The sequence below is a fragment of the Glandiceps talaboti genome, chromosome 11, assembly GCF_964340395.1.
Source record: "Glandiceps talaboti chromosome 11, keGlaTala1.1, whole genome shotgun sequence".
NCBI lineage: Eukaryota > Metazoa > Hemichordata > Enteropneusta > Spengelidae > Glandiceps > Glandiceps talaboti.
The window spans coordinates 289,607-350,554 of record NC_135559.1 but is presented as its reverse complement, the minus strand read 5'-3'; the positions used below and the strand labels follow the sequence as shown (position 1 = coordinate 350,554).

The window sequence follows — 60,948 nt, the reverse complement described above, 5'->3', positions numbered from 1 at the left end:
ACATGTGTACATTAGCTTTTATAACAGTTTGCAATTCCCCGATTGGCATCTAAGTGCTTTGTCGTTAAGAATAAGCTAGGTATATTTTTTACCGTAGGGTCTATGTTTTTACATTGTTAACATGTCTTGTCTAATATATATAAAGAGGATTTCGTGTTTGAATAAACGTCGTATTAACTAAGTCATTAGGCATGGACAAACACAATATAAACCAAATCTTGTTAGCATCTACTTATATGATAGAAGGGAACATGAAGTAGGTCTTGGTATTACCTCAGACCACTATGAGGTATTACAAGCGTATTGATTACGTGTTTAGTAAGTCAGTATAAGCCACCATATTCACGTGACTAATATGTAAAAGACGCCCAGTTACTCGGAGAGACATACAGCAAAAGAGAGCATGCAGGGTACATGCTAGTACACATAAACTTTAACATAGCTGCATGTAGTGACACATGTGGATATAATTAGGTATGACGGTAGGCATGACGTATTTTTGTAACTTGTATAATATCAACTCATTTTATTTTTCCTATTTATAATTAGCTGCAAAATTTCAAAGTAAAGATCTTGACGGTAACTCTGTCATCCCTCGTAGTGTATCGATACGTTAAGTGTCTATTCTGTGTACGTGTATACTGGCACCGTGATGCAGTCTTTTGGAAGATTTTTTTTGGTCTTGAGTCTTCAAATGTTTTGAGTTTTATATTCATTTTTAGTTTTGGATAAATTAAAATATCATCAACTCAGTCTCCAAAGGCTATACGTGTTCTATTTACCCGACTGCTCCACAACAATCACTTAGTCAGGTTATCATTTCACAAAATAAAGAACACAATTGTGTGTGTGTCTGTGTGTGTGTGTGTGTGTGTGTGTGTGTGTGCGTGCGTGCGTGCGTATGTATGTATGTATGTATGTATGTATGTATGTATGTATGTATGTATGTATGTATGTATGTATGTATGTATGTATGTATGTATGTATGTATGTATGTATGTATGTATGTATGTATGTATGTATGTATGTATGTATGTATGTGTGTGTATGTGTATGTATGTATGTATGTATGTATGTATGTGTGTATGTATGTATGTATGTATGTGCGTGTGTGCGTGTGTATGTGTGTATGTATGTATGTATGTATGTATGTATGTATGTATGTATGTATGTATGTATGTATGTATGTATGTGTGTGTGTGTGCGTGTGTATGTGTGTATGTATGTATGTGTGTATGTGTGTGTATGTATGTGTGTGAGTGTGTATATGTGTGTGTATGTGTGTGTGTGTGTGGAGTGTGTGTGCGTGCGTGCGTGCGTGTGTGTGCATGTGTGTGTATGTGTGTGTGCGTGTGTATGTGTGTATGTATGTATGTATGTATGTATGTATGTGTGTATGTGTGTATGTATGTATGTGTGTGAGTGTGTATATGTGTGTGTATGTGTGTGTGTGTGTGGAGTGTGTGTGCGTGCGTGTGTGTGCATGTGTGTATGTGTGTTTGTTTGTTTGTTTGTTTGTTTGTTTGTTTGTTTGTTTGTTTGTTTGTTTGTTTAAATATTTTATTAAAGTAAAGAATGAAAAAAACATACTTGAGCGTGCAGGTCTAACCTGTAGCTATTACATTACATGAAATTTATCAAAACATTTTACCGTCACGTACTATAGTGCTCGCTATCATCTTTTCGTAAAATGCAAAGATATTATTGTGGTGTAAGTGTGGTTGTGATAATTTACTGAGCTGAGACAGGGTGTACTTGACATATCCGTTGTGCTGTACACAAGGTCTGTTGACTTCCACTTATTACTGTACGAAACCACCAGTAAGAAAAGATAAAGGCCTGGTTGCTATTATCCAGTCATATGGGAAACAATTATAGACAATGTGTGTAAAATTTCCTGTAAGGGTTTGTAAAGTTTGAAAATACATTTTATGTTAAAAATGCTTTCCTGTACAAATATTTTCAGAGATTCAATGTAAGTATACCAAGGCGAAAAGAGCGCCCACAGCGACGATTTCTTTTCAGTATACAAACCCATTATATAATGGCAGAACCTTGCTTTGGTTTGGTTTACATAAAGGAGGTTTTTATACGTGTGATAGTGGTAAACACAGGGACACATACATAATGTTGACTGGATTGAGGCTTTATACCAGCGACACTGTAGCCAGGCACTGTAGATACGAAATGTTACCACGAATAAGCGTATTCTCCCCTATGCATGCTGGGAAAAGGACCCTTTCCTCTATATACACTGGCAGCATAGTTTGTAATGGTATTTTTTATCCATCTATACAAACAAGGTGGAGTAAAAGTAGTAACATCATTCATATTTGTAACGTTATATTCTATATATCCACCCATACAAACAAAAGTACGAGACCCTATGCTGGTGAATGAAGGTGACCTGTATTTACATGTAAATTGCGCAATCTGCTAGCATTCTGTAAATACGACCATTGGACATTTCAATACCTTTATTCTTTATACCGTCATTTCGCAATGCATCGAGAAAAATGGTCTGTGGCAATATATGCTACAAGTATAGCCATATTTGACAAGATTAGGAAAACCTGTGTAATTCTGTAATACATGTACAGTGAGAATATTGTACTCTCCACACAGTGACAACCACTCAGGCACTAACTTAACGAAATATATTTCAGTTTCAGAATACAATAAAATATCGATAATGTAGAGATATTTGGCTGATAATATATGAAAGCGGTAAAATGGCACGGGTTTAGGATCGCGTAAGTCCACACACTGCCGCGCGTGTGTTCACGTACAATTCAAGACGTTGTGTTATCAGTAACTGTTGCTGATATTTACACTGGTAATAATATCCATTTGTGATAAACAATGTTCGTTTATGTGAGTGTAAACATAGGATGGATATTTGAAGCTAGGTACTGAACAAGTTTACTTTTTTTTGAAATTATTTTTTGAATCAGTAATCTGTCATATCCTAGTGTTTATTAGTCTGTAAGGTACGCCGTGACGGGACGCCCTCAACCATCGGCCAACCCCTAACACTGAGAGGAGGCCGGTGAGGGTGAAACGTCACGACGTATCTTACAGTCTAAGTGTGTATCTGTCAAACCCAATATGCATTCATATAATGGCATTTAAAAAACACATTTCATTTCTGTTTTCAGGATTAAATGGTTTCATTATCTTTTATAGATATTAATTCTGTAACCTTTTGCCAATTTCCAGATTTCTTAAAAGTGTTTTACCCCACAAATCATCAAACTTAATAGTACATGTATATAAGTTAGAAAGTGTCCCACCTGACATGCTAAAAAAATAATTAGACCCCCCAGCTTTCCACCCCAAAACACACTCTATCTGTAATCATCTTGAACCACCAAGTAAAGGGGTTTTAACTGTGAAAAAAGTTGTACATGTAATTGTAATTCGGTGATATTTTCTTAGGTCTTGAAATATACGTTACGAGGCCTAGGTTCGATACGTCTTCGAGTCGTTTTTGTACTCTCATTTTCTTGTTAAAACCGTCCGGCATTGGTTTCACCTCGCTTATAGCCTGCTTCATCAGACCATCAAATCATTGAAGTATGACAGAATATTCGTGACATACGCGTGACATAGTGATACAACTACATGTATTTGTTTGTATTCTCTGCAAGGCCATAATATTTCTCGATATGTGAATATTCATACACCGATTGAGGGCGCTATTTTAAACTGGCACCGCGCCGATCAACTGACCCAATCACGGGTGACGGATTGGCCGGATGTATTACTCAATCGTGAAATGGTCAAAACAAGTTGAGAAATCGCGAAAGTATGTCGCAATTTCCCATGAACGAATATAAAACGGGGCTTCTGGACATTTTGTCATTTCGAAATACAGAAAGCAACGAATAAACAACCATAAGTCGATCTCTCTAAAGTTTTGCTATGAGCAGATACAGTTCCACGGAAAATTACAACAGACACGGTTACTATAGTAACAGCAGTAGCGGGTCGGAAAGTTCTTTGACGGATTCCCCGTATTCAGGACCTAAGACGAATCGTCGCCGTGGCAACAGGCGAGAATACACACACGTAGAAGACTTTGACCGTCGCGAAAATGATAGATTCTTTGATAACAGGTGAGATTTGATCTCCAAGTTTGATCATCAGTGATGGTATCTTGGCATCTTGTTCTATATCGTATCTAGGTAAAACATTGCGCCTTAAATATGAAGGGGAGTCTATAAAAAGTTCTTCAATTTCTTAACTCACTTCCCCCACCCAGTTGCCTATTTTGCCCCTCTCCATACAGTGTGTTTTGTATTGTATATCCCCGATTCAGTGTACAGAATTTCAGCCCCACCAATTTACTATCAACGATTCTGTTCTAATTTCGTTCTTGAAATACCAAAATACCAAAATACCAAAATACCAAAAAAAACTTCCAAACTCAGTCTGTGCCCCTTTAATTAAGATAATCACTTTGACGGCATTGGTATACATGATAGGCCGAGAGTCAACTGACGTTCTTTCAAGGTATATTTGCACGGAGAGAATATCACCAGGTATACGATTTGGGCAAAATTTATATTTTCTAGTCGCAATTTGTTTAACTTTGGCATGACGTAAACAATGTTATATTCAATTTGAAAAAAAGGCAACAACAACAAAAAACGGTAGTTTTCCCTACGACTTGAGCCCACCAAGAGTTTTACAGCAAGTTGATTTACTTCAACGAGATAGGGAAGACATACTATTCGAACGGATATGTAGAACTGGATATACGGGTGTATGTAAAACTGTACAAAATTAAAGGTTTATGAAATGTGACCATATATTTGAGGTTGAATCTGGGTAACATTACATATACATATGCGAATTGTCCGACTTTAGCTAGACTCAGTAATGTTGAAATAACGGTCATGTGTGAGTTATGAGTCAATCCATATGGATATCCAAGTAGTATGCCTACAGCAAAATAAATGCACAATAGCTAGCTATTTCAGAATAATTATGAAATACTGGCAGAAATTTTAATAGTACATTAATAATATTTAAAAAAAATGAAAGCCTTACATATGATTAAAACCTATATTATATGATCATTATGATCATTTAAAAAATTATTGTTTAGACTTCGACACATTCTGACAACACGACTCAAATCTATGGACGTATATTATTCTAGAATATAGTTACTTTGATTCACAGCTTATCTTGCTTAATTCAGTGCAGGGGGGGGGGTATGATTTCAAACCCCATAGCTATGTTGGAAAGTCACAATGTGCATGTGGCTATTACTAGTTCGGTAGCAATCAGATTTTAAAAAAAACTAACTGTGGTGAATACGGCTTTATTTTATTTACCTCTATTTCATTCTTTTATTGTCGTTTGTTTTCGATTTTGTTGCTTCTTCGACCACTCCTGGACAATATCGAAATCAAACGACAAACGAACGAAATAAGGGCTTATAAATACTCATTGGTTACATGGCGTATACTGATAGGTTAAAGGGGTTATACTTATAGCGGGTTAATTATAGAGTCGTGTTCACCACACCAGATTTTAATCAGGTTATGTCGGTCTTCTCAAACTACAAATAATCTTACTAATAGTGTAAAATCTTCAGTTAAAATGATCGACCATAGACGTTGAAAAGAGACCAATGTTAATAAATCAACAAATTCATCAAAAGTGTAGATATGTGTACTCATGTAAATCTCCCGAGAACCCGTTCTGTTACGACTAGAAAGTAGTCTATTCATGCCCCCCCCCCACCACACACACAATATATATATATATATATATATATATATATATATATATATATATACACACACATATACATATATATATATGTATGTATATATATACATACACAAAATACACAAGTTATGGTACGGAGCCGTTACTGTACCATAACTTGTGTATTTTGTGTAATACAGCTCTACTTCTCAGTATTGAGCGCTTTTCCTTCAGTTTATGACTTACCTCTTACACTGAATTAGTATATATATATATATATATACATACATATACATATATATATATATATATATATATATATATATATATATATATATATATATGTGTGTGTGTGTGTGTGTATGTGTGTATGTATGTATGTATGTATGTATGTATGTATGTGTGTGTGTGTGTGTCATGTCACTCACGCGGGGTGTCACGATCCCAAAATCTAAAGGTAAGTAGACATTTTTTTCACTTTGACGACAGAAGGAAGAATGTTTGACGTCAAAACTTGTTTACGTAAAATAGATATATCCTGAATTCGGAAAATTACTCATATGTGCACCACCCCACAGGAACTGAGCATGCCTCAGATTGACGTACAATCGTGATATTGCCGTGGGAGTTGCGCAATCTAGAGGGTCAGCTCGTGAAATCCCGTGCAGTCATGGTCACATCTCATTGCAGTCAGATTCCTCCGCGTGAATGAATGACAATGTTAAAACAAAGGAAACAGCTAAAATTATAAATTATTTCGACTTTTTGCCATCTGTTATGCATTAAAATGGATGACGGAAGTTTTTAATTGGACGAGAAAGAACATTTTCGTACAATAAAATCATCGCAACTTTACGCGGAGGAAAATAGTTCCTTAGGTGCTGTGCCTTAGGTAGAGGTCATTCTCCCTTTTCGGCGCTACTTTCTGAAATAAGATGTCGGCATATGAAGACACTGATTCTAGGTAGGCAATAATTTTCGCGGTTTTTGAGCCATCGATATCACTAGTGGCGAAAAACGGAAGGTTTGCTATATTTAGACTTGTATCAAGAAGCTATTGGCAAATTTTCGTTCGATTATTTGAGGAACCATGGTAATTTTTGACAATGGAAATAACTCCGTTGACTTCCATCATGGCGGATAGAAAGCACGTGTAAAAATGCCGGCTTCCATATGCCCATTCAGAAATTTACTCAAGTTGATAAGCAACAAATTCCATGATTCCACAGTTAGATGTGTTCAGTACCATATGGAGCAATATTTAGATCAGCCAAGTTATTAGGAAATATGGCAGGAAGTTATTGGCATTGGCAAAACTAGTCTACGAGTCATTGAATGAACTAATCTTAACCACGTTTCAATCTTGATTTTTCTAATGAATGGGCATTGGAACAGAGAAAGGGGCACAGGCCGTCCACGCCCTTTAAATAGTTTGATAGTGTATGTTTTCAGAGATTTGTATTTGTTCAATGTGGACACGAGTGTCTCGATCATAATTTGGAAGGACCTGTAACCACGTCAGTCGTATGGTTAACAAAATGCTCAAGGACTCAGTTGATGACGTCATGTTACGTGACAACAGCAGTGTCTGAAACATCGTCAAATGCAATCCATTGTCCCTGATCAGTTCGCTTTTTTGGGGTGAGAAACGGAAACCTTACAGCCACTGAGCCAGTAATGTGGTGAACGACTGTTGATGGAACGCTTGATAACGGTTAAGGGGTACAGATAAAACTCAACAATGGTTCATCTGCACTTGTCAAATAGTACCAAAAAAGTCATTTGTATATAACTGTTGGGAGAATAACCTCAGCATAGTAGAATTGAAAGGGGTTATTTTGTTTTAAGGGCGTAATCTTCATTGTAATGTCCAAAGATCTTGTGGTTCCTTTGGAAACCCGATAATGGCTTTTGTTGAACTGCATGTATTTAATTCTGCCAGTTTTGGCTTGCATTCAATATTTTATGTACTCTTTGAAAACCCTGTAGCATAAGTGATTCTATGTAAACTTTTCATATTTGCCATTAGGCATTTCTGACTTTGTGTAACTGCTCCATGTTTGATCAGTTACATTATTTATGTATGAACATTTTAATTTTGCTGGTTGTGATAGTTGCTTGACGTTGTTCATATATAAAAATCAAACAACCCAGTGCATAGTGCACAAGATAATACAAATTTTGTCTGGTTGAAGTGAAATTCAAAAGTAGTGCTTGTTCATTTATGATTTTTAATCTTTAGTGCAAGGGTGAGACTCATTTCCTAACAATTCTTATATGTGTGAATATTCCTGTGAAACAATTGTTTACTTGAGCTTGGTTACAATGACCAGGAAGTAAATTGTAAAAATCCGTTGTCCGCTACAGACCATTTTGACAGTATTTTGTAATGTACTACACATGCAGCAAGTGCATGACTCTTGAGTTGATATTTTTCCCAGTCATTTATATTAATTGATCATTACCTTTACTCTTCATGAAAAGTATAATGTGACAAGTCCATAATAACTACCAGAATTTCCCATGTACTGTTAGAATTCCCTCCCAAAATTATGGTTCATTGTAGTATCAAACTTTAATCTAAGTGATGACACGTAGTGAAAAGGAGTACTTCCTCAGATTAAGTCTTGCATGTTGTTGAAATTATGGATGATATATGTGATTTTCCAAAAAAATGAACAAAAGCGTATTTGACCATCATTGACCATGTTGTTGCTTGGCTTATTGTTTTTGATAGGTCCCAAGACTGGGGTCCTTCTGATAAAAGTAGTGATAAAAATGGAAAAGATGCCCAGTCCTACAATGATCCACCAGGCATGGATCCACAGGGAATCATTGAGGTAAGCTAACAAATAATAGGAAACTTAAAGTTTTTTGAAGTAAATGACAAATCTACATATTTTGCTTTTGATCAAGTTGTTGATTTGCAGCATAAATGCTCCGATGAAAAATGGCAAAATGAATGAATAGTAAAAATGAATCACAAGTTGATGTTAGTTTTATTAAAGATGCCATTCACTCACCATTGCCAAGTAATGAAAATTTGTGTTCTATATTTCCTACCATAATTAAGATTTTGAGATTTATCGTGAAAATTCAATCACTATTTTAGAGAAATGACATTTAGCATTCTATTTCTTGCAGAGCAACTGGGATGAGGTAGTTGATAATTTTGACAAAATGGAACTCCGTGAAGATTTACTAAGAGGAATTTATGCTTATGGTTTTGAAAAACCATCTGCAATCCAGCAACGTGCTATTATTCCATGCTGCAAGGGTAAGATCATTATTTTACCTAACTCTAACTTGACCTAGCACTGCTCACAAATGATACAATAAATTCTTCATGTGACCTTGATGCAGTAAATTCTTTGTGACCTTGATGGAATGTTGTTTGTCAGGAGTCCTTCATCCATTCTACCTCTATCAGTATTGTGTGATTGTCTTGTATTGTGACTCCAGTCATTCCAAATGAAATTTTTTTTTGTGGCAAGAAATTGAAATATTTTTTCAAACATGTAGATAATTGCATCAAATTGTTGCAATTATAGTGAAAAAAATGAATAATATAGTGGTGTCCATGAGAAATCTTGTAGAGTTGTTCACTATTGGCAGTATACAGAGATACCGATGTTGACATCCAGCCTCAATGGTTGTCATGTGGCGCATGGGAGCTGAACACTTAGGTGTCCTGATGTAGATTCCCTTTCCACGACGTCGGAGAGCAAACCTGTCCCCGGCACTGTCATGCATTGCATGCTGTACTGGTGTGGGCAGATTCTTGCATATTCCTACTTCTTCTCAGAGTTGCTATGCAACAGTTACTGCGGAGATAGACCATGCAAGAAACATACTTTCCAAAGAGACTTTTCCATACCATGAAATCTGCCAAGTTTCACAATTTAGTCAGTAACCTATTCATTAAAATGTGTTAAGTCTTCATATATTAAGAAATACTGAAGAAGAAAGTATTACTGATTAATCAAACAAGTAACTTAGACTTTTTTCTCCTGAACCTTCTGAAATTGAATGTCTTCAGTACTGTTTGTTATGGTAACCATGGTAATCATATTCATACATTTCTCTGTTTACAGGTAAAGATGTAATTGCTCAGGCCCAGTCTGGAACTGGCAAGACTGCCACATTTTCAGTAGCTATCCTACAACAGATAGATGTATCACTTGAGTGCTGCCAAGCCCTCATTCTGGCCCCAACTCGTGAGTTGGCCCAGCAGGTAAGAATATCTAGTTTCAACAATCAAGAATATGTATGCATTCAATAAAAAGTGACAATTTGCAACATTGTCTTTTTAACTGAAATCATTTGTTAGGGTAGTGGAAATTATGCAAATATTACAATTTGGTTGTGTAGATTGTAAGACATGTAAGTGAAAGGTTGTGTTGTGTTTTTTCGCCAGTTTGGTAACCCAGGTAACAAGTAGGATATATGATAAAACTGGTATAGTTTAAAATTTGAGAAAAAAAACAAAGTATGGTAAATGCAGCATGCACATACTAAATTTCTGTGTTGATTTCTTTCTTCAGATCCAGAAAGTAGTCATAGCCCTTGGTGACTACATGGCTGCTCAGTGCCATGCCTGCATTGGAGGCACAAATGTTCGCGAAGACATTCGCAAATTGGAACAGGGTGTTCATGTGGTGGTTGGTACACCAGGTCGTGTATTTGACATGATCAACCGTGGAGCATTGAGTAAGTAACACACATAGAGAATGTGGAGACTAACACTGAATAATAATATGGTGGTGTTATTAAAGTCTGTAGTAGATGGGATCAAAACATCACATTTATGTCTAATTCACCATTCCAAAGAAACTATGTTTTACTGTCCAATCAAGTGTGGTATTTTTTTTTATTAGTCAGCAATTCCATGAGCCTGGCTTTTGTAGTCCTCTTTATAGATCTTCAGATCACTATGAAATTGAGATAGAAAGCAATTATATCCTGGCTGTCAGATGGGAGTGGGGGTGTAATTTTGTGGTCATCCCAGCACACACAGCCCAGGGGCTAGCAGACCATGTTGGGATGACACAGGAAAAGAATTGATCATGCCAAGCTAGAACCTGAAACTTATGTAGTAATTCCCATTTATCTCAATGAAGGGAGCATGTGAGGCAGTTGTTAAATCTCTTGAAATCTAACATTAACTTCTGAATGCACATTTGTTTTTTTGCAGCTGTCACGCATATTAAGTTATTTGTATTAGATGAAGCTGATGAAATGTTGTCAAGAGGATTCAAGGATCAGATATATGATGTATTCAGGCGTATGCCTCCCAGTGTACAGGTAAGACTTATTGTCAAGCCACCATAGCAGGCTCTAGTCTGACAGGTTGTAACCCAAATTCCTCTCTGTGTTGACCAATACTCTCAGACATGTAAGAACAAAATTGAACATGGTAGTTATACACATACCATGTTCGCCTTGATAATGATGTAGGACTCACATACCATGTTCTCCTTGATAATGATGTAAGACTCCATGCTCGCTTGATATTCTTGAACTCCTCTGAACAAAATGCACTTGTGAACCCATACCCCTTACATGTATTTACCAAAGACATCAAACGACTGACCAAGTCGTATGTAGTAAGGACTATCATGTATTCATTGACACCTCAACCTAGTTGGAATTCACAAATCTAGTGAATGGTGTCTCAAAGAAAGTCCTCTCATAACAAACAGTATTTGTTGCTGAGGGTCAAAATAATGAAAATTGTGTCTTTGTGTGAGGTCACCTCATATTAAGGGATAGGGAACACCAAATTTTTGGGTCTCAAAAGTTCTGTACATCAGTGATGCATCAGATAGTGGGAACACTGGTGTCCAGTACCTTGTACTCATATATATATATAAGATTAATACATCATGTGCTGTATATTGATTGTTATTCATAAGAACTAAGGGTATACCACCATACATAAAAGTAACCGTGTATGCTTATTGCAGTTTATTCTTTGTATTTTACTTATCTTGTACCCTTGTCCACTACTATTATGTATTAAATTTGTTTTGTAGGTGGTGCTCTTGTCTGCCACCATGCCAAGTGATGTACTGGATGTGACACAGCGCTTCATGAGAGAGCCTATAAGAATCCTTGTCAAAAAGGAGGAACTTACTCTGGAGGGTATCAAACAATTTTATATCAATGTGGAAAGAGAGGTAAGAATAAAGAACCAATTTAATAAAGTGACAATATTTACTATCACCAAGTATATTTTAATGCCAAAGAAAAGAGCATGTCCTATGCATAGTCAGAAGACAATGGTAAGGGATGTACAAGAAACATTAATTTAGACTAAGATATACAGTCATTGAAAAGTAAGAAGAATTATAGTATACAGAGAAACCGATGTTGACATCCAACCTCAATGGTTGTCATGTGGCGCATGGGAGCTGAACACTTATGTGTCCTGATGTAGATTCCCTTTCCACGACGTCGGAGAACAAACCTGTCCCCGGCACTGTCATGCATTGCATGCTGTACTGGTGTGGGCAGATTCTTGCATATTCCTACTTCTTCTTAGAGTTGCTATGCAACAGTTACTGCGGAGATAGACCATGCAAGAAACATGCAATACTGTACATTTGAAATATTTCAATGTATGATGTGTGTGATGCCAATGACTATCATTGGTAAGGGCACAGACTAGGTAATATGTACTGTAACTTAATATAAATGTGTATCCCATCTGTTTTATTTTCAGGAGTGGAAATTAGATACTTTGTGTGATTTATATGAAACTTTAACTATTACTCAGGCTGTAATTTTCTGCAACACACGGCGGAAGGTAGATTGGTTAACAGACAGAATGCATAACAGAGATTTTACTGTGTCAGCCATGGTAAGTACACTAAAGCTACAATGTCATTGTGTATACAGTGGTTCAACTGTTCAATAGATACACATTTGTATTCAAGCTATAGGGAGTTAGTGTAGGGCAAGGTTAGGGATAGCAGTTATGTAGATTCCCTTGCATAAACCTGGTTTATGTCAATAGAATGTAGAACAGTGAACTGTCTCTTCAATACATGTGTTACATGCAAATTTGTATTCAAGCTAGGGAGTTGGGGCAAGGATAGGAATAAGTTTGACTCCCTAGCATATCCCTGATTGGTGTCTTTTGCAATCAACGGACATTGTTCTATACATTTCAATCTGAATATTGTCAGACTTCTTGTACTGAATACATGTAAATTACAGGTTTACATAGCTGTTGTCTTCTCTGCAGGTTAGAAACAAATAACCATGTTTGTAATGACTTTTTGAAAACCTGTATCGTGAAAGTAACTAGTGATACATCTGAGGTTGATGGGGTTGTTCATTGACCTACAGTCACAGCTGTCCAACAATTCACAAAAAACACTGAAAAAAGACATGGTCATATCAGATAGTGTCAATCTAGCTCTGGCAAATGTGAAAGTGAAGTGGAGAAATGAGAATTTTGAATAGTATTGTCAAGAAATTTTAAATTTTGAAAGGCTAGAAATATGGCCTCATCACCAAAACATCTGTGTTAGAGTTATAGTGAGTGCATAGGGACATCATCTAGTCACCAAATCATAGAAGGTTAAGTAATTCCTCATTGCTCACAAGCTGGTACAAAGAACCTACACCAATTGTTAGTTTTAAATGAATTACCCTTCCCAAAAAGCACCTGATTGTAATCATAACACTGCGTAGGTGGTATGGTCATGACAGTTATGGTTGTCGAAAGGAAGGAGAGTAAATCCCATAGCACTGTCTCGTGGGTGAGAAACAGAAAGACAGATTTTGTTGTCTAAGGACTGAATTCTCAATCTGCGGTGCTACAAGCTTGTTATACTTATCAGTTTTTGTTTACCTTTGTGTACATTAAATGCAGTTATTTTATGTAAATATTCTGGTTGGAGTGTATAGATAGCAATTTCAGTGAGCCATGAAAATTTTGTAAGGAATTGTGATGAGGGTAGATTAGATTATGTCTTCAAGAAATTGATTGTTGATTTGAAAAATGGCATATAAACTATGTCTATTCACTTTGAAATGTGGAAATAATAGCTTTACTGGGAAACAGACGATTATTAATCTTAGTTTTAATTTCATTTCTAGCATGGTGACATGGACCAAAAGGAACGTGATATAATCATGAAGGAGTTCCGTACTGGTTCCAGTCGTGTTCTCATCACCACAGATCTCTTAGCTCGTGGTATTGATGTGCAGCAGGTGTCACTGGTCATCAATTATGACCTTCCCGCCAACAGGGAAAATTATATTCACAGGTAAGCTGAGATTTATCTGACTAGGGAAGACATTGATGGCTCTGCTTGGGTTATTGAGTGGTGTGAACACATGGTATGCATATTGTAGGACATAGGATTCCAGTCAGGGGGGTGAAATAAGACAGTGTTCCTTATGTTACTAGATATAAACTGAATGCTTTCCATAAGGGTGTTACCGATTCCCTATATTGTCACCCTCGCATATTCCAAATTTGAAATTTGAAGCTTCCATATGATATAGGATGCTAGAGTTTTGTCATCGTGAGGCACCAAGTCATGTGACTATTTTTCCTCCAGTTTCAAAGATACAAGTTTATTAATAAGGCTGTGTAATTATTTTCGTGGTTGATGATCACTTGCACCAAACTACGACAAAACTCAAATTTGGCCCAAACCTGGTCTATTTAGGACTGATAAATGATAACTTCCCAAAAAGCACCTGATTGTAATCATAACACTGCGTAGGTGATATGGTCATGACAGTTATGGTTGTCGAAAGGAAGGAGAGTAAATCCCATAGCACTGACTCGTGGGTGAGAAACAGAAAGACAGATTTTGTTGTCTAAGGACTGAGTTCTCAATCTGCGGTGCTACACCCAAGTATTTTGTGTATTAATGAGTTTTCCATTGAAGGGATGACATGTTTACAATTTCTTTTCTGTGCTTGCTTGACAGAATTGGACGTGGTGGACGTTTTGGCCGTAAAGGCGTAGCTGTGAACTTCGTGACTCACGAAGACGAGCGAGCTCTCAAAGACCTCGAACAGTTTTACAATACTGCAATTGAAGAGATGCCTATGAATGTGGCTGATCTGATATAGACATTGAGCGAGATTTTTCACGAGAATTTGTCAGTGTTGGCTCATCTGTGTTCGAATTCACAATATTTTCACATGCGACATATACTCAAATGCGTCTAATGTGATTTCAAACAAGTCTAGAATACGAATTTCCGTAGCTGAACTGACAATATTGTCTCGCTGTGTCAAGAGCAGAATTGTGCTCCATTGAAGCAACCACATAGCTTGGTTGTAAAAATTTTGAAATATTATATAGATTATTATTATTACTGTTATCATATACAGTATTTTGTGCAGGCCACAAACTTGGTGGCCAGTGAACTTGTTTCCGTGTGTACAATTACGTGAGAAGTCTAACAGTTAAAAAGGAAAGGGTATACCTGTGTTCCATATTCTCTACTGTATCGTATCATACCTAGCTTTTTACTCCTCTCCTTTCATACTCATTTATTTAAAGTTCCTAAAAAGACAGAATTAATGTGAAGTGGTGATTACATTTGGGGAAAAGAGTCACTCTTGTGATAACCGCCCCAAAACTTTTTTTGGTAGCCAAGTGTAACATTTATATAGGAAAGTTAGAACTTTGCATAAAATTTTGAGAGAAAAGTGTACCTGGTCCCCCTGTGGGCACACCAGTATTGGTACAAATGATATCTTCTATAAAAATCTTAGTATTTTGTCACCAGTGTAGTACTATTGTCTATGTACATTGTTTGCAAAGAAAACAGAAAATGACGAAAATTGAAGAAAGGCAATATAGAAAATGTAGTAAAGAGCTTGATGTTAATATAACAATTCCTCTTTGTAAAATTTTCTGTCCTAAGTACATTAAAAAATTAATTTACTTCAGGCGAAATCTTTTGTTTGTGATGAATTTCTGTTCATGTCATTGCCAGCCCATCTCCATTTGCACAACTTGTGAGATTTTAATACAGATGACTGTCCAAAATGAAAGACCCAAGTTTCATCCTGCCATGGAATTTCATATTGGCAAATTCTCAGAAAGAAATTGGTGAACTTCAGAAGTAATCAGCCATACAAAATTAAAAGTGCCATTGCCACGTTTGAAAGTGTTCTGTAACCAATAATGTGTTGAAGGTTCCCTGTATTTGATGTGAGGTCAGGGATATATATATATATATTTTGTGTCAGAGGTCTTGAGAATCAAGATTGACTTGGTTGGGTCATGGAAACTACAACTTATTCCTTGACTGTAAATCCAATCTGATTCTTAGTTTAAAACTTCCCCATAGTGAAGGTGCTGTTATATGACCCAACAGTGATTCTGGCGACACTGATTGATATTGATCTCATTTTTACCTCTGTAAGGAAGGTCTTAATAAAGCGATGAAGTCTGTGTGAGTGTGTGTGTGTGTGTGTGTATCACGATTTCCGAAAAACGGCTGCATCAATTCAAACGAATTTCATAGACATCTTCCGTAGGGTAATGGCAAGAACTGATTAGGTTTTGGTAATAATCCAATGAATATTAATGACCAATTTGAGTAATTAATCGATCGAACGAGTATAAAGTTGGCTTCAGCTTCAGGTAGCGTTATCTTATGAATGTTATATTGATCATCAGATGGCCTCAGATCTAAAGACACCCAACAGACTCAAACCTGAAATAATACTGTTGAGACTACAGGGAAGGATTCTGCTTCACTGCCGTCGGGTGTATTCGGATCTGAGGCTATCTGATGCTCAATATGACGCTACCTGAATCTGATCTGACGCCAACTTTATACTCGTGCTCCACACTGAGAAAGACTGTTTTCAGGGGTTTCGTACGTGCCAACCTTATTTTGTTTCCCTTGGATCTGCACTTTGCATTGGCTGGACAAACACGAGAAAAAAGAAGACTGAGGCGAAGCCCTCAAGTAATGTTTACTTATGAATTACTAATTACAATCACAAAGCCACTCGCCAAACTTCGCAAGGTGGAGATGTCCAACTGACAGGTGTTTTTGAGTGAAATTGAATGTAAAAGATGGTGGTCAGATGCATCATCATGCATCACCACTGTCATGAAAGATATATGTATTGGCAACACATAGATGATACTGTATTTTCACTTGTGTAAAGTTTATGAACTCACCTTATGCCACTTGAATATGCCATTTGAAAGCTAAGCATATATTGAAATGTACTAGATTACGTAAAGGAACCACATAGAATCATGAATGATCACAAGGGGCTTGAGCACATTCAAGCACATCAGTATATTCATACATGTACACTACACACGTACGCACATACATACACACACATAGAGTAACAAACTACAGTTGAATGTAATCCATATATGCATAACATACATAGATATAATGTACATACATATATACATACATACATACATACATACATATATACACACACACATACCTACCTACATACATACCTCTCGACATACATATCTACATAGTACATACATACATACATACATACACACACCTACCTACCTACATAAATACATACATACATACATAGTACAAACATAGATATAATGTACATGCATGTAAAACTGAAAAGAAGCAAAGACAGAAAGTGTTCTAATGGCAGTATTTATTAGAAGCAAAGACAGAAAGTGTTCTAATGGCAGTATTTATTAGAAGCAAAGACAAAGTGTTCTAATGGCAGTATTTATTAGAAGCAAAGACAAAGTGTTCTAATGGCAGTATTAGAAGCAAAGACAGAAAGTGTTCTAATGGCAGTATTTATTAGAAGCAAAGACAAAGTGTTCTAATGGCAGTATTAGAAGCAAAGACAGAAAGTGTTCTAATGGCAGTATTTATTAGAAGCAAAGACAAAGTGTTCTAATGGCAGTATTTATTAGAAGCAAAGACAGAAAGTGTTCTAATGGCAGTATTTATTAGAAGCAAAGACACAAAGTGTTCTAATGGCAGTATTTATTAGAAGCAAAGACACAAAGTGTTCTAATGGCAGTATTTATTTATTTCTTAATGAAATAGGTACACAACTCTGATTTACAGTTCTTAAATTGAATACAGTCTGAAATTGCATAGTAAATCTATCAACCAGTTTCTGTGGAAGTACAAAATATAATATAGACTATCTCTTCAACAGGAGACTGGTTAATTTTGTGAGAAATGGATAAAAAACGACAAAGTTTCTCAGGGGGGGGGGGGGGGGGGGAGAGACAAAAAGTAGATGTTCCTAGGTTGACTTTATTGAGGTCTTTTCTTTGTTGTATATACTGGTACTACTTCCATTGATACAAGTACACATACAAGGTTTTCCCCATGCTGGTAGGTATAGACTTGTTGCTGGTTCCAAAATACATCATGTGCCTTCCTACAACGTCATGCACTCTGTTCATGCAAAGACATATGTGCTACTTGAGTTGTCATCCGACTCGACTGTACTCTGGATTTCGAGTAAAATCCATCTCAGTTATTGATAACGTTAAGTTTTTATTCTATAAAATCACTCACAATTAAAGAGGTCAACATGTCTTTCCATCATTTCACAATGAAAATATTATTTCAAATATAATAAAGACAAAACAAGCCTAAACGTAGCAATATGTGAAGTCATCTAATGCAATGTATCTTGGAACCTGTAAATCACCTATAGGTATTACCAACCAACCAACCAACCAACCAACCAACACTCAGACAAGGTAACCATGAAAGGTCATTAATTAAATTGTAGCTTGAACTGTCATGAATTCATTATGAATATTTCAAAACCTACTAAAAATGTTTTGCGCTGTGTATGATGTTGGGTCTTATATATGTAGAGATGATGTCAGTTTTTTTGCAAGAGATGGTAGTCATGTGATGGTCAGTTTGCATTTCATTTGCATATCTGGTGTAATTTCTTTTGTTCCTGTCTATGCCATTTGGATATTTCTTTACCCATTGGATATTAATGACCTACCAGTACTCTTCTGAGGCTGGAGAGACCCCTTCACATACCATGTTCAATACTAATATGCTGTACTATTTTGGTTGAGAAGTGGTCAAATGTGCATAGTTTCTATTACTATGGAATAATGACATGTCACTTTCTTTACTCGCCATGACAAAACTGCTGCATTATAACTGAACATAGATCCATAATTTGGAGGTACTCGTCTGCGCCATCTGAAAGCCGCTTGTCAACAACAGCTAGACGTTCACAAATAATAGATTTCTGTTTATCAGATATATTAGCCTTCTGCACCAGAATGTCATGCATCTGAAAAATATAATTGACATGACTAGGGTAAAAGAAAAGTACACAAGTTAAAATATTAATATGACTGGGCATTGAGAAGTATACAAGTTGAATATTTTGATGAGATTGATCATGACACAACAACAGTCATAGGATATAGATGGGAATGCTGTTAGAGAGTTTGGTGCGTGAAAATTAAAAAAAAAAAGATGCAGGGGGACTTGAAAATACCATTTTAGCAATTTGGGTTATCATTTGAGGTAGATGGTTATTTACACTTAATATTTATTATATGGTTACTTATACTTACCTGGGTTACTATTTGGGTTCATTTCTGTGGACACACTACTCACCAGGGTGATGGTATACTTACCTGGGTTACTATTTGGGTTCGCTTCTGTGGACACACTACTCACCAGGGTGCTGGAATACTTACCTGGGTTACTATTTGGGTTCATTTCTGTGGACACACTACTCACCAGGGTGATGGTATACTTACCTGGGTTACTATTTGGGTTCGCTTCTGTGGACACACTACTCACCAGGGTGCTGGTATACTTACCTGGGTTACTATTTGGGTTCATTTCTGTGGACACACTACTCACCAGGGTGATGGTATACTTACCTGGGTTACTATTTGGGTTGCTAGGTTACAAAATACATGTACTTACTTGTGTTATTATTTGGGTTGCTGAATGACCTTCTGCCATTATCTTCTTCACCATTATCTCCAGTTTTTCATAAGAATCACTATGACAAGTCGTGATCAGTTCATCGATCAGAGGGCCTGAAATTACCTGTATCGATGACAAAAATGAAAATTTTTATCTGTGATTTCCTTATCTGTTCACTGTACTGACTGTGACTTTCATAGCTATCGTCTTCTCAGCTTGTTAGAAAATCTGAGCAATATGATATGAAAATATTCCCATAATCTGATTGGTCACAGTGGGGAGTGATTACAAATACAAATCTGGGGTACCCTCTTGTGATCCTTAAATGCGAAATGGCCAGAACTTCAGTAACCATTACATAGTGTATGTAGTACATACCATCAAATTCAAGAATGTCAATGTTCAAAAGTTTTATAAAATACTTCAAATTATTTGAGGAAAATCTACTTTTAACCAGTCTTGACCAAATGAGTGTCATTCTGTTAGGATGTATAACTATAAGTTGAGCAAACCAGGGTTGAATCCTACACATAAGAAGTTGTCACTTTTCAACTATGAGATTTATTCCATAACAATACAAATATACCTACTCCAGCTATTTCATAGACATCTTCTTCAGTTATGCCTTCTTCACTCTTCAGTCGATGTGCACTTTGTAAGTATGTGATAGCTTTACGTAAGTCTCCTTCTGATATAGTAACCAAAGCCTCTATTGCCTGTATGTAACAAAGTAACAGTGTTAGTGCCAAAGTCCTGTAACAATGTAACAATGTAAGTGATAGAATGTGCCAAAGTCCTGTAACAATGCAATAGTGTTAGTGATAGATTGAGACAAAGTCCTGTAACAATGTGTTTTTTGGGAATTGCTCTTGGCAATTTTTTTTCAAACAGACAAATATACATATATACACACATTTTTTAGTCCACAGTCTATCCCAGAGTCACCCAGGCCCGACAACATAGCATCTGCAGGCCCCAACTGAGTAACTGTCCCTGAGTGATTAAGTCAGTACTCCAGGCCAGGAATTCCACCAAATTCACACTCATCTTGTGAGCGAGGCACAGCTGAGTGATTCTGCTGACCCGTCAATTCTATATAACTCACCCTGGTTTTGGGTTGGTCACAGTAAAATCCCCTATTTCCAGTGGGATTTGAACCCATGACCTACTGATTACCAGGTCTGAGCTTTAACCACTACCAAGGTGAGCCAGTAACAGTATTAGTGACAGAATATTGTAATTAGTCTTGGTCAGTCTATAGAGGGCAGTACAGCGTTCATTTGCAATGTATGATATTTACCTCTTCAGTACAAGTAACATTTTCCTTCTCTGCAATACTCTTCAGTCTTTCATGCAGTACTGCTTTAGCTAGTGGTTTAAAACGGAACTTGGAACATCTTGATGTCAATGGCTCTATGATTCTGTAGATGACAAAATATCAGAGATCTCATTTGAATGTCACATACATTACTTTATTCCTCCATGCAAGGCCCTTTTAGGGAAATACAAGTGACATAAGGGGTATTACAGTAAAGGGAAATTCAAAGCAACATAAGAAGCCCTTACATTATATGAAAGCCCTATACACCAAATAAAATGTGACCCCCAGGACAGGTCCTGTAACATTCCTGTAATATAGGTGTGTATCAATGAAGACTACACAGGGTTGTTACACAGCTGTTACAGTAGCAACAGGCCTGTTGAGTCATAGCTACATTACTGTATACATTGCTATGGGTACACTGTTGATACAGTGATGTGTATACAGGTCTGTCACAGGGTCTGTCTTTTCTACATATGACATCACAGTACCTATGTGTACATGACTGTATAAATAGATGTGTACACAGGTGTGTCAGAGGTCTTATTTTATTATGTCATATGTTTGCACATGCACTGAATAAAACATTTACTATATTTTTAACCCATTTTTGAGATACTCTCAGAAATTACACATCCGAATACACACCTGTACCAACAGATCTGTTACATGTGTATACAGTACTGGAATCTGTACATACATCTCTGGATACACACCTGTGTGTACATCCCTGTTTTAGTCATGTGATCAGGACAATGATGAATAGTCAAACATTACAAAACTGTATACATGTCTGTGTCAATACAGATTACACCTATTATATGTCTGTGACTACAGCTCTGAAATCTTTCCAAATTTAGACAGACCCTGTAACAGCACTTGTTTCAGGATATGCATCTGGCCTGTTACAAGCATGTCCTGTAATCTGCCTGTGGATTTCACGAAAACAAACTTACCGACTGACATAGTTGCATATTAGACAGAATCTTGTAGTTTTGGATTCTTTTTCCATAGTTCTCCTCAGTGCAGCCTGTAATATACAATATGTATAGAATTCAATAAAATAACAATTCTAACTTTGACTATGCTCAAGAACACCATTGATCAGAATTTGCTAGGTTGTTCAAACTTAGAAATGTTATGTGTGCTTACAATGTTATGTTTGTCAGAAGGTGATTGAAAAGTTTTAGTTTACATATTTGTAAGAACAAAAATGTGTTTACTTCCAAGTCTTTGTCACACAAGTCCTAGCAGACATGAATATGTAACATATAATAATGTAAATATAACATTGAATACTCATGACTCCTAAGTGCTTATTTTCTTTAGATAAAGTCATGAATATGCACTGTTTATTTTATAAACATTCATGTCTGCTAAGACCCATAATGCAACGGTGTACCACTCAAAGAACAATTGAGGTGAAAAAGTAGTTCAATAAGGTGTTTCTTGGCAACATAGCAAAATTTATGTGATGTGAAATCATGAAATGACTCTCCAGAACCCAAAGTTTATGAAAACATCTCAGACATCTATTTCTCTCTCTCTTTAACTGTGATGGGGGAAGTAGGTACCTAATATAGTGACGGTGTGAAAAGATACTGACCTGAGCAGCTGATGTCATGGAGTCTGCTTCATCTAATATGATAATCTTGTAAGATGGACATGGTTTACCGCTGTAAATAGTGAGGAATTTCAAATAAAATGTCAATCATTAAAATAAAGTGTTTACCTCTTGATATTTCACAAAACTGCTCAAGAGGGTGTTGATTTTTTAAAAGTTCCACGAGAATGAAGAAGTATAGAGTTGGTCATGAGAAATATAGCATTATGTAAGGCCACCCTAAGAGGACACACAGAAATTAGAAAAGAGGGTTCTGCTATATTCAGATCTTGGTACTTATGATCATGTCAAAGTGAAGTTTTGAAATAAATAAGATAATAGATATTTCTCTTCTTTTGTACCTTGTTGAGGGAAACCACCGACATGGAAAAAGAATCCAATATTTTGCTTATGTGTATTGCATATACGCCCTTTGACTCTAGCTGGCACTGTAAGCATACAGAGTGATACACAGTCTATGTGTATAGCATATACGCCCTTTGACTCTAGCTGGCACTGTAAGCATACAGAGTGATACACAGTCTATGTGTATAGCATATACGCCCTTTGACTCTAGCTGGCACTGTAAGCATACAGAGTGATACACAGTCTATGTGTATAGCATATACGCCCTTTGACTCTAGCTGGCACTGTAAGCATACAGAGTGATACACAGTCTATGTGTATAGCATATACGCCCTTTGACTCTAGCTGGCACTGTAAGCATACAGAGTGATACACAGTCTATGTGTATTGCATATACACCATTTGACTCTAGCTGGCACTGTAAGCATAGACAGTGATATTCAGTCTATGTGTATTGCATGTACACCCTTTGACTCTAGCTGGCACTGTAAGCATAGACAGTGATACACAGCCTATGTGTATTGCATGTATACAAATAAGGTAACTTACTCTGGTCGCGTTGCTGATGCTGTCAACTGGGCAAACTTTTTCACTTTTTCTCTTATGACATTGATGCCCCTTTCATCTGATGAGTTCAATTCCAACACTCTAGATCGAAACATTTCAGGTCTGAAAAAGAATGAAAAGAAATAAAAACAAAGAAAAGAAGTTGAATTCTTAGACTTTTTGGCACCTGTTCATGATTATACAAGAATCTGTCCCTAACATGCTTAGCTATGTAGTAGACATTGACATCAGATGAAGTTCACTATTATCATTGCAATGAGATAATAATGATGCTATCAATAATCACTATGATCCCAGAGTCCATGAACTTTCATTCTCATATTAAATGATGCCATTTTTCCATTGTGCTTTTCCATACTGAATTCAAAGCACTTTACAATTATTAGACTTATATCAGTACCACAGCTCCTTGGGGAGCATACAATTCACTGCAGCCTGTGTAGTTGCATATGATTTAACCATTGAGTTGACATGGCAACCACCATCATAGTAGGTCCCAAAGTTGGGTTGACATGGCAACCACTATCATACTAGGTTCCAAATAGTAGAGTTGGGTTGACTGGGATACAAATGTCGTTCAAATCTCAAACATGAAATTTTGCCATTCAGAAACAAAAGACAACCTGCAGATTCCAAGTTAACCACTCTTAGAGTCTTACCATTTGACCATCATGACTCCATAGATTAACTACTTACAGGAAGAAAAGAGAACACTTACTTAATGTTATTTTATTGAAGGAGAACACTGAATTAATCAATTGGTGTTAACTGGAGTAAACTTCTGGAAGATAAGTGTTTATGCAGAAATTCCCATTGTGGTGACCAACTTACCCAAATAACTCTCTAGATGCTGCCAGGATTGTTGATGTTTTACCAGTACCAGGAGGACCATAAAACAATAAATTAGGAAGCTGAGAAAGAGATAAAACTTGGATTACTTTCTGGGATAATTACAATCTTTGCGCCATGTATATGTATATATGTACAAAAAGACAATCTTAGAAATGGAAACGACAGGAGTTCATCTAACAAGGTAGTTTGCATAAATTATCTAGTGGTTACAGGTAGCAATGGTAACCATTGAAATGACAGGAATTTATCTAACAAGGTAGTTTGCATAAATTATCTAGTGGTTACAGGTATCAATGGTAACCATGGAAATGACAGGAAATGATTGAAATGACAGGAATTAATCTAACAAGTTAGTTTTTTAGCTCATAGAAGGGTCATTCTGCCCCATTGTTCAGGCAACTGAAAATACTTGACATTTTCAAACTGTATAGATTTTCAGTTAGATCTTTTATACATGATCTGATGTATCACAAGTCTGCACACTCTATTGCAGATTACTTTACTCTTATAGATCATCCCTATGATACAAGACAAAGACAGAGTCGTAACCTTTTTCTAGAGTATAATCATACAACATTTGGTCAATCTTCCATATCATACTCGCATCAATACCTGTTGAGATTCAGTCTATTGATTCACACACAAATTTTAAAAAGACAGTTAAAGAGATGTTATCCTCAGAATATGTATAGCTGTATTGTCGTGTACAACTTTGTGTTAATTTCATAAATTGACTGGAAATTGTATATGTATCAATTTTACTGTTCCATTGTTGTTTGTTTTGTCATTATTTAAATGTTTCTTTATTTGTGATAGTTCCTATGGCAGTGTGTGTGTGTGTGTGTGTGTGTGTGTGTGTGTGTGTGTGTGTGTGTGTGTGTGTGTACTAACTTCTATCATTGCAATCAATGAGATAATCCTTGACATAACACCCGTGACTTACATCAGCTCCTTCTATGGTTTTCTTGAGAACTGCAACCACTTCATCTTGGTGGGCTACTTCATCTACTGATCTTGGACGACTGTCAAATCAGAAAAAAAATATTAGCTACTTGTGACTGTGTTATATCAAGGTAATCCAATTTTCATTTCTGACACACACACACACACACACACACACACACACACACACACACACACACACACACACACACACAAACTTTGGACATTTAATCCATCTCAGTATGCAATTTATAACATGGTGGATGATACTTCCATGGGTAGAACAATGATTGCAAGAAAATAAGTACTGGTACATATGATTCATATATCTCTGCAGTTCTGTAGTGTATCCAATATTCACTAACTTGTTTCAGCCTCCCATAGCACACTGGAAAACGAACATCATCAAACAGTACAATGTTAGTTACTCACTATTTTTCAACCCAAGGCACATTTTTCTTCTTTCCACCGCTACTGGCAACACTTCCACTTGGACCAGCCTTATCTTTATTACTCGTGGAATCCCTCAACTTTGAGCTTCCGCCTTTCAAGAATGCTTGCATTTTAAAGTTCGTTCTTTAACACATAAACTATGTTACATATAACAGAAGGATGAACTCCGTGGCGTTGCTACAGTTCGGTCTGTTACTTGTGATTACTTTGGCGGTTTTGTTACCCTTTTTCTCTTTAAAGAATATATATTTGACGTATTCCCTTCAGACTGCCAAGTCAACCAGTATGAGTGTGCAACACACAGATGGCAGAGAGGACTTGGAATAACCAGATCGCTTTTTAGGTGCCAAAGTCAAGTTCGATAACGCTGTCGTAGTGTTATTCTATAACAGACACAAGGATAGGAAACAGGTCAGTTAAAGTGTGACGATGTCCTCGGTGTACTAAATACTCCTCAAACGTGTTCAAAGACAAACTTTATGAAAACAACAATGCCGAAATTTCCCGCCATTGATAATCTTGCAATGCGCTTGCGTACATATATTGACCCAGGTCAGAGGTTACTTCCGGGTTATATTACTTGTTGCACTATCGTCATATTTTTAGTGATTTTCATCGCTGTAACGTTTTAGTGATTTCTATTATAATGTCAGACAAGAATGACTTAGACCTAAGCACAGCATCTACAGGAGTTTGGTTGGTGAAGGTAAGGTGAAATGGAAACCATTCCTCCGAGGAAAGGCTAGTCTGTCATCACATGATGGACAGACAATGTGAAATGTGTAAACTAAACATTGGCACTTGAATCAATCGGTATATTTATGTGTTGTACTATAATACTAATGCCATTGTAATACTACAACAAAACATAATAATTTGTTTATATATATGTGTACCCATTTAGTCAGCGTTTGATTTGTCATGTGCGTTTTTACACATGGAATAAGAAAAGAGCGAAAATTACTCGCCTTTTCAATTGCATCTTCATTTGTGTGTAACTTGAAACTCATGAACATAGAGAGTAAAAGAAGAACTACTGTACATTTACAAATGGATATGTATATTTGGTACTGTGTTATGTTAACTTGTAGGATATCACCTACGTGATACTTCCATGGAAATATGTGTTCTGACACATCTCTATTACTATGCTATGGTTACTCCCTGTTTAAATCCAAGAGAATACACATTAATATTATTTTCTGCACACATATTTTTTGGTTAAAAACCACCCAAACCTTTGCTAACGGCAATATAGAATAAAGGAAAGTACTTCAGATCATTAAATTTCACCCATGTTTTGTATATTCTGTCATTTCTTTCTAGCTTTCGATTTGAGTCGCAAAACAGACAACATGGCCACAGCACAATGGAGGTTGAGCACATGTGTAACATTGAGTTGAGCAATTTGTAGATTTCCATTTTGCAGCTTGAGAGAATGTTAGACATTAAATGACAGAATAGAGAAAACATAGGTTGAATTATAGACCATACACGTAGGGTCTGTGGTTGAATTTAGTGATTTCAAGTGGCCAAGTTTTGTAATATTTTGCAATTTAATGTGTTACAAACAAGAATTTTGACTGTATATCATTATGTTTTTTTACATTTATTTTTTCAAATATAAAAATGTAGTAAAGTTAGCAATGAACATTTCTACTCACAGAGTTATAAAGTTATTGGAAAAAAACGTCTCGTCAGCATTGTCAGGGATGTGCTATGGGCTATTTGGGATTTGCTTCCTCCTTGAGTAGAAATTTTCATTACTTACGTATGAACCCAGAGTCCATGAACATTCATTCTTGTATAGTAAAGTTGTTTTATGAATTGAAAATCCAATTTCCAGAGATACTCATAGGAGGTGTCAGAGTTAAGAGAGTGCATATTTCCAGAGATATTCATAGGAGGTGTCAGAGTTGAGAGAGTGCATATTTCCAGAGATACTTATAGGAGGTGTCAGAGTTAAGAGAGTGCATATTTCCAGAGATACTCATAGGAGGTGTCAGAGTTGAGAGAGTGCATATTTCCAGAGATACTCATAGGAGGTGTCAGAGTTAAGAGAGTGCATATTTCCAGAGATATTCATAGGAGGTGTCAGAGTTAAGAGAGTGCATATTTCCAGAGATACTCATAGGAGGTGTCAGAGTTGAGAGAGTGCATATTTCCAGAGATACTCATAGGAGGTGTCAGAGTTAAGAGAGTGCATATTTCCAGAGATACTCATAGGAGGTGTCAGAGTTGAGAGAGTGCATATTTCCAGAGATACTCATAGGAGGTGTCAGAGTTAAGAGAGTGCATATTTCCAGAGATATTCATAGGAGGTGTCAGAGTTAAGAGAGTGCATATTTCCAGAGATACTCATAGGAGGTGTCAGAGTTGAGAGAGTGCATATTTCCAGAGATACTCATAGGAGGTGTCAGAGTTAAGAGAGTGCATATTTCCAGAGATATTCATAGGAGGTGTCAGAGTTAAGAGAGTGCATATTTCCAGAGATATTCATAGGAGGTGTCAGAGTTAAGAGAGTGCATATTTCCAGAGATACTCATAGGAGGTGTCAGAGTTGAGAGAGTGCATATTTCCAGAGATACTCATAGGAGGTGTCAGAGTTTAGAGAGTGCATATTTCCAGAGATACTCATAGGAGGTGTCAGAGTTAAGAGAGTGCATATTTCCAGAGATATTCATAGGAGGTGTCAGAGTTAAGAGAGTGCATATTTCCAGAGATACTCATAGGAGGTGTCAGAGTTGAGAGAGTGCATATTTCCAGAGATATTCATAGGAGGTGTCAGAGTTAAGAGAGTGTATATTTCCAGAGATATTCATAGGAGGTGTCAGAGTTAAGAGAGTGTATATTTCCAGAGATATTCATAGGAGGTGTCAGAGTTAAGAGAGTGGATATTTCCAGAGATATTCATAGGAGGTGTCAGAGTTAAGAGAGTGCATATTTCCAGAGATATTCATAGGAGGTGTCAGAGTTAAGAGAGTGCATATTTCCAGAGATACTCATAGGAGGTGTCAGAGTTGAGAGAGTGCATATTTCCAGAGATACTCATAGGAGGTGTCAGAGTTTAGAGAGTGCATATTTCCAGAGATACTCATAGGAGGTGTCAGAGTTAAGAGAGTGCATATTTCCAGAGATATTCATAGGAGGTGTCAGAGTTAAGAGAGTGTATATTTCCAGAGATACTCATAGGAGGTGTCAGAGTTAAGAGAGTGTATATTTCCAGAGATATTCATAGGAGGTGTCAGAGTTAAGAGAGTGTATATTTCCAGAGATATTCATAGGAGGTGTCAGAGTTAAGAGAGTGTATATTTCCAGAGATATTCATAGGAGGTGTCAGAGTTAAGAGAGTGGATATTTCCAGAGATATTCATAGGAGGTGTCAGAGTTAAGAGAGTGCATATTTCCAGAGATACTCATAGGAGGTGTCAGAGTTAAGAGAGTGTATATTTCCAGAGATATTCATAGGAGGTGTCAGAGTTAAGAGAGTGTATATTTCCAGAGATATTCATAGGAGGTGCCAGAGTTGAGAGAGTGCATATTTCCAGAGATACTCATAGGAGGTGTCAGAGTTAAGAGAGTGTATATTTCCAGAGATATTCATAGGAGGTGTCAGAGTTAAGAGAGTGTATATTTCCAGAGATATTCATAGGAGGTGTCAGAGTTGAGAGAGTGCATATTTCCTGAGATATTCATAGGAGGTGTCAGAGTTAAGAGAGTGCATATTTCCAGAGATACTCATAGGAGGTGTCAGAGTTAAGAGAGTGTATATTTCCAGAGATATTCATAGGAGGTGTCAGAGTTAAGAGAGTGCATATTTCCAGAGATATTCATAGGAGGTGTCAGAGTTAAGAGAGTGCATATTTCCAGAGATACTTATAGCCAGTATCATGTTAACCCATTATGATCCTGATTGTAACTTGTTTTATCTTCTATGATTACCGGTAGATCCTAACATTGGTGACATTGGCAATTTGACTGTTTTTCCACATACATGTAGTTAATCATTCAATGGTGTTGATTAGAAAGACAATTGTACATATTTTGCATTTCAAGAATTTACTATTGTCAGTTTATTTACAGGTGCCAAAATTTGTGGCAGAAAAATGGAACAAAGCAGAAGGGAGAGATAGAGAAGTTGGGAAATTGAGAATAAGCAAGTAAATAACATTTCTAAAACCTCAGCAAATCACACTTGCACACACACTCACACACACAAATATATATATATATATTTATATTACCGGTATGTCCATGACTCCGAAACAATAACCCAAACCTAGACTTAGAATGATACAACCCATACATGTAGATAATATATTCTTAACTCTCTAGGGAGCATATAGTCTGTAAAGGTATTTTAGCTTTGAAATAATTGCATAACATGTTATTTTTCAGAGGTGGTCCAAGAAGGGAAGTCACATTTCTATTAAATGAGCAAATAGCAAGAAAGAAAGAAGGGGAGGCTGATGTACCGACAGAGTATAAGTTTAATTTATCGACTACAGTAAATCAAACTATCTCTATCTTTTCAGAAACACCAGTAGGTGAGTAACCCTCTGCACAAGGCTACCTCTAGAGGGCACTGTATCAATTCCACACAGCAAACAAAAGATTCTTTTTTTGTTATATCAAGGTACCAAAGTTCCCTATACACCATATTCCAGTTACCAAAGTTCTGGCCATATCACAAGAGGGCACCCCAGATTTGGGAAAGTGGGGGCTAATGTTTAGTCATGGCTGCTGAGTATATGAACATGTATAAAACTGTGAGCACAATGTGTGTAAAAGAATTCTGTGTGAGCATGACGTTACAGGTTATGCATGATTTAATTACTGGTAGTTGCTAATAAAAGTACAATAAGAACACCACAAGAAATGAGTCAGAAGTTGGTGTCTGCTGTCTTTACACCACAATATTCAACTATCAAGAACACCACAGGAAATGAGTCATAAGTTGGTGTCTGCTGTCTTTACACCACAATATTCAACTATCAAGAACACCACAGGAAATGAGTCATAAGTTGGTGTCTGCTGTCTTTACACCACAATATTCAACTATCAAGAACACCACAGGAAATGAGTCATAAGTTGGTGTCTGCTGTCTTTACACCACAATATTCAACTAACAAGAACACCACAGGAAATGAGTCATAAGTTGGTGTCTGCTGTCTTTACACCACAATATTCAACTAACAAGAACACCACAGGAAATGAGTCATAAGTTGGTGTCTGCTGTCTTTACACCACAATATTCAACTAACAAGAACACCACAGGAAATGAGTCATAAGTTGGTGTCTGCTGTCTTTACACCACAATATTCAACTAACAAGAACACCACGGGAAATGAGTCATAAGTTGGTGTCTGCTGTCTTTACACCACAATATTCAACTAACAAGAACACCACGGGAAATGAGTCATAAGTTGGTGTCTGCTGTCTTTACACCACAATATTCAACTAACAAGAACACCACAGGAAATGAGTCATAAGTTGGTGTCTGCTGTCTTTACACCACAATATTCAACTAACAAGAACACCACAGGAAATGAGTCATAAGTTGGTGTCTGCTGTCTTTACACCACAATATTCAACTATCAATTTCTGGTCTTCACTCCCAGCCCTACAATGGTTTGCAAACAGCACTTCTAGTGGCCAAACTGAAATCTTTATATCTCTCCCAGGCTGAGCAAACCACTCACTACCCCAGGCTGAGCAAATCACTCACTACCCCTGGTAGAGCAAACTACTCACTACCCCAGGATGAGCAAATCACTCAATACGCCAGGATGAGCAAATCACTCACTACCCCAGGTTGAGCAAACCACTCACTACCCCAGGTTGAACAAATCACTCACTACCCCAGGATGAGCAACCAATCGCTACACTAGGTTGAGCAAACCACTCACTACCCCAGGTTGAGCAAACCACTCACTACCCCAGGCTGAGCAAACCACTCACTACCCCAGGTTGAGCAGCTGCTTGCTATCCAGGTTGAGCAGTCACTTGCTACCTCAGGTTGAGAACATTATATAAATAGAAACAATACCTGGATCTTTCAGCCTAGTTATTATGGAACTTCACAAAAACACTCTGTAGTTATAAGTTTGTGAACAAAATTGAACTTGCTCCAGGATTGTTCACATCTCATACAGCTATTGCAACTTTACCATAGAGTAGTGGATATCAACTTCTGCCGTATTATTTCTAGATACTCTAGAGATACATAAATTTACATGGTCATACATTGTGTTGTTACACAGAGTGCGATATGATTTTCCCCATTTCCTTTGACAATTACACATCTCAATATTTACATATTTTGTTTTTGATAATTGGTAATTTTCTCATATGTTTCAGAATCCACATCAGGGAGACCAGAAGGTGAAACATCAAGTACTAGTACAAACAGTAAGTAGCCAGTCAAGTTCATATCTAAATCACCAGTCAAGTTCATGTCTAAATCACCATCCAAGTTCATGTGTAAATCACCATCCAAGTTCATGTCTAAATCACAGTCAAGTTCATGTCTAAGTAACCAGTCAAGTTTATATGTAGGTGTCATTTCTATGCACACACAATGTGTTCCCCAAGCATTCTAAGACCTTTCAGAATCCAATTATTCTGTGTTATTCCTGGCCTTTATAGAATAGTGGGTTCCACCCTATGATTTACAGGGTTCTTACCAGACCTTTATAGAGTAGTGTGTTCCACCCTATAAGTTACAGGGTTCTTACCAGACCTTTATAGAGTAGTGTGTTCCACCCTATAAGTTACAGGGTTCTCTCCAGGCCTTTATAGAGTAGTGTGTTCCACCCTATAAGTTACAGGGTTCTTACCAGACCTTTATAGAGTAGTGTGTTCCACCCTATAAGTTACAGGGTTCTCTCCAGGCCTTTATAGAGTAGTGTGTTCCACCCTATGATTTACAGGGTTCTCTCCAGGCCTTTATAGAGTAGTGGGTTCCACTGTATGATTTACAGGGTTCTTACCAGGCCTTTATAGAGTAGTGGATTCCACCCTTAGTCCCAATGATGTTCAGGTCCCTAGGTCATTATAGAATACAATGTAGTTGGTACCATCCTATAATTTACAAGGTTCTCTCCAGGCCTTTATAGGATACATGTAGTGTGTTCCATCCTATAATTTATTGGGCCTTTGTAGAGCAGTGGTTCCCATCTATAATTTTGTCTTGGCTGGAACCCAATACTCTGTAATGGCCTGGGGAGAATCCTGACAATAGGAAAAATCCATTCCATTTCTTTCCTTATTCAGCAAAGGTTACACTAGAAGGCAAAGTTATTCAAAGGGCAGAATGCAGACCTTTCAGAACAGACAGTTTTCTTCGATTGAAAAAGTAAGTATTGTTTGTATTCTCAACTCTAGTGTTAAAAAGTTGAAATTTGTCATCACTTTTAGTATGTAAGCAACTACACATTGTCATATATGTAGGACCTGTATAGAGTTTGGACAATAATGATGTGATATTTGTCATACAATGTATGTGTAGGACTTCTGTAGAGTTTGGACAATAATGATGTGGTATTTGTCATACAATGTATGTGTAGGACCTGTATAGAGTTTGGACAATAATGATGTGGTATTTGTCATACAATGTATGTGTAGGACCTGTATAGAGTTTGGACAATAATGATGTGGTATTTGTCATACAATGTATGTGTAGGACCTGTATAGAGTTTGGACAATAATGATGTGGTATTTGTCATATATGTAGGACCTCCATAGAGTTGGCACACAAGCCAACAAGATCTGTTCAACAGTTAGACAGAGCAGTGACAACATCATACAAACCTGTCAAAGATCATAAAAGTAATGTAAGTATACTATAACTGCCAGTTTGTCTGAGTGGTATAACACCAGATAAAAGTAATGTAAGTATACTATAACTGCCAGTTTGTCTGAGTGGTATAACACCAGATAAAAGTAATGTAAGTATACTATAACTGCCAGTTTGTCTGAGTGGTATAACACCAGATAAAAGTAATGTAAGTATACTATAACTGCCAGTTTGTCTGAGTGGTATAACACCAGATAAAAGTAATGTAAGTATACTATAACTGCCAGTTTGTCTGAATGGTATAACACCAGATAAAAGTAATGTAAGTATACTATAACTGCCAGTTTGTCTGAGTGGTATAACACCAGATAAAAGTAATGTAAGTATACTATAACTGTCAGTTTGTCTGAGTGGTATAACACCAGATAAAAGTAATGTAAGTATACTATAACTGTCAGTTTGTCTGAGTGGTATAACACCAGATAAAAGTAATGTAAGTATACTATAACTGCCAGTTTGTCTGAGTGGTATAACACCAGATAAAAGTAATGTAAGTATACTATAACTGCCAGTTTGTCTGAATGGTATAACACCAGATAAAAGTAATGTAAGTATACTATAACTGTCAGTTTGTCTGAGTGGTATAACACCAGATAAAAGTAATGTAAGTATACTATAACTGCCAGTTTGTCTGAATGGTATAACACCAGATAAAAGTAATGTAAGTATACTATAACTGCCAGTTTGTCTGAGTGGTATAACACCAGATAAAAGTAATGTAAGTATACTATAACTGCCAGTTTGTCTGAATGGTATAACACCAGATAAAAGTAATGTAAGTATACTATAACTGCCAGTTTGTCTGAGTGGTATAACACCAGATAAAAGTAATGTAAGTATACTATAACTGTCAGTTTGTCTGAGTGGTATAACACCAGATAAAAGTAATGTAAGTATACTATAACTGCCAGTTTGTCTGAGTGGTATAACACCAGTCACTATTTCATCCCATTTTTAACTTTCCTGCTCAGATTATTTGAGGGTTAGCAATTAGAAATGAAGAATGGGATGAAGATTTTTTCATAATTAGTCCTCACTGATTGGTAGGACCTGAAGGGGGCTGTAGGAATGGGTTTTGTCTGTCTGTCTGTCTGTCTGTCTGTCTGTCTGTCTGTCTGTCCGTCTGTCTTGCAGTCTGTCTCTCTCTCTCTGTCTGTCTGTCTGTCTCTGTCTTGCAGTCTGTCTGTCTGTCTGTCTGTCTGTCTGTCTGTCTGTCTGTCTACCTATGAGCCATGAGGAGTACATAAGTTCATTCTTTTGTTCTGGGCCAATTTTTTCTATAGCTTTGTCAGACAAAATTGTTTTCACACCTACCGGTAATGTTTAATGCTTTTTTCAAAGTGCACTTTAAAGATAATTGCGGAAAATTTCAGAAGGCTGTAATTTAACCATGATAACATTCATTGATTTGACACGCTTTGCTTGCCTGTTTTTTGACAGATTGATTTTGACAAGAAGAAGAAAGGTGTTGAGAAGAGATCTCGTAAAGAAAAGATCGATGTGATGGATATGTTGTTCAATGCCTTTGAGAAACACCAATATTATAACATCAGAGATTTGCAGATACTGACAGAACAACCTATTGTAAGTATCATAGTATTATTAGGGGTCATAGGTTATGCAGGGGTTATAGGTCACACAGTCATAGTTCAAGTGAAGATGATGTGATGGATAGGTTATTCATTGCTTTCACCAATACTACAACATTAGAGACATACAGATACCTATTGTAGGTGTCAGAATGATTAAAAGTGATTGGTCACTTAAGGGTCATAGGTCACACAGTCATAGTTCAAGTGAAGATAATGTAATGGATAGGTTATTCATTGCTTTCACCAATACTACAACATTAGAGACATACAGATACCTATTGTAGGTGTCAGAATGATTAAAAGTTATTGGTCACTTAAGGGTCATATTTCAACTAAGGGTGATGTCATAGTATATCAGGTATTGTTAGGATCATGGGAAACATTCTTGGATTGCCTATCACCATTTTGGACATCACAAACTGTGACCGTATATTTCCTCCACTTGTTCTAAGTTTTAAGTTGTCAATGCTTTACATTTCATAGAGATAAAAAGAAATGTTAAAATATATTATTTATTAATTTCTGTGGAATCTAACTTGACATAATACTCAAAATGTCACCAAATCAGGCATTTTTCAGATAAAGGGACACTTACAGAGCACTACATTCAGTTAAAGTGAGAAAGGAAGACATCACTTGTGTATATATGTGTCTGACACACATTTGAGTTGCATCAAAGTTACTATAATAATCAGTGTTGCTCTCCTAATATCCTGTTTATATCTATTTAGTAATCCTCAGTTCTACTTTTACAATCTACAAAGTTTTGATGAGACATCAAAATATATATCTGCTAATTTGATTTATTGATACGGTCAGTGAATATTTAAATCACACAGTAGTCTTCAACTCATTACAGTGATTCAACTTGTTCAAGTAAATCCATGAATCATTTCATTTATAGACTTTATTTTCAGTACTGCACTAGTGCAGTCAATGAATCTAAGTTTTTCTTCTTTTTCAGACATACTTGAAAGAAATCTTGAAGGAGATTGGAATATACAACATGAAGGCACCACATAAGAATATGTGGGAATTGAAACCAGAATACAGACATTATGCAAAACCCGATGAAGACAAATCATAGCATGCCAAGACTTTGGAGACTGTCAGCAAAGATTTCATCATTGTTTTTATTTATGTACTTCGGTTGTCGTGGTTACAAACCTTTCCTGTTTGTTAAAGTGTAGAGTCATAGATTCATCACCATGGGCACTACACTAACTGTTTGTTAAAGTGTAGAGTCATAGATTCATCACCATGGGCACTATACTAACTGTTTGTTAAAGTGTAGAGTCATAGATTCATCACCATGGGCACTATACTAACTGTTTGTTAAAGTGTAGAGTCATAGATTCATCACCATGGGCACTACACTAACTGTTTGTTAAAGTGTAGAGTCATAGATTCATCACCATGGGCACTACACTAACTGTTTGTTAAAGTGTAGAGTCATAGATTCATCACCATGGGCACTACACTAACTGTTTGTTAAAGTGTAGAGTCATAGATTCATCACCATGGGCACTATACTAACTGTTTGTTAAAGTGTAGAGTCATAGATTCATCACCATGGGCACTACACTAACTGTTTGTTAAAGTGTAGAGTCATAGATTCATCACCATGGGCACTACACTAACTGTTTGTTAAAGTGTAGAGTCATAGATTCATCACCATGGGCACTACACTAACTGTTTGTTAAAGTGTAGAGTCATAGATTCATCACCATGGGCACTATACTAACTGTTTGTTAAAGTGTAGAGTCATAGATTCATCACCATGGGCACTACACTAACTGTTTGTTAAAGTGTAGAGTCATAGATTCATCACCATGGGCACTACACTAACTGTTTGTTAAAGTGTAGAGTCATAGATTCATCACCATGGGCACTACACTAACTGTTTGTTAAAGTGTAGAGTCATAGATTCATCACCATGGGCACTACACTAACTGTTTGTTAAAGTGTAGAGTCATAGATTCATCACCATGGGCACTACACTAACTGTTTGTTAAAGTGTAGAGTCATAGATTCATCACCATGGACACTACACTAACTGTTTGTTAAAGTGTAGAGTCATAGATTCATCACCATGGGCACTACACTAACTGTTTGTTAAAGTGTAGAGTCATAGATTCATCACCATGGGCACTATACTAACTGTTTGTTAAAGTGTAGAGTCATAGATTCATCACCATGGGCACTACACTAACTGTTTGTTAAAGTGTAGAGTCATAGATTCATCACCATGGGCACTACACTAACTGTTTGTTAAAGTGTAGAGTCATAGATTCATCACCATGGGCACTATACTAACTGTTTGTTAAAGTGTAGAGTCATAGATTCATCACCATGGGCACTACACTAACTGTTTGTTAAAGTGTAGAGTCATAGATTCATCACCATGGGCACTACACTAACTGTTTGTTAAAGTGTAGAGTCATAGATTCATCACCATGGGCACTACACTAACTGTTTGTTAAAGTGTAGAGTCATAGATTCATCACCATGGGCACTACACTAACTGTTTGTTAAAGTGTAGAGTCATAGATTCATCACCATGGGCACTACACTAACTGTTTGTTAAAGTGTAGAGTCATAGATTCATCACCATGGGCACTACACTAACTGTTTGTTAAAGTGTAGAGTCATAGATTCATCACCATGGGCACTACACTAACTGTTTGTTAAAGTGTAGAGTCATAGATTCATCACCATGGGCACTACACTAACTGTTTGTTAAAGTGTAGAGTCATAGATTCATCACCATGGGCACTATACTAACTGTTTGTTAAAGTGTAGAGTCATAGATTCATCACCATGGGCACTACACTAACTGTTTTCACTTTGTAATCTTTCATTTGAGTCAAAATTCTTTCAAATGTTCGAAGACAACTGTCAAATCCTCCAGAAATCAAGCTTTATTTGTCAATAAATCATCAATGCCAAAGGTAAATCTAGAAGTTATTTTGGTTTGAAAACCATACTTGTAAATGCAGAACCATTCCACCATGATGAGATGCTGCCATTTTGAAAGTGCTCTCTTTTTTCGTATCTGAGATTTTTGTAAAATCCACAGCTTAACTGAATTATTGAAATAAATCAAAGCATAATTATGAATCAAATCATCATTGACAACTGTCTGATAGACTTAATTTGATAATAGTACAGTTATAAGTATTTGATATATACAGCCATGTGTAGTTACATTTTATTCATGTTATCTCCACCTTGTAAAGTGGCCGTATAGATGACAAATATAGTTATTTTGGATTTTTAATTCTTAAGACAATTCTACTATGTTTTCCTTCTTGAAAAAAGAATGTGAAACATTGACCAAATCTGTATTTGTAACTCAATAAATTTCAAAAAGCAGAAGTGTGTAAAAAGTTTGTTATTGCATGTACAAAAACAAATATTTTAAACATTCTTTGACGTCTTGCAACCTTTTGAGTGACAAAGATTTCATATAATATGTTGTTTGACATTATTTTTTAAAGTATAAAGAGTTGTCTTACTTAAAAATACAAAATGAATACCCATTTGTCATCCATATGGCTGCTTAAACAAATTACTGAATGATAATTCTTTTAACTAGAACTTTTTTTAAAAAGTTTTGTTTGATAGAATAACTTGTAATATCGTACACCCTGCATAGTATGGAATCATCTGTGGATATATGTAATTGTGAAGCTGTATGCATAGTATGGTGTAGCATATCCAAATAAATTGATTTTTGGTTCACACCCAAAAATCAATTACGGAACTGTAATTAATATACACAATGTCTAATCATATTGTTGGTTGTTTGATTGATTGAAAACGTACATGTAATACCCCCAGTCACAGCTAGTGTAGGTTTAAAGTCAAATGTATGTCTGACATTACTTTTATGAAAACAATAATTGTATATCATTTTAGAAATCAGACAACTTAAAAAAGCATAATCATTTGAGATCTGATGAGGAGAGCATTTAAAACAAACTAACCCCAGATTCATATATAGCGCCCTCAGGCGGCATTGTTATCAATCAATAGTTCAATACAGATAATAATGCCGCCTGAGGGCGCTATATATAATCTGGGCCTGGGCCTAATGTCGCGTACGTTTTGCATATTGCATAATAAGGCGATTGTGAGGGTGCTATTCATAGATGTGATGGGATTTATTTATAGATTGTTGTTAAAGTTACAGCTTTTACTACAGGGCCTGTTCTACGATAAAGAAGTCATGCCTGACCACCTACACTCATTTCACTAGCATATAACTTCTTCTTTGTTCTGTAATTATATTTTGATTCAAAGGGACTTATATCTGAGAATCCCATGTCATGTAACATTTTCATTTTATCAAAATATAAACAAATGTTAAAGGCAGTGGCTCTAGGAGGAATATTGTTTGTGAAATAGTTGCTGGGAAATGGGAACAGCACTCGACCATGGTTATAAAAAACAGTGTAATAATGGTGAGTATGGTTGTAAATATTAAGTTCTTACAAACCAAGCAGTTGTGGAGTCAACAACATTGTTGTGTACAGGTATTCTCTACTGCCTCAAGTAACATCCAGGGAGAATATTTGGGTTGTTACAAAGCAACCATTGTCAAGAAGGTAGACTGGTATGTTATAGAAAGAATGTGGTTTAGGTACAGGCAATAACAACTTCTGTTCAGCACTTGTACTACATATTCTAAAATTCTCACGAGGACTGTGTAATAGCGAATAATACTTTCATCTAAACCACCAGAAACGCAGGACATTGGGGTCAGAGGTCAATCAGGAATTTATTGATCAGTGTTTGGTTGTCATTGGATATGAAAAAATGTAAGCCATTGATTCAGAGATATGTGTATATCTTAAAACCAAGGATGGGCTATTGTGTAGTATGTCTGGAATGTTCTGTGTTTGTTTTTTCATTTTATTCTTGATAAATATGTTTGTCATTTAAACATTTAGATGCTGGCTAAATCCTGATATCATCATGGTGTATAAATAGTTACAGGCAAAGTTCTAACCTTTGAACTCATATATTTGGTAATGATGTAATACATTATCTGAAAGAACCATTTTTATTTCTACTTATTATTATCTTTATTTTGCAACCAAACACAAATTTAAAATCTCATATTCATAGGAATACACTGACTAAAAGAGTACAGACATTAAGGCTAAAATGTTTAAGAATGATTCCTAATGAAAGGTTACAAAGCTTAAGAAAGGTAAGACATAAAAATATACAAATTACTATTAAAAAGGTCGATACAAGCTTGAAAACATTCCATCAAGCCATCATTGGTAATTGTACAAAGCGTATGGTATGAAACTGTTTTTGAATTGTTTATGTAATATGCTCAATCATATCATTCTCTGTGATTTACTTGATTTACCATAAAGTTTTTTTTATCCAAGAGTATCTAACACCTGACATTCAATACCCATATATCATGATATTGAACCAATCTGTACAAGAAAATCCTAAGCCATATATCATGATATTGAACCAATCTGTACAAGAAAATCCTAAGTTTTCCAACACCCGAGATGTATGTGACACACCCCCTTTAAATTGTCCCAAACTTCTTTTCAGTTGAACACAAATGAACAATGTCTAAATACATAGGTGAGTGTGATGGGGGAAAGGGGATGGGGTACTGTAACAAAGGTTAGACAGAACCACAGTGGAGTAAAAGTCAGACATTTTGTCTACACTTCTGCTTATTGTGCAACAGTAGATAACATTTGACCTACAAACTGAAATCATTTTATAGATACCAGGAACTTACTTCTTGGCATTGTGCCAAGATCAATACACAAACAGAGCTCAAGAACAATGGTTGTAGATTTATTGTTTTATGATATTTCATTTATAATCTTAGATCATGACCCAACAAATAGTTTACCAAAGTTTATAGACTCAGGAAGTGACTAGTTATTATTACCAGAGGCTTTAGATCATGACCCAATGAATTAGTCTGGATGCCAACTGTGGTTTCTGTGAGTGAAGGTATAAATCATAACGATACTGTATAGGAACTAGACTGAGTGAAGGTATAAATCGTAACGATACTGTATAGGAACTAGACTGAGTGAAGGTATAAATCTTAATGATACTGTATAGGAACTAGACTGAGTGAAGGTATAAATCGTAACGATACTGTATAGGAACTAGACTGAGTGAAGGTATAAATCGTAACGATACTGTATAGGAACTAGACTGTGAGTGTAGGTATAAATCATAACGATACTGTATAGGAACTGGACTGAGTGAAGGTATAAATCGTAATGATACTGTATAGGAACTAGACTGTGAGTGTAGGTATAAATCATAACGATACTGTATAGGAACTAGACTGTGAGTGTAGGTATAAATCATAACGATACTGTATAGGAACTAGACTGAGTGAAGGTATAAATCGTAACGATACTGTATAGGAACTAGACTGAGTGAAGGTATAAATCGTAACGATACTGTATAGGAACTAGACTGTGAGTGAAGTTATAAATCTTAACTATACTGTATAGGAACTAGACTGTGAGTGAAGGTATAAATTGTAATGATTTTGTATAGGAACTAGACTACCAATGAATAGTCTCTCCTAGTTGACTCAGGAAGTGACCACTTATTATTACATAGTTACTCCTGTAGTATAAAGTCAGGGAGTGGCCTAAATTTGACATGTGTGTAAACATGTGTATAAATATGTATATGGAGAAAGATATTATACAAATTATGTGTAATAAACAGTTGTCTGAAAGAGCTGTAGAAAAAGTTGGTCCAGAATAAAAGAATGGTCTAAAGTAATCCTTGAATGTTTGACTGATAAGATAACATCAATGCATGCAATGACCCAGGATTGAAACATAACTATTTGAAGGCTTATGATTCAATCTGAGGTTCTCACATCAATGATATCTTAAGATTCAATATGAGGTTCTCACATCAATGATATCTTATGATTCAATCTGAGGTTCTCACATCAATGATATCTTAAGATTCAATATGAGGTTCTCACATCAATGATATCTTATGATTCAATATGAGGTTCTCACATCAATGATATCTTATGATTCAATCTAAGGTTCTCACATCAATGATATCTTATGATTCAATCTAAGGTTCTCACATCAATGATATCTTAAGATTCAATCTGAGGTTCTCACATCAATGATATCTTAAGATTCAATCTGAGGTTCTCACATCAATGATATCTTATGATTCAATCTGAGGTTCTCACATCAATGATATCTTATGATTCAATCTAAGGTTCTCACATCAATGATATCTTAAGATTCAATATGAGGTTCTCACATCAATGATATCTTATGATTCAATCTGAGGTTCTCACATCAATGATATCTTATGATTCAATCTGAGGTTCTCACATCAATGATATCTTATGATTCAATCTGAGGTTCTCACATCAATGATATCTTATGATTCAATCTGAGGTTCTGACATCAATGATATCTTATGATTCAATCTGAGGTTCTGACATTAATGATATCTTGTGATTCAATCTGAGGTTCTCACATCAATGATATCTTATGATTCAATCTGAGGTTCTCACATCAATGATATCTCTTAATAGTGGTTATTATTTTGTTCTAGGCCGATTTTTGCTAAAACATCCCAACATTGATCCCAATCCTGGAAACATATATCCCCCCTCCCTTCTGATCCTGGAAATACCCCCCCCCAAAAAAAAACCCAAAAAAAAACCAAAACAAAACAAAACAAAACAAACAAACAAAACAACAACAACAACAAAAAACCCTGCAAAATGTATCCCATCCCTTCTGATCCTGGAAACATACATACCCCCCTCCCCCTTCCATCCTGGAAACACATATTTTCCTTGCTTCTGATCCTGGGAACGTCCCCCCCCCCCAAAAAAAATTAATAAATAAAAAAAAAAAAAAAAATGAAAATAAATAAATTAATTAATAAATAAAATAAATTAAAATAAATAAATAAAATAAATAAATAAAATAAAATAAATAAAAATAAATAAATAAATTCTGGAAACATATATCCCCCTCCCTTCTCCTAATCCTGGAAACGTATGCCTTACCTTCCTGATCCAGGAAATATATTCCCCAACCTATCAAAGTAAAAGGCACCAGCAATTTAATGTTGTCAAAATTGTTCACATAATGAATTTTTCTGAATGCTCACATATTAGATTTTCTGAATGACCCCATAAAGTGTCTATTTCAGATTATTATCATAGAACATACCTATTTAGAATATAATGTGATCAATTATGTAGATTTGCTTTTATAGAAATTTCAATTATATATCCATTGTATGAATCAATTACAAGGTCTTTTAACTTTTATACTAATAGCTATTATCATAAAGTGGTTATGGTATTAGTATGATACAATGTTTGAACCATGAGTGTTTTCATTTATAGTTTATTTTTATTTTTAACCACATTTTGTTCTAAATTAGTATATCATATGATAACAATTTGAAATAGACAAAGAATGAATATTTGAAGAAGAAAAAACCTTTTTATTATCTCCAACTGTCAGTTCATTTGTTGTTTATCTTAAACCCCTGTGAAACTACTAGCCATGTATATCACCAGACTCTTGTAAAGCAGTAACTCCAACATTTAACCCCTGTGAAACTACTAGCCATGTATATCACCTGACTCTTGTAAAGCAGTAACTCCAACATTTAACCCCTGTGAAACTACTAGCCATGTATATCACCTGACTCTTGTAAAGCAGTAACTCCAACATTTAACCCCTGTGAAACTACTAGCCATGTATATCACCTGACTCTTGTAAAGCAGCAACTCCAACATTTAACCCCTGTGAAACTACTAGCCATGTATATCACCTGACTCTTGTAAAGCAGTAACTCCAACATTTAACCCCTGTGAAACTACTAGCCATGTATATCACCTGACTCTTGTAAAGCAGTAACTCCAACATTTAACCCCTGTGAAACTACTAGCCATGTATATCACCTGACTCTTGTAAAGCAGTAACTCCAACATTTAACCCCTGTGAAACTACTAGCCATGTATATCACCTGACTCTTGTAAAGCAGTAACTCCAACATTTAAAAAAACACCGCTATTTTGTTGAATACAATGAATTACCCAGCATTCATAATATATATCGTACACCCTGAACAGCATCATGAGTATTGAATCACCAGTGGGTAGACATAATTTGTGTAGCAGTATAGTACACATAGTATCAATATATCTAATCAAATTAAATTTTTGGTCCGCACCCAAAATCAGCGCACCTGATGAATCACAATTTCAACTGTATAGTACTTGTAGTCTAGTTCCTATACAGTATCGTTACGATTTATACCTTCACTCACAGTCTAGATGAAATAGATATCTTATTAATATATACACTATATCTAATTAAGGTATTTAAAACAAATTTCAGTGAATTAATTGTTGGTTGTGTGGCTGAAAAAAAAAAAATTAATACCCAGTTAATACAGCTATTGCAGGTTTAAGGCCAATACTAAAATTTGTTATCAATAAATCCTACTAACAATAACCCCCACCCTCACCCCATAAACAGAATGTGTATGATTATATATAATTATAATGATGCTTCAAGTGATGCAAAGCAAACATTTCAGGAATGCTGGAATTCTAAACTATGTGACTACATAATATCAATGCTCTAGATTTGATGGAAGATTTCATAATTATCAGCTTCCTACTTTCGATGTAATTTTTTGGATTATGATTTATAAATTTGAAGAATACCCATTTCTCTGTAAACTGTCCCTTATCGTAACATCATAAAGCTTGCATGAAATTGGTTATCTTGTTACAAGCCAGAATGGTACAGCTATTGTGATAATTCCCAAAAAAGTGAAGGTAAAGGTATGAAAATTTCTATATATTCTTGCATTGTTAGCTCGTTTTTGAAATTTTCTCCCATTATATTTTTTCTTCTAGTTCTGTGTAGCCCTTATTGTTATTGATGCATATGAACTCTGAGGTGGAGCAAACTTGATTAGCGAAAAGCTATTTTTTTTACTCCAAATTGCCAATCTGTTTATTTATTTCCTGTCATTTTGTAATTGTAACTTACTTTAAAAATTGGCAATAAAATGAATGAATGAATGAATATAATTTTTTTTTCAATCGTTTTTGCTCTTTGGTTTTGCTATAATATTTGTCACATGGTAAAGCGTTTTTGTCTTATTTTTGTTGCTTGTAAATGGTTACTTCATTATGAGAAAACTCAAACATATTGGACATCAAATGCTACTGAGAGGGAAGCATTGACACCCCCCAAAAAGAGGTATAAACATTTGCATATAACTGTCTACGTAGATAAAGATTTAGACATATTGTTCACTCATTAACGTGTCATCAATTAATAAGTAAACTAAGTAAATTACTGTTTATCGTTAACGTCATCACTTTATTATTCTAACCCCCCTCTAACGACAAATCAAATGCGAAATAAGATGTATAAATATCCGCGGATAGAAAATAGTGCTACGTTTTAAAAAGATACACCTAAGAGCACATATGTTTTACCTTGCATATTTTTTTTCTTTTTTCCCCCTAAGAGATTTAAGAAAGAATTTTTTCTACAACTAATTGCAATAACTTCTCCTGGCGAAACTATTCGAAGTCAGCTCGCGTTCATCAACTAGTTACACGTGACATTTTATTCCAGACGCCCAGGTATTACTACACGTGTCTTCTGCTAGTTTGATATTTTTGCAGGAAAAAAATAATCATGAGTTGGCAGTCTTACGTGGATTCCTCACTCGTTGGTACAAACCATATCATTAGAGCTGCCATCCATAGCTTGGATAACTTCGCAGTGTGGGGCACGAGTGCAAATTTCAACGTAAGTACCGCGCCACACACAACCTCTGCAAATGACGGAAACTTGGCAATGGCTGCATGCCCTCCACTTCAGAACTGTAAGGTCATCCCTGGTCAGGTGTTATTATGTCACGTTTGAATGGCCATTGTACTCTCTATTGTTGTGCTGGCGTTTTGAAGTGGACATTGTGGGCGAAGATAGCGGTGTGTATGTGTTGTCTGTGGTGTCACACAAGTGAAAGATTACACGTCGATTTTCATTAGTGCCGTTAACCCAGTTATTCAAAATGGCCGAAATGTGAAAAATACCGTGTCCACTAAACAATTTGACTGAAAAATTGTTCGCTCGGGGACCTTTTCTTTCTAAACTGTAATTAGTGCAAGTAGGATGAGTCATCGTGTCGTAATAATATTGAAACTGTTTAATATCTTTGATTACTTGTACTCTGAACCTTGGCGGTGTGTAGCGTACCCTGTTCTAAACGAGTGGCATGCTTTTCAGAAGTCGCGCCAAAGTGGAACACGAGGCAATGGGTACCCGGGTATGACCTGTAAAAAAATCTAGTCCCAGACACTCTGCTTTCAAAATCTGAAACAGAACAAAAACGATTTCCCAAAACTTTCTGTACCAATTTGTTTCAAATATCAAGTGTGTGTGATAATTTTAAAGTCACTGAGCTGTGCATTATATAAATAGCATTCAAAACAAATTACAATACAAGTAGAACTTTTTGTCAGATGTGTTCAGAAATAAGGAAAACATCAACAAGAGAGCTATGGCTAATGAATGTATTACATTTGTTTAACTGTTGTTAACTTTTTAAAAAATCATTTAAAATCTACCAATCTCATCGTAACTTGCCCCAGTTTTCAGAATTTTAAACCACCTGCAGAAAATGTTCAAATATTTGTCTCATGGCAATGGTTTCCATGGAAAGGGGCTACATACTTATCTGGGATGTCCACAAAAACATGGATGTTGCAAAAAAAAAAGGGGGGGGGGGGTGTAAAAATGGGTTGGTCTGTCATCGTGACGTTTTGGAAAAGCTCATTTTACTGTTTATTTACTTGTGACCTAATTTACTTGACAATACATCATCATCAGCATTATTGACCACTGTCTATGATGGGTGTGGATGAATAATGTATTGAGAGTATAATATATGATTGTGCATTGTCCTGTGGAGGAGTGATAGTAGATACTCAATACATACTGTGTGACCTTAAACTGTTCATTGTGATCTGACAGCAGTGGGTGCAGTTTTTTAACCGCAATATTGTGGATGTGGGTGTTTGAGACCTAAGGTTATACTGTACATGCTATAGAAGTGTACAAAGATTTCTAAACCTGTACAAACTCTTCATGAAGTATCCTGTAATTAAAACATAGGTTCAGGCTAATTAAACAAAACAAAATAAAAATAATGGGGTTCCAATCCAATAACCAACCCTACCTAGTTTTCCCTGCCAACCTTATTGTTAGAGTCTGAGCAAAATAGTGTGAAAATCAGAAATTTTCAAAGATTACTAATATCATGACCCAAAAAATAACAGTAAAAGTAGTTTATCAACACAGACCCTACTTTCATTTCCTCCTGCACTAACACTGAACATTCCCCCTGTTATTGGGCAATACTTGTTAGATGGTTTATATGTGTTTTCATTTCTTTGATCAGACATAATTTGAATATTGTCACATCAGTTTTCTGTTTCTTGGTATGTTCAAAATTGTACAAATACATCATTTGTTTCTTTGAGTCCTAATTTAACATAGTTGTGGTGTCCAACCATATCTTAAAGTTTACGCATTGTATTCATAGTGTCCCTGAAGGACCATTTAATCAATAACTGTTATTGTAGTATTGTATTGTGACTCATCAGCAGACCATTAACTTAAGATTAGGGGCTTGTTTGTCACTCCAAAAAGGAACAGAAGAAAAAAACCTTGAGTGTACCTGGCAAACATGTAAATATGGCAATGATTTGTTATCATACCACACTGTTGTCATGGTTTCAGTGTAAAGTGATATGGAGAGGAGAGTATAGCGTAAAGAGGGGGGGGGGGGGGGGTAGTGGTATTCAAGTGGTAAATTCAAGTGGAAAAGCAACTAAATTTGATGTTCTGTTTGAAATTACCAGGTATGTAAAGTTTGACCTTAGGATTTCAATGATTTGTTTTGTTCGTCTCTAAAGAAAAATCCAGATCTTTCTGTAAACAATATTGTTAGCCTACAGGTCAGCGTAAGGTACAATGTACCTTTATTCTCACTTCCTCATCAAAACATGTTTTGTACTTTCCTCTGCTTTCACTATAGGACAAACTGCTCTGGTGTTCATGATATCATTCAAAACTATGAAATCACGGAAGTTGTATTCAAAGTATTGGCATGAGAATTATGGATAAATAATCAAATCGTGTTACTGTTCACATTTAGGTGATATCTCAACAAAAGCATAGCATTATAAATGAATACATTATAGTTTCCTGGTAGGGGAAATAAAGGGAATGTTTGACTGGTGTGTCATATTTTCAGTTTTTGTTCCTATTCCTCTGTTTAATGACCTGTATCCGTGCCTATCATTCTTGATATATTACTAGGTTATTCAGCCATGAATCATGTCGTGATTAAGAAGTGGTGAACATCCTGGTCCTAATGACAGTTGTCTAGTCAGGATTACTAATACCTTCAGTACATTCACCACAAATCCACCATACGTTAGTAAAATTTTAGATACAGTGGGCTAATGATATGGGGATGTTTATTGGAATGGAAATTAGAATTGCATATGTATATTCATGATAGGAAAATCGTTTATGTGAAATTTTATTGTAGCAGGGTTTTCAGTTTGTTGGTTATTCAAGTATTCCATCAGTCTCCACTCTGCCAATAACGAATAAAAATGTACTAATGTCATGACAAAATAAAAAGGAGGCAGATGTTGGAATATGAAAGTATGGTACTTGGTAATTTAAGTTAAATGTAAATTCTTATATTTTCTTAATTAATTTCTTAAATTTTATATAAAAACATAATTTTGGGTCAAATAAATATAAACTACTATTATATTGTACTATCTGTATCAAAGGTTCATTGCATATATTTGATATTGCATTACATGTATGAGTACTAATTATCTGTAGGCATGACTAAAATATAGAATATTGTTGCATGTTAATGTAAACATGCCAGACAGATCAAGACATAACAATTCTGTATTGATGGGATTAATTAAATGGATAAATTTCATTCTACCTGTTTAGATTGACTAGTTCACTGGACTTATAATGTTCCATAATTATAAGGCGTAAAAAAATTGTGTGGTTCCGATTACATTCAATTTTAAAAAAGGGTAGGTAGATTTTTTTTTTTGATTTTTTTTTTTTCATGTGTGTGTGTGTGAGTGAGTGTCTAGTTCAGGTTTTCCATTGTTTTCCAAATGTTCTCTGTTGTTTATTTATTCCTATTAGATGTACAGCCATTACAGATTGGAGAAATAGTTTTATATTGTCTTTTTAAGTTGATGGCAGTTTCCGCACCCACTATTTCTTGCGAGACTTCATGATTTTTGCAAATATTATTATTTTTCTCATATACGTAAAAAAAAGTTTAGGATTGGCGTGAAAAACTAGGTGGGATGGGGTAACTGGAACCAAACAACTTTTTTTCTTTGGCCCTTTGGCCTAACAATTGTCTGTGGCTAAGTGGTTATACCACAAACCTAATAACACTGCTGTTGGGGTTCCTGTCCTGTCAGATCTGGGTTTGATTAAATTTGCTATGTTTTTAGGAAAGTGCTGTTCAGTTTGACTTGCCCAAACAAGGCAGGTTTCCTCTTGCATTTAACATTCAACCCATGGGGTCCTTGTTTATAGGTGGCCAGGTCTTCCTGATTTATGTAAACCTTTAATGAATAAAAAATCAATAATCAGTGAGTTGGAACCAAATAAATCATGAATTTATTTATTTACAATACATCATAAAAGTTAACATTTCATCAAATCAATGAGTTAAACATTGGCTTCAACAAAAAGTGGTTTTCCACAATGATTTATATATATTAAAGTAAATTGGTGAATTGATTAAAATCTGTCTTGCTAAAACTACCCATGTGATTTGCATGTCTACACAGACAACAATTTACATATATTGTGTACTCATGAAGACATCAAATTATTAAGTAAACCAAGTAAATAACTATACTGTTAATATGTCACCACTTTACACAAACCCTTCCTATATAGCCTTCCAAATTATGATGTATGACTCATGAAATACCCTTGAAGTAAGATGTAATAAGATGATCCATTTATGTAGAAATATACCCAATATTATTAAAAGAGGTACAATCTTAGTTTACACATTAATTTTAGCTGCATATTTAAAAGCTATTAAATTTACAGAAGCGTAATTAATTATCATTTTGTAATTGACTGAACTCAAACTGGTTTTATTTAAGATTATAACTTTTTAAATGATCTCATGATGTAATTTATTATACAAAAATGTTGTTAAGGAAATTCCTACTATGCAAACATCTGTTCTAACAATGTCAGAAGACAATTGTCATGTCATAGAACTTAAGAAGCCATGCATCAACATTAGTTTAATTAATTGAGATTTTATGCAAGTATTTTCACTTGAGTCCAGTAAAAGGCTTATACATAAACTTGGTTTGGGCCTGTGATTTGAATTTTTGGGTTGAATTGGAAACACTGACACCAGAGAAACTGTTACACATCCACCCTCATGCATGTTGAGAAACAACCTTGTCTTTAGTATTATTTGTCACAATAAGGACGTAGACATTTCACAGGGTCAAACCTCAAGGTCAATTTGTGCATTTCATGAGTAAATTCAAATGAAAACCTCACTGGAATGCAAAGTTGTCAGCCAGGCTTGGTAAAATCTTAATAGCAAGTGTCGTCAATGTGTGTATTTTATCATGCCGATATTAATCAGTAATATGGTAAATAAAAAACACAGCTGCAGTGTCAGACTATGTAATCTCCCAAGCACAGTTATTATATTAAGGACATTGTTGTAATATCATATCTCAATAAATACACTGTTACCTTATAATACTTTCAACAACAACAAATCTTTTATTAATATTGCCCCACTATGTTCACCATATTTCCTAGAGACCAGTAGGCGAGTATGCTTTATTAAGAACCATTATGTATTATATTAATAAATTAATGTAACTGCATATTACTTGAATAAAACAAACCCCCATTGGTCCTGTCTCAGCCACAATATTTAAACCGTGTTTGTAGAACCGTAGACCCTCCACCGTCTGATAGAACTTATCCCCAAGCAGTGACATTCATGTATTCTCTAGGTCAGACTTGAAGGTCAAAGGTCAGTGCACTTTGTGACTCGCTGCATACCAAAGTTGCTACCAATCAATATTTCGTACAAATTTTGTAAATGTCAGTCATAAAGACTTATCAGTATATGTCAATACTGCAATCAATAAACAATATTTGGAGCATAAATTATAAAGATTAAGAAATACATATAATGAACAATGTACATACTTTTACTTGATATGTTTGCAGTATGTTTTTGATGACTGAAACTTAGTGAAAGCTTATTGTATATAGGGTTGTGTTTAGACAGTCGTTTGTGCCTTTGTTTGCTACGTTTTATCTAAACTAAAGTCGCTGCCTTGCTCCAATCTGGTCCAATCCTATAACCGTGTACTGATAGCAACAGCAAGTGCCGAAGACACGTACCTTTGGCACTCGCTGTTCCTATCAGTACGTGTTAGTATTCAGTGCTATGGAGCAAGGCGACGACTTTGTTTTAGATGAAACGTAGCAAAAAAGGCATGAACGACTGTCGACAGTCTAGGTTGTGTTGTAAAAAGTAGAAGTAAAAATATAAACATGTGACAGTGTTGGAAATTATTTACCAGACTTTTTCTTTTTGTTTTAAGCAAATACTGAAGAGAATTTTATCCAAGGGTTCACGGAGAACAGCAAATAGCTTTTAATGACAGTTTGGTATTTTGTTTTTATTACTTGTAACACATTACAGTGTAACTGTGTTCCTATGTGATGTTTATACTGTTTCAGATTTCAATTAGCTGAAGAAAAAAAAGCTTACTAAATTACTGAAAATATATTTATTACTATAGTATTTACCTTGATAAGTATGTCATGTGTATATTTCTTACATAGTGGAAAGTGTCATGCCCAAAAATAAATACATGGATTCAGGGGTACTCTGAAGTGTCAGCAAATCTATTTATTTTGTTTCATATTTTAAATTTCTTAAATTCCAAATTACCAATATTTTAAAACATTTAAATTTGTAAGCTGATTCATTACTATACTTACTACTTTGTTCTACATGATCAGTGTTCACTACTAAACACAATATAGAGACCCTGGTATCAATTCACATTTCAAGGACTTATAACATTGCATGCAGTGGTTTGCATATTAATGATTTTATTTGCTTGTGTTGCCATCCCATGTCTCTGGTAAAACAAACATATGCACATCCCTGGCAAATTTTATGTTGAATGATTGCAAAATGTCAGCTATATTGTTATACTGAACAGATGGTGTTTATGCCTGCAAGTATGAAGCCTTCTGTATTTACGTGTGAACTGAACTTTCTGTTAAGATCTTGGCAATAATTTAAGCCTTTTGAGAGATGTTTAAAAATTGTGTTTATGATAAACTACAACTCAAATCTTGAATTCCCACATGAAAGAACTATTTCAACAATTTAATGTGACAGCTACCAGAGTAGGAGGGTATTTCTGATCACTTCCATGATCTTGCCTTGTACATTTTAGGGAATTGCCAGTGTTTTCACTCTTTTTAGGCACCACTATCACCCACTTGACAATGTGTAATTTACCACATCTACCGGTAACATTTAGTTGATGTCCATGTCAGTTAGCTGAAAGCTTGGTTTCCAAACATCGTTAATTTCAGTTTGTGTCCCTTGGTTTCTGAATAACAATAGTTTCAGTTTGTATCAATCTCAGTAAGCTGAAAGCTTGGTTTCCAAACATCATTAATTTCAGTTTGTGTCCCTTGGTTTCTGAATAACAATACAATAGTTTCAGTTTGTATCAATCTCAGTAAGCTGAAAGCTTGGTTTCCACAGTAGTGTTACCATACTCTATGTTAGCGATGATGCGTTGTGTGAAAAGTCATTCAACATTTTAGCCGATTGTTGTAAATTTTGGCTTTTTGTTTAAGTTTAGTTATCTTCTAGCCACTGTACTGATTTCATGCTTACTGTTCCTCTATTTCCAGTTCAGCTAGTGGAAGATAAATAATGCCACTGTTGAAACAACAGCGGCAATTGAGGTTTCAGCTCACTAAGATCTGAATGATACATGTATGTACCCACAAAATACACAGAAAACACTCATTATTAAGCTATAAGAACTCAAAATGATGTCATTTTGTTGATCTTTGACCTACTTATGATATTTTTTACATTTAAAACTTTTGAAATATTTTTGTGATTGGCTGATAATTCATTAAATACACTATGTAAGATTTGAATGACTTTTAAGTAACATTTGCATTGTTTTATAGGCATTAAGTATTAAGCCTACCGAAAGCCCATATTTACCCATAGCAATACATGGCATTTTGGTTTTCTTGTGATATAACAAAATGCCCAAGGGTGCGCCAGTGGCACCCATCAGATATGTTATCAGGACACCTTTCTGAGGTGGAATCTGAAAACAAACATTTAATATATAACTCACATTGCAAGGTTAATTCCCAAAAACCACCTCTGGCAACTGGACTATTTGTGGACTTCAGATGTGTACACTATCTTGATTACAGGGTGATTATATCCATAACAGAAAGGCACTGCTACTACCCACTTGAGTAATCTAGCATGGCCTAATCAGACGAGTATAAAGTTGGCGTTGGCATCAGATTCAGATTCAGATTCAGGTAGTGTCATATTGAGCATCATATTGAGCGTCAGATAGCCTCAGATCTGAAGACGCTCGACGGACTCAATCAAACCTGAAATAATACCGTTGAGATTACAGGGAAAGATTCCGCATTACAACCTCTTGATGGAGGGTGGAATGTCTCTGCTTGCACAATTTTTAAATTTTAGATTTAAATTTTTAAAAATGGCAACATATTACATATGTAAACTTAAATTTTTACTGACATCTTTACTGATGCATTGTACATTATTGGCAAAATGTATCAGCCAACGAACATACAGTGGCTGAACATGGGGCTATCAATGTCTCGGTGGTAAGTATTTCAACTCTATTTCAGGTATTTTTCCCAAATAAAAATAGTGCAAGCAGAGACATTCCTCCTTCCATCAAAAGGTTGTGAAGCGGAGTATTTCCCTGTCAACGGTATTATTTCAGGTTTTTGATTGAGTCCGTCGGGTGTCTTTGGATCTGAGGCTATCTGACACTCAATATGACGCGCTACCTGAATCTGAATCTGAATCTGACGCCAACTTTATACTTGTCCTAATCAGCCATGAGTAGTTTTAGTTTGTGTCTATCTTTGTAAGCCAAAACCTTAATTGCCACTCTAGTATGTTTTTGTCCAAATCAAATATTGAAAATGTATATTATAACAATTGAGTTTAATTTGTAAATTTCTCACACATAGTCGTTTTCACACATGAAATGTGTGAAATTGTGCATTAATTATGGATATATTTAATTATCATTTCAAGCAAATCATTCTAGAGCATGTTATGACATGTCACACAGCTGCGATTACATGATAGAGGTAGTGTGCTGTGACTCTATATGTTCATTAGTTGAATAAGCAGAACAACTTTGACAAAAGAAACAAATATCTCTATGTTTTATTAAGTATTATTAAATGTTTTCTGGCAACCACAAATGTACTCAAAATCAGTGTTGCAAGTCACAACACAAAGTTGTAAAACAGCATGCAATCTAGTCAGTCATTTTCAAATCATATCATTTATTTTCTCAGAGTCCTTTAATTGTTATGTTGTTTTATCTACAGTGTACAACACAAGAAGTTGAAAACTTAGTGAAAGCTTTCAAAGGTGATCCAAGTGCACTTCAAGCTGGTGGTGTTAAACTTGGTGGTGCAAAGTTCACATATCTCCGATCTGATCCTGAATCTATTTATGCTAAGAGAGGAGGTGAAGAAGGTGCTTGTATAATTAAAACAGCTAAAAGTAAGTCTACAAAGATCTGTAACCAAAAATTGGAAGCAATAAGTTGTTCGTACAGTCTATGAAATATAAGTTAAAATAATTGTTTTGAGCTACATGTAGGACTCAATGTCAATGTTTACATGGTTGTATCGGCATATCCTAAAACCTGGACTTGGCTGTTGGGCTGAGTTGGCCTATTTGATTGAAAACTATCTAATGTAGCCTTATATAATTCATGCATCAGCTAGCCTGTTCACTGCACTGTTGAGATACATTGCTGGCTCCTCGTTATACCTCCTAGCTCTCCTCAACCCATTGAACTGACCTGTTTGGTTGGAAACTATCTAATCTCGCCTTATATAATTCATGCATCAGCTAGCCTGTTCACTGCACTGTTGAGATACATTGCTGGCTCGTTATACCTCTTAGCTCTCTTCAACCCATTGAACTGACCTGTTTGGTTGGAAACTATCTAATCTCGCCTTATATAATTCATGCATCAGCTAGCCTGTTCACTGCACTGTTGAGATACATAGTTAGCTGGTCATACCTCATAGCCTTGTATTCACTGCACTGTTGAGATACATAGTTAGCTGGTCATACCTCATAGCCTTGTATTCACTGCACTGTTGAGATACATAGTTAGCTGGTCGTACCTCATAGCCTTGTATTCACTGCACTGTTGAGATACATAGTTAGCTGGTCATACCTCATAGCCTTGTATTCACTGCACTGTTGAGATACATAGTTAGCTGGTCATACCTCATAGCCTTGTATTCACTGCACTGTTGAGATACATAGTTAGCTGGTCATACCTCATAGCCTTGTATTCTCTGGACTGTTGAGATACATCATTAGCTGGTCACACCTCATAGCCTTGTATTCACTGCACTGTTGAGATACATAGTTAGCTGGTCATACCTCATAGCCTTGTATTTTCTGCACTGTTGAGATACATAGTTAGCTGGTCATACCTCATAGCCTTGTATTCTCTGCACTGTTGAGATACATAGTTAGCTGGTCATACCTCATAGCCTTGTATTCTCTGCACTATTGAGATACATCATTAGCTGGTCATACCTCATAGCCTTGTATTCTCTGCACTGTTGAGATATATAGTTAGCTGGTCATACCTCATAGCCTTGTATTCACTGCACTGTTGAGATACATAGTTAGCTGGTCATACCTCATAGCCTTGTATTCTCTGCACTGTTGAGATACATAGTTAGCTGGTCATACCTCATAGCCTTGTATTCTCTGCACTATTGAGATACATCATTAGCTGGTCATACCTCATAGCCTTGTATTCTCTGCACTGTTGAGATACATAGTTAGCTGGTCATACCTCATAGCCTTGTATTCTCTGCACTATTGAGATATATAGTTAGCTGGTCATACCTCATAGCCTTGTATTCTCTGCACTGTTGAGATACATAGTTAGCTGGTCATACCTCATAGCCTTGTATTCTCTGCACTGTTGAGATACATAGTTAGCTGGTCATACCTCATAGCCTTGTATTCTCTGCACTATTGAGATACATCATTAGCTGGTCATACCTCAGCTCATAGCCTTGTATTCTCTGCACTGTTGAGATACATCATTAGCTGGTCATACCTCATAGCCTTGTATTCTCTGCACTGTTGAGATACATCATTAGCTGGTCATACCTCATAGCCTTGTATTCTCTGCACTGTTGAGATACATAGTTAGCTGGTCATACCTCATAGCCTTGTATTCACTGCACTGTTGAGATACATAGTTAGCTGGTCGTACCTCATAGCCTTGTATTCTCTGCACTGTTGAAATACATAGTTAGCTTGTCATACCTCATAGCCTTGTATTCTCTGCACTGTTGAGATACATAGTTAGCTGGTCGTACCTCATAGCCTTGTATTCACTGCACTGTTGAGATACATAGTTAGCTGGTCGTACCTCATAGCCTTGTATTCTCTGCACTGTTGAAATACATAGTTAGCTTGTCATACCTCATAGCCTTGTATTCTCTGCACTGTTGAGATACATAGTTAGCTGGTCATACCTCATAGCCTTGTATTCACTGCACTGTTGAGATACATAGTTAGCTGGTCATACCTCATAGCCTTGTATTCTCTGCACTGTTGAGATATATAGTTAGCTGGTCATACCTCATAGCCTTGTATTCACTGCACTGTTGAGATACATAGTTAGCTGGTCATACCTCATAGCCTTGTATTCACTGCACTGTTGAGATACATAGTTAGCTGGTCATACCTCATAGCCTTGTATTCTCTGCTTGTCATAACTTAATTTCCAAAGCTGATAGTAATGGTTTGAAATTCTCATCCAGTAGTCTGGTTGATGACATTGACAGTGTAGTCCCAAGACTCTCATTATTCACATGACTCGTGTAAATGTACACGCATTATGCTAAGTGCAAGCAACACATGAAGCTGACATGCAATAATTTACATGTCATTTACATATGATTTTATGTAAATGTAACATACAAGTGTTTGATAATGACTTCTGGAGGTGTGGCTACATCAATCATGAATAATATCACAGAATCATTTCATTTCAAATCATTTTGTGAACTTGTGGTCTCTGGACCAGTGTCTTAAAGAATCCAGTGGTCCTGCTGAAAGAATTAGTGGTCCCAGGTCCCGCTAATGTGAAACATTAAATCTTACCTATGAATCTGTGTATTCAGACAACTTTTTAACATAGTTATTAACAGTAAGTTACTGGTCCGACGGACCAGACAAGGTAAAATTTGTGTGGTCCACCCAAAAGAATCGCTAGTCCCGGACCCAGGACCAGTGGATTTGTTCACCCCTGTATCATATTTAGTATTTAGTGCAACTGAACTGGTTCAGTGTGCTATAGGCATGGTGAAATGTCTGTGTGTATGACTTAAAGTCAAAAACCACCCAACCGATTGCCTTGGTGTGGACATTAGTTAGAGCATGTACATGGAAAATTGTTCAAATGAAAATGATTGCATCAGTTATTCAAAACATTTTGACACAGTTGGCCCTAGCAACCATGACCTCACCCTTAGCAACAATGAAATGATACATATTATAAAGATAACGGGTGGGTAGGTAAGTAAGTGAATAAAAATTCAAAAATTGTATGCAAATATACCTAGCAACAAGACCCCACTTATAGCAACATCCAAATACAGTTGTGCTACAGCACCATAGGTGTTGTTTTTATTTTCTCATGAAGATTTTCAGTGAACTATTGGCCATAAAATAAGGGATGCTATATGAGACCTTTTATTATCTCTTTCACAGCTGTTATAATTGGTATATATGCAACAGCAACACCAGCAGGAACTGCAAACAAAGTTGTTGGAAGCCTTGGTGATTATCTCAAAGGACAAGGTTACTAAAAGAATCAATGTAGTATGTTGGTGTTGACTTCTTCAGGAATAGTGAAGACAATGGTGAAATAGACCTACATCATGTTTCTATACGTACAATCTATGCAATAAACCAACTCAAGTTTGGACAGTAAATTTTAGACAGTAAGCAAGCAATGTTTTATTCAGACATCTATGTTAATATTCTTTTTGCCGTTTTGATTTCGGTTGTATTGTAGGAGCATAGCTTTGTTGCTAGTAATCAGTGTCTTTGTTGGTAACCCTGGTAACAGAAAGGAGTAAAAGTTACATAGTTTTTCATACAGGAACTCTGATAGATTTTACCTGCCTACCACCCCCATTAAAAATACTGATAATAATGACTTAAATAGAGTTAAACTGAAAGACTTCTAATAGTTGGCACTCTTTATGTCCATCATCATAACAATTTATTAAATGTATACAGCAATAACTCTTCAGTCTCTTTGAGTAGAGTTAGGTCAATGTGCTTAGTGTCTTCTGTTACACAAGTCTATATCATTTTCCATAAGGAACATTTACAAAGTCAGTTGTACAGATACATGAAAGTTTGTCCACTGAGTTTTTCTCACAGTCAAAAGTGCTCTTGTATATATTACTTTTCTAAGTTACAACAACTCTGTTTATTTACATGTACAGATGTATTTGTCAGTTTTATCTTTTAAAGACTTTGTTGATGATGAAGTTTATTTCATATTTAGCATAATAAAGCAATACAAAATGTCCAATGATCGCATACATACATACATACATACATACATACATACATACATACATACATACATACATACATACATGAAACAAAACATATCAGAAATGTAGACAGTACTAAATGATTGAGATAACATAGCAAAATTAGTAAATATGTGTACCAACTTCATGCTAACAAGTGATGCAGCTCTATTTCACACTTCCAAAACTATTTCGTAGATTTATTGAGATTGAGTAAAGTTGTTACAACAACTTCTTGGAGATATTCAGTTAGTTACCTTACAGTAAGAAGACTTCATTGTATTCTTGAGTTGTTCTCAAGTTTGACACTTTTCACTTTCATTACAACTCAGTATTATTAAACTTTTACCATTCCTGTTGTTCACTTTAACACAAGTTTTGAAAATAGTATTGTATATGTTGATACAAAGTTGATTTTATAAACGTGAAAGTCCTTTTTTTTGGACAATAGCCAAGCTTTTGATAAACATGAAAGTCCTCTTTTGGACAATAGCCAAGTTTTTGATAGATTTTCATTCATCACATTCAAGTAAATGTAAAAAGAATTCACAAAAGTGCCTTCCCAGTTTGCAAGTGACTCCTCTCATGTAAGATTTACTGACAAGTTTTGTTCAAACTCCAAACCTGTGAATAAATTTGTACCAGTGATCTATAATATTCATTAATGTGCTAAACAAATAGGTTACAAAATTCTTACACATCCAAGAAGTTCAACTGAGTATATTACCCATGGAGCTTCTAATATGTTGTCATTTGTCCTTCACTAATTTGATCTACCTGAACATTACCTTGTACCAATTTATATTAATTATGTACAGTCAATGTCTGGATTTCCTCTTTACTGCAGCAAAACAGTATTTTGCCATCATAGTATTTGCATTATGTAAAAGATCAAAGTCATTGGTTTAGACATTCTTAGTACATTTTACTTTGGAAACCAAGGCTTAATTAGTGATTTTGTTTCTGTTAATATGTCATTTTATTGGTAAAAAAATCAACAATTAAGCCTCATTTCCCTAGGATCTTACTGATAAATGTGAATCAAAGATGACATGACATACTGAGAGGAGAGAATGATCAAATGAACGGATGAATAAAATCCTGCAAGTTTGACACTTGCAGAAAACATTTGCAGGGATTAACTTTTAACTAGCCTAGAGTGAAGTTGTGTGGGGATTTTGACTATTGTATCCCCTCTTGCCTAGATTTGGAAACACTAGGTGAAACTTGAAAGGGAAGATATTCAAAATCCCCACATGATTTAACTCTAGGCTGACTTTCCACAAGAGTTCATGGAATGATCCATGATTTTTTGCAGACATGAATGGTTACTCAGTTGAATGTGTAAGACAATTTTCCAGTTTCAGTCTGAGGTGTTGCCAGTTTTGTATTTTGAAATAGTTGTTTCAATAGTTTAGGCAAAACTTGGTAGATTTTTATCAACCACAGCATTGTTTTATACTTACTCAATACTGTTTTGAGATGTTCAGGATTGTATGTAATTATGTTGTCTTTTTTAAATTGTTCATTGTAATGTGTGATGTCCACACATTTTAAAATAAACAATATCTTAAAAACAAGATATAGTGTGAGTTATGTTTTGTTGGTTGGAAGTTAAGTTGA

General features: G+C 35.7%; 4 protein-coding genes and 2 non-coding genes across 9 annotated transcripts; 5 read left to right on the top strand and 1 right to left on the bottom strand.

The window, feature by feature from the left end:
- The first annotated feature begins 3,854 nt into the window (after positions 1–3,854).
- LOC144442515 (eukaryotic initiation factor 4A-II-like) lies at positions 3,855–15,658 on the top strand. Of its 4 annotated transcripts, none has more exons than XM_078131879.1 (10): positions 3,855–4,118; positions 8,462–8,564; positions 8,869–9,001; positions 9,819–9,958; positions 10,269–10,434; positions 10,919–11,028; positions 11,760–11,903; positions 12,449–12,586; positions 13,834–14,003; positions 14,679–15,658. In XM_078131879.1, the coding sequence occupies exons 1-10, from the start codon at positions 3,925–3,927 to the stop codon at positions 14,821–14,823; spliced, it is 1,443 nt and encodes a 480-aa protein (XP_077988005.1). In that variant the 5' UTR covers positions 3,855–3,924; the 3' UTR covers positions 14,824–15,658. The 4 variants fall into 4 exon arrangements, with proteins under 4 accessions (XP_077988005.1, XP_077988006.1, XP_077988008.1 ...); XM_078131880.1 differs by lacking the exon at positions 3,855–4,118 and adding an exon at positions 6,557–6,688; XM_078131882.1 differs by lacking the exon at positions 3,855–4,118 and adding an exon at positions 6,725–6,748.
- LOC144442868 (small nucleolar RNA SNORA73 family) lies at positions 9,352–9,578 on the top strand. The gene has a single exon (XR_013481663.1). It is a non-coding gene; the product is annotated as a small nucleolar RNA SNORA73 family (small nucleolar RNA).
- On the top strand, positions 12,091–12,317 carry LOC144442869 (small nucleolar RNA SNORA73 family). Its single transcript, XR_013481664.1, has one exon. It is a non-coding gene; the product is annotated as a small nucleolar RNA SNORA73 family (small nucleolar RNA).
- Positions 15,659–17,968: 2,310 nt separating the features above from the next.
- LOC144442293 (replication factor C subunit 4-like) lies at positions 17,969–26,257 on the bottom strand. The gene is made up of 10 exons (XM_078131602.1): positions 25,742–26,257; positions 25,311–25,389; positions 24,347–24,426; positions 23,498–23,617; positions 22,586–22,655; positions 21,936–22,009; positions 20,959–21,079; positions 20,249–20,374; positions 19,656–19,781; positions 17,969–19,005 (listed from the first exon to the last, which is right to left on the bottom strand). The coding sequence occupies exons 1-10, from the start codon at positions 25,870–25,872 to the stop codon at positions 18,838–18,840; spliced, it is 1,095 nt and encodes a 364-aa protein (XP_077987728.1). The 5' UTR covers positions 25,873–26,257; the 3' UTR covers positions 17,969–18,837.
- Positions 26,258–26,325: 68 nt separating this feature from the next.
- LOC144442511 (general transcription factor IIF subunit 2-like) lies at positions 26,326–36,523 on the top strand. Its single transcript, XM_078131874.1, has 8 exons — positions 26,326–26,468; positions 29,846–29,922; positions 30,161–30,309; positions 32,123–32,173; positions 33,038–33,119; positions 33,498–33,597; positions 35,061–35,204; positions 36,177–36,523. The coding sequence occupies exons 1-8, from the start codon at positions 26,409–26,411 to the stop codon at positions 36,297–36,299; spliced, it is 786 nt and encodes a 261-aa protein (XP_077988000.1). The 5' UTR covers positions 26,326–26,408; the 3' UTR covers positions 36,300–36,523.
- Positions 36,524–45,903: 9,380 nt separating this feature from the next.
- Positions 45,904–59,290, top strand: LOC144442464 (profilin-1B-like). The gene is made up of 3 exons (XM_078131824.1): positions 45,904–46,068; positions 55,051–55,228; positions 58,487–59,290. Exons 1-3 carry the CDS (start codon positions 45,955–45,957, stop codon positions 58,582–58,584), a joined length of 390 nt encoding a protein of 129 aa, XP_077987950.1. The 5' UTR covers positions 45,904–45,954; the 3' UTR covers positions 58,585–59,290.
- Positions 59,291–60,948: the final 1,658 nt, after the last annotated feature.

Bases quoted from the DNA above. Each gene is read 5' to 3' on its own strand.
- LOC144442515 (XM_078131879.1), top strand. From the start codon at position 3,925: ATGAGCAGATACAGTTCCACGGAAAATTACAACAGACACGGTTACTAT. The intron at 10,435-10,918 runs GTAAGTAACACA...GTTTTTTTGCAG, and splicing joins GATCAACCGTGGAGCATTGA to CTGTCACGCATATTAAGTTA. The intron at 14,004-14,678 runs GTAAGCTGAGAT...CTTGCTTGACAG, and splicing joins AGGGAAAATTATATTCACAG to AATTGGACGTGGTGGACGTT.
- LOC144442293 (XM_078131602.1), bottom strand. From the start codon at position 25,872: ATGCAAGCATTCTTGAAAGGCGGAAGCTCAAAGTTGAGGGATTCCACG. The intron at 23,618-24,346 runs GTAAGTTGGTCA...ATTCTTTTTCAG, and splicing joins GCATCTAGAGAGTTATTTGG to ACCTGAAATGTTTCGATCTA. The intron at 22,010-22,585 runs GTCAGTATCTTT...TGTATATTACAG, and splicing joins CCATGACATCAGCTGCTCAG to GCTGCACTGAGGAGAACTAT.
- LOC144442511 (XM_078131874.1), top strand. From the start codon at position 26,409: ATGTCAGACAAGAATGACTTAGACCTAAGCACAGCATCTACAGGAGTT. The intron at 26,469-29,845 runs GTAAGGTGAAAT...GTTTATTTACAG, and splicing joins CAGGAGTTTGGTTGGTGAAG to GTGCCAAAATTTGTGGCAGA. The intron at 29,923-30,160 runs GTAAATAACATT...GTTATTTTTCAG, and splicing joins GGGAAATTGAGAATAAGCAA to AGGTGGTCCAAGAAGGGAAG.
- LOC144442464 (XM_078131824.1), top strand. From the start codon at position 45,955: ATGAGTTGGCAGTCTTACGTGGATTCCTCACTCGTTGGTACAAACCAT. The intron at 46,069-55,050 runs GTAAGTACCGCG...TTTTATCTACAG, and splicing joins GCACGAGTGCAAATTTCAAC to TGTACAACACAAGAAGTTGA. The intron at 55,229-58,486 runs GTAAGTCTACAA...TCTCTTTCACAG, and splicing joins TATAATTAAAACAGCTAAAA to CTGTTATAATTGGTATATAT.